This window comes from Pristiophorus japonicus, chromosome 12, assembly GCF_044704955.1.
Source record: "Pristiophorus japonicus isolate sPriJap1 chromosome 12, sPriJap1.hap1, whole genome shotgun sequence".
Lineage (NCBI taxonomy): Eukaryota > Metazoa > Chordata > Chondrichthyes > Pristiophoridae > Pristiophorus > Pristiophorus japonicus.
The window spans coordinates 64,295,468-64,367,556 of NC_091988.1; the positions used below are offsets into that span (position 1 = coordinate 64,295,468).

Here is a 72,089-nt window from a genome sequence, read left to right on the forward strand (position 1 = left end):
AAAAAAAAAAGCTGATCGTCAAGAATCGTCCAATCGGTTAACGTAGAGTCTGTTCGCTTTCCGATTGGCCGTGGGAAGGTGGGGCGTTGTGAGGATGGACATGTCAGACGACCATTGGCGGGAGTGTGGGGGGGGGGGGGTGGTAGGGGGGCGACTGGAGGCGGGAGGTCACGTGATGAATCCTCCAGGAAAACCAGAGTTGGCAACTTTAATGTATGCATCTGTGAGTATGCTCACAGGTTTGAGTGGCTTAGCCAGTCACATGATGTTCACAAGACTCAATAAAACCCCAGCCAGTTAGGTTCGGGGGTTGTGAGCCTGGTGGATGAACTGGTAATGTGTAGTATGATTGTTAAACCTTTTGCTAATAAACCAACTAGTTCTTCGTAACAATGTGTTGCTATGAATTCTTAAGCAAAGAAACCATGAAGCAAAAATACTACAGCAACCCTAAGCCCTCGTAGTGGCAGTGCTCCCACCATGGTGTTAGGCATGAAATTGAAGGATATTAACCCTGTGACCACGAAGGGACGGTGGCATATGTCCAAGTCAGAGTGCTGTGTGACTTGGAGAGGAACTTGGAGGTGATGGTGTTCCCATGACATTACTGCTCTTTTCCTTCTCGGCGGTAGAGGTCGCGGGGGAGGGAGGTGCTGTCGGAGTAACCTTGGTGAGTTGTTGTAGTGCATCCTGTAGATGGTACATACCGAAGCTACAGTGCTTCAATGGTGGAAGGTGTGGTTATTGAGTCCACTGACAGGGGCACCAATCAAGTGACCTGCTCTATAATGAGATAGCCAAAGTATAAGCTTGATAGGTTTTGTCGTGGAATATTACCAGGATAGAATAAATCTCCCCCAACCATCAAACTCTGGAGAGCCTCATGGTAGCACCATGTCCCATCTTGAGAAGAGTGAAAATTTGCAGCGGGTACAGGGAGCAGGAAGAAAAACAAGCCTTTATATCTAGAGAACTAGAATACAAGGGGCTAGAAGTCATGTTTCAGCTATACAAAGCCCTGGTTAGGCCACACCTGAAGTACTGTGAGCAGTTCTGGGCACCACACCTTAGAAAGGATATATTGGCCTTGAAGGGCGTGTGAGAATGATACCTGGACTCCCAAGGATTAAATTACGAGAGATTCCACAAACCAGGATTGTAGTCAATAGAATATAGAAAGCTAAGGGGTGATTTGATCGAAGTTTTCCGGATATTAAGGGGGAACAGATAGGGCAGATAGAGCAAAATTATTTCCGCTGGTTGGGGAGTCTAGGACTAAGGCGGCATAGACTAAAAATAGAGCCAGACCTTTCAGGAATGAAATTAGGAAACACGTCCTCAAAGCAAAGGGTGGTAGAAGTGTGGAATTCTCTTCCGCAACCGGCAATTGATGCTAAATCAATTGTTAATTTTAAATCGGAGATTGATAGAATTTTGTTAGCCAAAGGTATTAAGGGATATGGGCCAAAGGTGGGTATATGAAGTTAAGCCACAAATAAGCCATGATTTGATTGAATGGTGGAACAGGGTCAAGAGACTGAATGGCCTACTCCTGTTCCTATGTTCCTAACAGGCCCCACAACTTGCGGCCTATTATTCAATATAAAGTAGCATCAAAATCTACAGGGAAATAGGTTTCGAGTAGACGCTTTCAGTTAATGAGTACCAGCTCGTTATGTAATGGGATGAATGGAGTCCTGCTGTGTAATTTCTATGATCCTACGACAGTACCCACAATGACGATTGTGGCCTAGAGTGTGTTGCACTCTTGGCCTTAGGAGAGCAATTGCCAGAAAGTGGGCTGAAATAGCGCCCAAATGAAATATATAAGAGCTCCCCTGAATGCTCACTTGGTAAATCTGCTGCCTAGTTATATCGAAGTTACAACAAGGAAGCAAGCTATTTGCCCCAACCAGTCCATGTCAGTGTTTATCGTCCTTTAAATAAAAGGGTCCCACTTTTACCCATCTTCTTCCCATGTTTCTTTATCTCCTTTTTCTTCATCGACCTATCCAATCTAACCTTCAACCTTGACATAGATTCTGTCTCAACCATTATCCCTGGCAGTGAATTCCACAGCCTCACAACTCCCTGTGTGAAGACATTTCTCCTGCCCTCTGTTCTAAGTATCTTTGACTTCATCTTGAATATATGGCCCCTTATCTTAGATTCCTCAACTACCAGAAACAGTCTTCTTCTATCTGCCCTGTAACATACTTTCATAATATTAAACACTTCCAGCATATTCCCCTGTATCCTGTGTTCTAACGGGGGGAAAAAAAAATGTTTCTTCATACCAGGCAGCATCCTAGCGAATCCGTGCTGTACCCTTTCTTAAAGCCTCAATATCCTTCCTACTGTCTGGAGGTCAATGCTGCATGCAGTACTCTAACTGAGGTCTTACTGAGGTTTGTTTAAGCTTATCATTGCCCCTTGGCTTTTACATTCTATGGAACCGAAATTGCCCGTCTGAGAAAGTTCCATTAGTAACGGGACACGAACGAGTTTTTGCCTGGGCGCGAATTGCCCCTGCAGCTCTGGGCGCGAAAAGGGCTTTGTGCTGCGCTGACCCCTTATCGCCCTGCGCCAACACATTTGCACCCCGCGGGGAAAATTGCCCAGCGGGACGTGAGGTTGGCATGTGGGGATGCCACTGACAGCTTCTTGGTGCTCAGAAGCTGTGATGGCTGTGGCGCTCTAGCTGCCCTTAAAGGAGTTTGGTAGCACGGTGGCTGCCATCTTTTTTCTGTCGGCCGACTTTTCAGTCGACCCGACAATGGCGGCCGCTGGTGTGGCCGGTCCACCAACAGGCAGCCCGATTCCCCCCTCTTGGGCGCCAGGCCGTGGCCCGGCCGAACACACTCACTGGTGGCCCAGTGTGCGCCATTAAAGAGGCCGCAGAGTTCCCAGCAGCCCTCCCCTTTAAAGGAAGGGGAGGTGTGTTTTGATGCGGAGCGTGTCGCGGCAAGTCCGTGTCTCACTGACATCATTAGCGCGGTGTTGATGTGCTGAGCCTCGCACCCCGCGAGCACCACGTGAACGCCCCATTACCGCAACCAACATTTTTTTAATTCTAAGAGGCGAATTTTGGGCCGGCGCTAAAATATCACTGAATTCGAATTGACCACTCCAAAACCAGCGCAGGGCAATTTCGGCCCCATGTCTCATGCTAAAATCTAGAATTCCATGAGTTCTTTTCATGGCTTTATCGATCTGAGGCGCTGTCATTAATGTCCTGTGAAACTGTATCTCCCTAAACCCGCTGTTCTTCCACTGCACCAAGCCGGTTTCAATTCCGAGTACTGCTGGTAATGTTTACCTAAACCTCTCACCTCACATTACTGACATTCAATTCCATTTTACACTTTTTAACCCGTTTCCCCATCTAATCAATATCCTTTTGCAGCTTCCTTTGATCTTTTAAAGGATTAACATTTTGTACCAGACACAGGCTCAATATTTCAATATAATATATACAGGATCTGTCATTCACTATAATATATACACTGCTTTGAGTACTGTTGGGGGGGATGACTCATCAGGGGAGGGCAGCAGCAGCCAAGTTCATGGCACTGTGGCTGGCTCTGCTGCACAGGAGGGCAGGAAAAAGATTGGGAGCGCGATAGTGATAGGGGATTCGATGGTGAGGGGAATAGATAGGCGTTTCTGCGGCCGCAACCGAGACTCCAGGATGGTATGTTGCCTCCCTGGTTCAAGGGTCAAGGATGTCTCGGAGCGGGTGCAGGACATTCTGAAATGGGAGGGAGAACAGCCAGTTGTCGTGGTGCACATTGGTACCAACGACATAGGTAAAAAAAGGGATGAGGTCCTACGAAAAGAATTTAAGGAGCTAGGAGCTAAATTAAAAAGTAGGACCTCAAAAGTAGTAATCTCGGGATTGCTACCAGTGCCACGTGCTAGTCAGAGTAGGAATCGTAGGATAGCACAGATGAATACGTGGCTTGAGCATTGGTGCAGCAGGGAGGGATTCAAATTCCTGGGGCATTGGAACCGGTTCTGGGGGAGGTGGGACCAGTACAAACCGGACGGTCTGCACCTGGGCAGGACCAGAACCAATGTCCGAGGGGGAGTGTTTGCTAGTGCTGTTGGGGAGGAGTTAAACTAATATTGCAGGGGGATGGGAACCTATGCAGGGAGACAGAGGGAGACAAAAATGAGGCAAAAGCAAAAGACAGAAAGGAGATGAGGAAAAGTGGAGGGCAGAGAAACCCAAGGCAAAGAACAAAAAGGGCCAGTGTACAGCAAAATTCTAAAAGGAAAAGGGTGTTAAAAAAGCAAGCCTGAAGGCTTTGTGTCTTAAAGCAAGGAGTATCCGCAATAAAGTGGATGAATTAACTGTGCAAATAGATGTTAACAAATATGATGTGATTGGGATTACGGAGACGTGGCTCCAGGATGATCAGGGCTGGGAACTCAACATCCAGGGGTATTCAACATTCAAGAAGGATAGAATAAAAGGAAAAGGAGGTGGGGTAGCATTGCTGGTTAAAGAGGAGATTAATGCAATAGTTAGGAAAGACATTAGCTTGGATGATGTGGAATCTATATGGGTAGAGCTGCAGAACACTAAAGGGCAAAAAACGTTAGTGGGAGTTGTGTACAGATCTCCAAACAGCAGTAGTGATGTTGGGGAGGGCATCAAACAGGAAATTAGGAGTGCATGCAATAAAGGTGCAGCAGTTATAATGGGTGACTTTAATATGCACATAGATTGGGCTAGCCAAACTGGAAACAATACGGTGGAGGAGGATTTCCTGGAGTGCATAAGGGATGGTTTTCTAGACCACTATGTTGAGGAACCAACTAGGGGGGAGGCCATCTTAGACTGGGTGTTGTGTAATGGGAGAGGATTAATTAACAATCTCATTGTGCGAGGCCCCTTGGGGAAGAGTGACCATAATATGGTGGAATTCTGCATTAGGATGGAGAATGAAACAGTTAATTCAGAGACCATGGTCCAGAACTTAAAGAAGGGTAACTTTGAAGGTATGAGGCGTGAATTGGCGAAGATAGATTGGCGAATGATACTTAAGGGGTTGACTGTGGATGGGCAATGGCAGACATTTAGAGACCGCATGGATGAATTACAACAATTGTACATTCCTGTCTGGCGTAAAAATAAAAAAGGGAAGGTGGCTCAACCGTGGCTATCTAGGGAAATCAGGGATAGTATTAAAGCCAAGGAAGTGGCATACAAATTGGCCAGAAATAGCAGCGAACCTGGGGACTGGGAGAAATTTAGAACTCAGCAGAGGAGGACAAAGGGCAGGGAAAATGGAGTACGAGAAGAAGCTTGCAGGGAACATTAAGGCGGATTTCAAAAGTTTCTATTGGTATGTAAAGAGAAAAAGGTTAGTAAAGACAAACGTAGGTCCCCTGCAGTCAGAATCAGGGGAAGTCATAACGGGGAACAAAGAAATGGCAGACCAATTGAACAAGTACTTTGGTTCAGTATTCACTAAGGAGGACACAAACAACCTTCCGGATATAAAAGGGGTCAGAGGGTCTAGTAAGGAGGAGGAACTGAGGGAAATCTTTATTAGTCGGGAAATTGTGTTGGGGAAATTGATGGGATTGAAGGCCGATAAATCTCCAGGGCCTGATGGACTGCATCCCAGAGTACTTAAGGAGGTGGCCTTGGAAATAGCGGATGCATTGACAGTCATTTTCCAACATTCCATTGACTCTGGATCAGTTCCTATCGAGTGGAGGGTAGCCAATGTAACCCCACTTTTTAAAAAAGGAGGGAGAGAGAAAGCAGGGAATTATAGACCGGTCAGCCTGACCTCAGTAGTGGGTAAAATGATGGAATCAATTATTAAGGATGTCATAGCAGCGCATTTGGAAAATGGTGACATGATAGGTCCAAGTCAGCATGGATTTGTGAAAGGGAGATCATGCTTGACAAATCTTCTGGAATTTTTTGAGGATGTTTCCAGTAAAGTGGACAAAGGAGAACCAGTTGATGTGGTATATTTGGACTTTCAGAAGGCTTTCGACAAGGTCTCACACAGGAGATTAATGTGCAAAGTTAAAGCACATGGGATTGGGGGTAGTGTGCTGACGTGGATTGAGAACTGGTTGTCAGACAGGAAGCAAAGAGTAGGAGTAAATGGGTACTTTTCAGAATGGTAGGCAGTGACTAGTGGGGTACCGCAAGGTTCTGTGCTGGGGCCCCAGCTGTTTACATTGTACATTAATGATTTAGACGAGGGGATTAAATGTAGTATCTCCAAATTTGCGGATGACACTAAGTTGGGTGGCAGTGTGAGCTGCGAGGAGGATGCTATGAGGCTGCAGAGTGACTTGGATAGGTTAGGTGAGTGGGCAAATGCGTGGCAGATGAAGTATAATGTGGATAAATGTGAGGTTATCCACTTTGGTGGTAAAAACAGAGAGACAGACTATTATCTGAATGGTGACAGATTAGGAAAAGGGAAGGTGCAACGAGACCTGGGTGTCATGGTACATCAGTCATTGAAGGTTGGCATGCAGGTACAGCAGGCGGTTAAGAAAGCAAATGGCATGTTGGCCTTCATAGCGAGGGGATTTGAGTACAGGGGCAGGGAGGTGTTGCTACAGTTGTACAGGGCCTTGGTGAGGCCACACCTGGAGTATTGTGTACAGTTTTGGTCTCCTAACTTGAGGAAGGACATTCTTGCTATTGAGGGAGTGCAGCGAAGATTCACCAGACTGATTCCCGGGATGGTGGGACTGACCTATCAAGAAAGACTGGATCAACTGGGCTTGTATTCACTGGAGTTCAGAAGAGTGAGAGGGGACCTCATAGAAACGTTTAAAATTCTGACGGGTTTGGACAGGTTGGATGCAGGAAGAATGTTCCCAATGTTGGGGAAGTCCAGAACCAGGGGTCACAGTCTAAGGATAAGGGGTAAGCCATTTAGGACCGAGATGAGGAGAAACTTCTTCACCCAGAGAGTGGTGAACCTGTGGAATTCTCTACCACAGAAAGTAGCTGAGGCCAATTCACTAAATATATTCAAAAGGGAGTTAGATGAAGTCCTTACTACTCGGGGGATCAAGGGGTATGGCGAGAAAGCAGGAAGGGGGTACTGAAGTTTCATGTTCAGCCATGAACTCATTGAATGGCGGTGCAGGCTAGAAGGGCTGAATGGCCAGCTCCTGCACCTATTTTCTATGTTTCTATGTCTGTCATTCACTATAATATTCCTGTTGTTTTACTCCTTGCCCCAAAATCTGTTGATCCCCCGATCCCATAACATAGTTTGAGTTATTGGTAAATTGAATAAAATATTATTTGACACGCTTGACAAGCTTGTAGAGTTAAGTCCCACTCCAGAGACTTGAGCACATAAATCTAGGTTGACACTCTAGTGCAGTACTGAGGGAGCACTGCACTGTTGGAGGTGCCGTCTTTCAGATGAGACGTTAAACCGAGGCCCCATCTGCTTTCTCAGATGGACGTAAAAGATCCCACCGCAGTATTTTGAAGAAGAGCAGAGGAGTTGAGCCAGTGTCCTGGGGCCAATATTTATCCCTCAATCAACATCACTAAAACAGATTATCTGGTCATTATCACATTGCTGTTTGTGGGAGCTTGCTGTGCACAAATTGGCTGCCATGCTTCCTACATTACAACAGTGACTACATTTCAAAAGTACTCTTGGTTGTTAAATGTTGGGATGTCCTGAGGTTGTGAAAATGCAATTATTTTCTTTTTTTTAAGTCATGGTAAAGTTTTATAAATGACTGGTTATGCATTGTTGGAGTATTGTGTCCAATTCTGAGCACCACATTTTAGTTAGGATGTCAAGGCCTTGAAGAGGGTGCAAAGGAGATTTACTAGAATAGTAGCAGGTGTGAGGGACTTGAGTTATGTGGAGAGACGGGAGAAGTTGGGGCTGTTCTCCTTCGAGCAGAGAAGGTTTAGTGGAGATTTAATAGAGGGTGTTCAAAATTATGAGTGATTTTGAGAGAGTGAATCGAGAGAAACTGTTAGCAGTGGCAGGAGGGTCGTTAACCAGAGGACACGGATTTAAGATAATTGGCAAAAGAACCAAGGAGGGGGTGAGAAAAAATGTTTTCACGCAGCGAGAATGGTGAAAGCAGATTCAATGGTAAGTTTCAAAAGGGAAATGGATAAATATTTGAAAAGTACAAAGGTGCAAGGCTAGGGGGAAAGAGCGGGTGAGTAGGACGAATTGGATAGCTCTTTCAAAGAGCCAGCACAGGCACAATGGGCGAAATGGTTTCTCTCTGTCCTGCATGGTTCTAACATTAAGCCAAGCGTAGGTAATGGCAAACTGAGAAAGACTTGGGGAATGGAATTTCCCCCCAGCCCCGTTTGGAGGCAGTAACCTTCCGGGACCGGGAAATTTATCGCCCTTCGCGCATAATTCGGCCCTTCCGCCCCTCAACGGAGATGGAACACTATCGGAGGTGCTCCGCGTCCGTAGAGGGGCATTCCCGGGGCATATATAACAACATTCGGCCCCTCGAGCCTGCTCCGCCAGTCAATGGGATCATGGCTGATCTGCTACCTCAACTCCACTTTCCTGCAGTGTTCCCATATCCCTTGATCCCCTCAATATTCAAAAATCTATTGATCTAGGTCTTGAATATACTCAATGATTGAGCCGCCACAGCCTTCTGGGGGTAGAGAATTTCAAAGATGAGTCCAGTGCCGTGCTCCGGATGTCGAGCACCCCGCCGGCAACCTCGGCGCTACGCGGGATGCTCCGCCTAATGCTGACATGGGGAGGGGAGGGCCGCTGCGCGCTCTGCAGTCCCTTTGACGGCAGCCGTTGGATCACCAACCCGGCACCCATAATGGAGTGACAGGCTGCAGGATGGCAGCCTGGTCGAGGTGAGGACCGCCATTGTCGGGCTGAAAATAGAGTCGGCAGACAGAAAAATATGCCGGCTCTCGGCGCAATCGGCCTCCTAAGGGGCGCCCTGGTGGCGGATGTCCGCCAGCTTCGTGACCCGCAAAGCTGATGGTGACATCAGCCGGTGGCAACCACGCCGCCCGTGGGGCAATTTCTAACAGCGCACCGCCCCCCAAACCTCTGGGCCAATTTCCCCAGAAGCACCATCGACCCCTTCTTCTGGGCGATAACCTCGTTGCGGCCCATTAGTGCCCCAATAGGGCTAAAACAGAGGGCAATTTCGCCCCCTTGGATTTCTGTAGCGCCTTTCATGACCATCGGACGTCCCAAAGTGCTTTACACCCAATGAAATACTTTTTTGAAGTGCAATTACTGTTGCAATGTAAGAAACACCACAGCCAATTTGCGCAATGCAAGCTCCCATAGTCAGAAAATTTCACTCATGAGCACATGGTCGTGCCTGAAGCTGCATTCTTGCTGTGGTTGCCAGGGGAAAAGTGACAGATTAGCGTTGCCACGCTGCCATCCAACTCAGCAAACCAAACAAAAACCAGGTCGCACTCATGAGGGCCAGACCTTTTCTGCCTGGTTTACAATTATTTCATAAGAAGGGCAAATGAACAAAGTTGATTGTCCAGCTAAGAAATGGAGGGGATCTGTCGCTGTCCATGGTAACATTGCAGTGTTTTGGGCAAGAGAAGACCACTGGTCCATCCTGTTTACCTTTCCAAATCACCCATCCTTTTTCTTGCTTGGGTCTGATCTTATAGCCTCTCTATTCCCTTTCCTTGCAAGAATTTCACGAGTCCTTGTTTTTAAAAACCTGCTGTGGATTTCTGCTCCATCTCCCGACTGCTCAGCTCTTCCCACGGCACGTATTTCAAAGAAGAGCAGGGGAGTTAACCCTGGTCTCCTGGTCATCATTTATCCCTCAACCAACGTCACTTAAACAGATGATCTACCCTTTTAACACAGTGCTGCTTGGGAGATCTTGCTGTGCTCAAATTAGCTGCCGCGTTTCCTACATTACAACATTGACTACACTTCCAAAGGACTTAATTGGCTGCAAAGTGCTTTGGGATGTCTGGTGGTCATGAAAGGCGCTTTCTTTCTTTCTTTCTTTCTTTCTTTCTTTCTTTCTTTCTTTCTTTCTTTCTTTCTTTCTTTCTTTCTTTCTTTCTTTCTTTCTTTCTTCCTTTCTTTCTTTCTTTCTTTCTTTCTTTCTTTCTTTCTTTCCTTTCTTTCTTTCTTTCTTTCGTCACCCGCCTCCTTTAAAAAAAAGTCAATTTTTTTGATACCTTTAACTTCAAGCCATGTCCCTTGGTCCTTGATACCTGTGTGGGACTGAAGATTTTTCCAGGATCCACATTCTGTGGGTTGCTACACGAGTCAGGCTGCACAATCTAACCTTGGTCTCCCTGGTGCCACTCTCCTGTCCTCTTCAATAAAGGTGACATAGATGACGACATTAAGATAAAGGTGCTGTGAAGGCCTCCAGGGAAGTACATAAGAACATAAGAACATAAGAATTAGGAACAGGAGTAGGCCATCTAGCCCCTCGAGCCTGCTCCGCCATTTAACAAGATCACGGCTGATCTGGCTGTGGACTCAGCTCCACTTACCCGCCCGCTCCCCATAACCCTTAATTCCCTTATTGGTTAAAAATCTATCTATCTGTGATTTGAATACATTCAATGAGCTACCCTCAACTGCTTCCATGGGCAGAGAATTCCACAGATTCACAACCCTCTGGGAGAAGAAATTCCTTCTCAACTCGGTTTTAAATTGGCTCCCCCGTATTTTGAGGCTGTGCCCCCTAGTTCTAATCTCCCCGACCAGTGGAAACAACCTCTCTGCCTCTATCTTGTCTATCCCTTTCATTATTTAAAATGTTTCTATAAGATCACCCCTCATCCTTCTGAACTCCAACGAGTAAAGACCCAGTCTACTCAATCTATCATCATAAGGTAACCCCCTCATCTCCGGAATCAGCCTAGTGAATCGTCTCTGTACCCCCTCCAAGGCTAGTATATCCTTCCTTAAGTAAGGTGACCAAAACTGCACGCAGGTATTGACCTGCATGATTCGGTGTTGGTGGCTGCTCTTTTGGGCAATGGGTCGCTCTCCTCTAGAAAAGAGAGGACTGAGCAGTGACTGGTGGAGGTCTTTAAAATTATGAAAGGCTTCACTAGGGTAGACGTGGAGATGATGTTTCCACTTGTGGGGGAGTCCAAAACTAGGAACCATTATCAGAAGTTAGTCACTAATAAATCCAACAGAGAATTCAGGAGCAACTTCTTTACCCAGAGAGTGGTGAGAATGTGGAACTCGCTGCCACAGGGAGTGGTTGAGGCAAATAGCACAGATGAATTTAAGGGGAAGCGAGGTATGTACGTGAGGGAGAAGGCAATCAAAGGTTATGCTGATAAGGTGAGATGAAATAGGGGTGGGAGCAGGCTCAAGTGGAGCATAAACTCTGACACAGACCGATTGGGGCGAATGACCTGTTTGTGTGCTGTAAATTCTACGTAATATAGGGCAGAGCAGTGTACACGGAGGCCCAATTGGCAACTATTATGTCTTTAGATGCTCTGATAATGTCTCCACGAGGCAATGTGTTGTACTTGAACTGTCGTGACTGTAGTCCTTTATTGATAACTCCAGAGTGAGGATCACACCTGGTGGCCTGCCTTTTATACTAGGCCAGGCACACCTGTACAGGTAACTTACAAGTCTCCCACTGCAGTGCCCTCTGGTGGTACATCATATGTAATGGTACCAGCAGTAAACATGTAGGATACATGACATCAATGATGGCAGGCGATAGTTCTTGTTCATTTCTCAGGGGATTGCTATTTAAATCCAAAATAAAATGGCTGAAATTAGAACAGGAAATACAGGCAGGACGCTGGTCAAAGTCTGAAAGGAAAAGATAATCAACATTTCAGGTGTAGACCTTTTGTCAGACCTCCTAATAATGTTGTTTTTTCCCCTAACTGCCAGTTGTCGAGATCAGGAGCGCTCGACCTGGAAAGGTGGTGGAAGCTGGTTCTATAGAACTAACTAGAATTTACAGCGCAGAAACTGGCCATTCAGCCCAACCAGTCCAAACCCGCGTTTATGCTACACACGAGCCTCCTCCCACTCTATTTACTTCATCCAACTCTATCAGCAGAACCCTCTATCCCCTTCCCCCTTGTGCTTATCAAACTGTCCCTTAACCGCATCTATTATCATCATCATAGGCGGTCCCTCGAACGAGGATGACTTGCTTCCACAAAAGAGTTCACAGATGTTTCAATGAAGGACCCGATGTTCCAATCCTGAACTACAATTGAGAGGGTGGAATCTGCCTGTGCGTGGATTTTTTTAACATGTGGTGACCTTTGCACATCAGTCACCACACGAACTTGACAGAGCTAAGTCTTGGTCCAGTGGCAAGGGTTAAGGCTGCACGGACCTAGTGCGCACATATATCGCAGTGTGGGCAAACCCGTGCTGCCCCTAGGCCCTCGGTTCTTCTGGGCCCTGTACCCTCAATCTTCACACCTCCGCCACAATCTCTAGCTGTTCCTCCGCCACAAACATTTGCCGCACCTCTCACAGGTTGGGTTGGGCCACGATGCCCCAGGGCCCAGCGCTCCAGCTCCTACACTCCCGACCTGTGGTGGTGTTCGGAGCATGGGTAGGAACATCGGCTGGGCCCTGGTAAGGTACCCCTGTGGTAGCGAGTTCCACAATCTCACCACTCTCTTGGTAAAGAAGTTTCTTCTCAATTCCCTATTGGATTTCTTGGTGACTATCTTATATTGATGGCCTCTAGTTATGCTCTTCCCCATAAGTGGAAACATTCTCTCTGTATCCACTCTGTCAAAACCTTTCATAATTTGGAAGACCTTTATTAGGTCACCCCTCAGCTTTCTTTTTTCAAGAGAAAAGAGACCCAGCCTGTTCATCCTTTCTTGATAGGTACATCCTTGCAATGTTTGTATCATCCTTGTAAATCTTTTTTGCACCCTCTCCAGTGCTTCTATATCCATTTTATAATATGGTGTCCAGAACTGTACACAGTACTCCAAATGTGGTCTAACCAATGTTCGATACTGGTTTTGCATAACTTCTCTACTTTTCAATTCTAGCCCTCTAGAAAAAAACCCTAATGCTCGATTTGCTAAAACCACTTCAGAAGTTGAGTTGGACGAGTACTTGAGGAAAAGGAATTTACAGGGTTACTGTCAAAAGCGGGCATGTGGGACTAAGCACGACTGCTCTTTCAAAGAGCCAGCACAGGCACGATGGGCCGAATGGTTGAGCAGGTTGGCCCTATACTCATTGGCGTTTAAAAGTATAAGAGGTGATCTTATTGAAACCTGTAAGATTCTGAGGGGGTTTGATAAGGTAGATGCAGAGAGGATGTGTCCCCTCATCAGGAAATCTAGAACTAGAACAATTGTGATCAAAAGAAAAGAGGCAGGAAATGTGAATGAAGAGCAGAAATGACTGATCATTGCACAACGCATCTTTCAGCAACAGTTCATAGAATTGTAGAAGCTTATAGCAGAAAACATAATATAAGAAATAGGAGCAGGATTAGGCCATTTGGCCCCTCGAGCCTGGCTGATCATGGATGATCTGATCTTTGCCTCAACTTCACTTCCCTGCCCTCTCCCCATAACCCTTGCCTCCCCTGTAGTTCCAAAATCTGTCTGTCTCTGTCTTAAATATATTCAATGACCCAGCTTCCACAGCTCTCTGGGGCAGAAAATTCCACAGATTCACAACCCTCTGAGAGAAGAAATTCCTCCTCACCTCTGTTCTCAATGGGCGACCCATTATTTGTAAACTATGCCCCTAGTTATAGATTCCCCTATGAGTGGAAACATCGTCTCTGCATCTACCTTGTCGAGCCCCCTCAGTATCTTATATGTTTCAATAAGATCACCTCTCATTCTTCTAAACTCCAATGAGCATAGGCCCAACCTACTCAACCTAGCTCCATAAATCAACCCCCTCATCTCAAGAATCAACCTAGTGAGCCTTCTCTGAACTGCATCCAATGCAAATATATCCCTCCTTAAATAACTGTTCGCAGTACTCCAGGTGTGGCCTCACCAATGCACTGTACAGTTGTAGCAGGACTTCTCTGCTTTTATACTCTATCCCCCCTTGCAATAAAGGCCAACATTCCATTTGCCTTCCTGATTAGTTGCTATACCTGCATATTCATTTTTTTGGGTTTCACGCACAAGGACCCCAAGGTCCCTCTGTACTGCAGCACTTTGTAATCTCTCTCCATTTAAATAATAATTTTCTTTTTTATTTTTCCTGCCAATGTGGATAACCTCACACTTAACCACATTATACTTCACCTGCCAAATTTTTGCCCACTGACTTAGCCTGTCTATATCCCTTTACAGATTCTTTGTTTCTCCTCACAACTTGCTTTCCCACCCATCTGTGTATCAGCAGCAAACTTAGCTACATTACACTCGGTCTCTTCATCCAAGTCATTAATAAAGTTTGAAAATAGTTGAGGCCCCAGCACCGATTCCTGTGGCACCCCATTTGTTACCTTCTGCCAACCGGAAAAAGACCCATTTATCCCGACTTTCTGTTTTCTGTTAGTTAGCCAATCCTCTATACATGCTAATATATTATCCCCAACCCCGTGAGCTCTTATCTTGTGCTGTTACCTTTTATGTGGCACCTTATCGAATGCCTTCTGGAAATCCAAATACACTACATCTCCCTTATCCATTCTGCTCGTTACATCCTCAAAGAACTCCAACAAATTTATCCAACATGATTTCCCTTTTATAAAACCATGCCAGCTCTGCTTGACTGCATTATGATTTTCCAAATGTCCTGAGAGTACTTCCTTAGTAATGGATTCCAGCATTTTCCCTACGATAGATGTTAGGCTAACTGGTCTATAGTTTCCTGCTTTCTGTGTCCCACCTTTTTTAAACAGGGGCGTTACATTTGCAATTTTCCAATCCGCTGGGACCTTTCCATATTTCAGGGAATTTTGGTAGATTGCAACCAATGCATCCACTATCTCTGCAGCCACTTCTTTTAAGACCCTAAGATGCAGGCCATCGGGTCCAGGGGACTTGTCCACCTTTAGTTTCATTGTATAGCGCCTTTAATGTAGTAAAATGTCCCAAGGCGTTTCACAGGAGCGTTATCAAACAAAATTTGATGCCACAAGGATATATTGGGACAGGTGACCAGAAGCTTAGTCAAAGAGGTAAGTATTAAGGAGCGTGTTAAAGGAGAGGCAGAGAGGTTTAGAGAGAGAATTCCAATGCTTAGGACCTAGGCAGTTGAAGGCACACCCACCAATGACGGGGCGATGCAAATCAGGAATGCGTAAGAGGCCAGAGTTGGAGGAGTGCAGCGCTCTCAGAGGGTTGTGGGGCTGGAAGAGGTTACAGAGATGGGGAGAGGGGAAGGTGGGTTCGGGGGGAGCGAGGCCATGAAGGAGTTTGAATGCGAGGATCGAAATTTTGTTTTATTTGAGGCGTTGCTGAACCGGGAACCAATGTAAGGGGTAATGGGTGACCGGGATTTGGTGCGAGTTAGGACACGGGCAGCGGAGTTTTGGATGAGCTGAAGTTTGCAGTGGGTGGAGCATCGGAATGAGGACAGGTTAGGGTTTGGCTGCATTTCCCTCCATGATCGAATGACCCACTAACGATAATTGTCAAGGCTCACAGACACAAAGAATGGCCACGCGAGCGTAGTGCCAGAATCTGGGGTTTGATGGGACTGCCCACCAGCAAGACTCTGTGGGGTCGTATGGCCTGCTCCTAATTTTTATATTCTTACATTCTATATTACTGCACTATAGTCAAAGCCTCATCCCAACAGCCTTAAGGTACATCCAGTAAGAGTCAGTTTAAACCCTGTCACTGGATAATATAAACTTCTGGATGGAATCGCAGAGTCCGATTCCTCAAAATCCCAGAATTCTGTGCAATATAAGTGTAATGGATGAAAAATGGGAGGATGAGCCAGCTGGTAGCCTGGCACGGCTTACAGTACATCACAGAGGTGGGGATGGATTCCCGCCACCATTCCTCACACAGCGAGTTTCTTATCTCAGCCCATTCATCATTCAGAGACCAGGGCAGTAACTGTGTACAGCTCCTTTCTACCTCCTCGTTACTGACTATAGAAGGTAATTGACGGAGGCCTGATAAAAAGAGGTCCTTATCTTTTTGTATGGGTAGACTATATGGCTCAGACAGCCTATCAGGAAGGAAAAGAGAAATGAAGGGCTAGAAATTGCAAGAGCGTAAAAATATCGGCGGGCACTAAAGATTTGATTCTGCTGGGAACTTCCGTGTTAGCGTTCAATGAGGGAAGTGGAGCGTTATATCAAGCGCTACCACTTTCCTTTGAGCGCTAAAGGGAGTGAGGGGGTAGTAGCGACAGAGCGCTGTGCAATGTTCGGGGCAGCGCTGCTGGCTGTACAAGCTCCTTCCCTCCCTTAAAAGGAAGGGCCAATGCTGCCATGATTGAATCCTCAGGCTGTGTCTGTTGGGCGAGAGAACCTGCATAGAAGCTCCAAGAATCCTGAGAGATTGCAGGGCTGAGCAATCGCGGGGTCTAAAAAAATTAAAATACAACACACTGGGGACATAACAACATTTTGCCCCACCTGACCACCACTGCCTTTAATTAGCGCTCCCCAAGCGGCCAGCCAAGCTGACACTGCCACCTTCAGCTGCCGTTGTTAATGCCCGGCGATACTGCAGGGGCAGTGACGGGGCGCTGCACGGCGGGTAACATCACGATCTCCGGGGCGCAGGAGAGCGAGGCAGTAAGTGTTAGCGCCAGCGCAAAACGGCTAGGGAAGTTCGCAGGCATCGGTGATCTCGCAGCGCCAGGTCAGTAACCCCTTAGTGTCCTGTTACCGCCCCCTGGAGGCGCTAACGGGAGGTGCAAACCAGGCCAATTTCTCCCCACAAAAAAGTTAGTAATAACAGTTATTTGTGAACCTTGACATTATATTAGGCTGTTGGTCCTCAACAAACATTCATGTTCTCAGTCCTCGCTAGCCTATCCGAGGAGGGTAAATACAGAAGTGTTATAGAACGCAGGGCAGGAAATGATCCATTCTTCATCACTGCTAATCTTTAGCCCTAAGGGGAATGAGGAGAAAAAAGCAATAAAATTTTGAAGACCTTGACCTTTTGAAGCATGGACTAAATATCGGAGTCACAATGAATCAACAGCAATGACTCCTAATTAATCAATTTAACACGTTCCGTCATTGCCTCTTTCCTTAAAGGTTCCTCATTGAAGCAACTAAAGCCATAGCCAGACTTTCATAGACAGGTTATTTAACAGTTCAACAACACAACAGGAACATTCATAATGTTCAAGGTACTAGAAAAACACACACAAACTGTGTACTTCAGAATGAGACACTGTGTGGGAAGGGGAAATTTGTGAGTGATCGGACAGTCTGATCTTGCGAGTATTGTAATGTGTCAACTGGAGTTTTTTGTTCTCATTTTTTGCAGTTTCTGAAGTGTGGCCTCGGTAGGCTTCTGGTCAGAGCACCATTTCTTTCCCAATAGGACTTTAACTGTTTTCTGCCCCTGTTATCTGTTTGCAAAGCTCCCTTTGCTACTTCTCCTGATGCCTGTGTTGGCATTAAAGATATCCGCGCTCCACTAATTCTGCCCTCCTGAGCATCCCTGATTATAATCGCTCAACCATCGGTGGCCGTGCCTTCTGTTGCCTGGGCCCCAAGCTCTGGAACTCCCTGCCTAAACCTCTCCGCTTCTCTACCTCTCTTTCCTCCTTCAAGACGCTCCTTAAAACTTACCCCTTTGGCCAAGCTTTTGGTCACCTGCATTAATTTCTCCTTATGCGGCTTTGTCTCATAATACTCCTGTGAAGTGTCTTGGGACCTTTCACTATATAAATACAAGTTGTTGTTGTTGTTGTAGCTGAGGCATGTCCTATATGAACTGCGTGCCAGTCTGTAAAAGTGTGTGGAGCAATTGAGGGACTGATGGGTTGACCTGTGGTCATGTGATTTGTGATACCTGCTGCTATCCTCAGGTCATCAATGTCTGAGTGATGTAATGCCACTACAAGTGCTTTTTCCTACCATAGCTAGAAGATTAAAAATTGGCAGAGGGGAGAACATTTTAGTTTTCACATCATCTGCAGTATGTCAGAGGATTTGAGTATAAGAGTAAAGATGTGTGACTGAAATTATACAGGGCACTGGTTGGACCACACCTGGAGTATTGTGTGCAGCTTTGGTCTCCTTACCCAAGGAAGGATGTGCTTGCCACAGGGCGAGTGCAGTGAAGTTCACTGGACTGGTTCCTGGGATGAGGGAAATTGTCCTATGAGGGGAGATTGAATAGACTTAGCCTATATTTTCTAGCGTTTAGAAGAATGAGAGGTGATCTCATTGAAACATACAACATTTTTTCAGGGCTTGACAGGGTAGATGCAGGGAGGATGTTGCCTCTGGCTGGGGAGCCTAGAACCAGGGCTCACAGTCTCAGAATAAGGGGTCGGCCATTTAGAACTGAGATAAGGAGAAAGTTTTTCACTCAAAGGGTGGTGAATCTTTGGAATTCTCTACCCCAGAGGGCTGTGGAGGCTCAGTGAGTATATTCAAGACAGAGATCGATAGATTTTTGGATATTTAGGGAATCAAGGGATATGGGGATAGTGCAGGAAAGTGGAGTTGAGGTAGAAGATCAGCCATGATCTCATTGAATGGAGGAGCAGGCTCAAGGGACCGAATGACCTACTCCTGCTCTTATTTCTTACGTTCTTATGTCCTTTACCTGGCAGCTGACATTTGGGTGGCCAGAGCACTCTATCCCAAGAATGAACTGCTTCGGTCACTTTGTAGCTGAAATCATAGACATTTTCCTCTTGAAGACATTTAAAATGTTGCTAAGCGACCCACTGAAAATTGCCCAACTTTTGATTATTTGCAAATCTTCCCTCAGGATACAGTACCACCATCTTCAGATCACCCTTTGCCCTCATCAATCTCCACTGACTTGCTGTCCTCCAGTTCATTGCCATTAAAATCTTGATCTTGTTGTACATAAGAACATAAGAATTACGAGCAGGAGTAGGCCATATGGCTGCTTGAGCCTGCTCCACCATTCAATAAGATCATGTCTGATTATTCTCAACTCCACTTTCCCGCCCGATCTCCATATCCCTTCGTTCCCCGAGACTCCAAAAATCTATCTCGGGCTTGAATATACTCAACGATTCAGCATCCACAGCCCTTTGGAATAGAGAATTCCAAAGATTCACCACCCTCTGAGTGAAGAAATTCCTCCTCATCTCAATCTTAAATGGCCGACCCCTTGTCCTGAGACTATACCCCCTAGTTCTAGACTCTCCAGCCAGGGGAAACAGCCTCTCAGCATCTAGTCTGTCTGTCATATATGTAACCACAATGTATCACCACTATATTACTGTATACACTCAACCTAGATGCACACCTTGACCAGAAGGGGTGAACTTGTGGGAGACAATCCTTACCTGATCACACAGGTATAAAAAGGGAGGTCCCACGCAGGGTCATTGTTTTCGGGAGCCTTGTGAATAAAGTGACCTTATCTCCAGAATGTGCCTCGTGTGGTTTCATATTGTAGAGTAAGGACTTTACATATTACGGACTTACACTAAAGAAATCATTCCAGTGCTAGGCAGTGCAATGTTGGCTGTCACACACAATGCGTTAGTGAATCGGCTGCCGCTCTGGATTGTCCCGGGCAATGGTCCCGCACTGTTGGGGAGTAGCTGGTTAGCCGAGATGAACTGGAAATGGAGGGATGTTCACGCAATGTCATCTGTGGAGCGAAGTTCGTGCTCACAAGTCCTACAACAATTCGATTCACTATTCCAACCTGTCATCGGGACTTTCAAAGGCACTAAAGTAGTGACACACATCACCCCGGACGCCAGGCCAGTACACCACAAAGCCAGAGCGGTGCCGTATGTGATGCGGGAAACGATCGAGAGCGAATTGGACCGGCTGTTGAGAGAGGGCATTATCTCGCCTGTTGAATTCAGTGACTGGGCGAGCCCCATCATTCCCGTCCTAAAAGCGGATGGCTCTGTCAGGATCTGTGGCGATTACAAGGCCACCATCAATCGGGTGTCCGTACAAGATCAATACCCACTCCCGAGAGCGGAGGACCTCTTCGCCACGCTGGCAGGCAGCAAGCTGTTCACCAAGTTGGACCTCACTTCAGCCTATATGACCCAGGAACTGGCCGACGAACCTAAACTACTGACCACCATCACCTGTTCTTTTATAACAGGTGCCCGTTTGGCATTCGATCAGCGGCCGCGATTTTTCAATGAAACATGGAAAGCCTGCTTAAATCCATTCCTGGAACGATCGTATTCCAGGACGACATCTTCATCACAGGTTGAGACACCGAGGAACACCTCCACAACCTGGAGGAGGTGCTATGCCGACTGGACCGGGTAGGCCTGCGACTCAAGAAGTCTAAATGTGTGTTCTTAGCTCCTGAGGTTGAGTTTCTGGGCAGGTGGGTTGCTGCAGATGGGAATCGGCCCACCGAATCCAAAACAGAGGCGATTCGACGAGCACCCAGGCCCTGCAACACATCGGAGTTGCGTTCATTCCTGGGACTGTTGAACTATTTCGGGAACTTTCTGCTGAACTTGAGCACATTGTTGGAGCTGCTACACGTGCTCCTGCGTAAGGGTTGCGATTGGTTTTGGGGGGACTGTCAGGAATGGGCTTTTGATTGGGTGCGAAACCTACTTTGTTCAAACAAGTTGTTAACCCTGTACGACCCCTGTAAAAAAATTGGTTCTGACATGTAATGCATCGTCCTATGGGGTTGGATGTGTGTTGCAGCAGGGCAATGCTGAGGGTCAGCTACAACCTGTGGCTAATGCCTCCAGGTCGCTCTTTCAAGCAGAACGGGGATATGGGATGGTCGAGAAGGAAGCGCTTGCATGTGTCTATGGTGTAAAAAAAATGCATCAGTTCCTCTTTGGTAGGAAGTTTGAATTAGAGACGGACCACAAGCCATTAACATCCCTGTTGTCAGACAGCAAGGCTATCAATGCCAACGCATCAGCTTGCATACAGCGATGGGTTCTCACGCTGGCTGCTTATGACTACTCCATCCGGCCACCGGCCTGGCACTGAAAATTGCGCTGACGCGCTCAGCAGGCTTCCACTAGCCACCACTGAGGGGGCAACGGAGCAAAGCGCCGAGATGGTCATGGCTGTCGATGCCTTTGACAGCGCAGGCTCCCCCATCACAGCCCGCCAGATCAAAATCTGGACAAACAGAGATCCCCTCCTATCCCTGATTAAGAAATGTGTCCTGACAGGGGATTGGGCGCCCGCACACGGAGCATGCCCCAAGGAGGTCAGACCGTTCCACAGACGGATGGATGAGCTCTCCATCCAAGCCGACTGCCTACTATGGGGCAGCAGGGTGGTTATGCCCCAGAAGGGCAGGGAAGCATTCATCAGGGAACTCCACAGCGAGCACCCAGGCATTGTGCTGATGAAGGCCATTGCCCAGTCACACGTTTGGTGCCCTGAAATGATTCAGATCTGGAACACTGTGTTCGCAGGTGCACGACGTGTGCCCAGCTGGGTAATGCCCCCACGGAGGCCCCGCTCAGCCCGTGGCCCTGGCCCACCAGGCCATGGTCACGCATTCATGTTGACTACGCGGGCCCATTCATGGGCAAGATGTTCCACATCGTGGTAGATGCGTACTCGAAATGGATCGAGTGCATCATTCTGAATTCATGCACGTCATCCACCACCGTGGAAAGCCTACGTACGATCTTCACAACTCATGGCTTGCCGGACATCCTGGTTAGTGATAATGGCCCATGTTTCACAAGCTACGAATTCTGAGAGTTTATATCAGGCAATGGCATCAACCACGTCAGGACTGCGCCGTTGAAGCCGGCCTCCAATGGCCAGGCGGAACGTGTGGTCCAAGTCATTAAGCAAGGTATGCTCAGGATTCATGGACCCTCCCTACAATGCCGCCTCTCGTGTCTCCTGCTGGCCTATAGATCCTGACCGCACTCGCTCACGGGGGTCCCGCCCGTAGTGCTACTAATGAAACGGACACTCAAAACTTGGTTGTCCGTCATTCACCCAGTCCTGACCGACATAGTTGCGGGCAAGCGCAAGTCACAAAACGAGTACCATGGTCGTAATTCGAGGGGGAGATGTATAGAAATAAATGATCCTGCAATCGCCCTCAATCATGCCATGGGACCCAAATGGCTTGAGGGCACTGTAATTGACAAAGAGGGGAATAGGGTCATCGTGGTAAAACTCAACAATGGTCAGATATGCCTTAAGCATCTGGACCAAGTGAAAAAAAGGTTCAGCATCGACACGGAGGAACCTGAAGAAGACCATGAGATGGAGCTCACAACACCGCTAGTGAATGAGCAACAAGAGCAATCAGAAGAATGCACAGTCCCTGCGGTCAGCCCGGACAGGCCAGAATCACCACAGGTGACAGACACCCACGTCAGTGTCCAATAACCAGAGCCCCAACTGCGGCGCTCCACGAGGGAGCGTAGACCACCTGAAAGACTAAACCTATGATCCCAATAAGACTTTGGCGGGGGGGGGGGGGGGAGGTGATGTCATGTATGTAACCACAATGTAACACCATTGTATTACTGTATACACTCAACCTAGATGCACACCTTGACCACAAGGGGTGAACTTGTGGGAGACACTCCTTACCTGATCACACAGGTATAAAAAGGGAGGTCCCACGCAGGGTCATCGTTTTCGGAAGTCCTGTGAATAAAGAGTTATCCCCAGAATGTGCCTCGGTGGTTTCATACTGTAGAATAAGGACTTTGCACTGTCAATCCCCCTCACTATCTTATGTTTCAATGAGATCACCTCTCATTATTCTAAACTCCAGAGAGTATAGGCCCAATCTGCCTAATCACTCCTCATAGGACAACCCTCTCATCCCAGGGATCAATCAATGAACCTTCGTTGCACCGTCTCTAAGGCAAATATGTCCTTTCTCAGATAAGGAGACCAAAATTGTGCACAGCACTCCAGGTGTGGTCTCATCCAAGCCCCATGCAATTGTAGTAAGACTTCCTTACCCTTGAACTCCAACCCCCTTGCGATAAAAGCCAACATGCCATTTGCCTTCCTAATTGCTTGCTGTACCTGTATGCTAGCTTTTTGTGTATCCCGTATGAGGACACCTAAACCTCTCTGAACACCCGGCCTACCATGATGGACTAATCCAGTCCTACATCCCAGCCTTCCCACCTCACTCCTCTTGACTCTGGCCTACTGTGTGTCTCCAGCCCTTTCCGCAGTCGGTGGCATCACCTTCAGCTACAATGTCCCTCAACTTTGGAGCTCTCTTCCTCCGCCTTAACACTTCTCTTTGCCCACCTTCATCTTCAAAGGTCTCCTCAACTGGCCTTGGATTGCCTCTTGTCCAACTTCTGGCCAGCATTCTGCTCAGTGACCTCCAATTTCTCGTAAAGTGCCCCGGGGAGGAAGTGGGCGGGGGTGGGGAGAGCATTTGTTACGTGAAATCTATTGTTGTCAGAATTCAGGATCGTCTTGTTTTTCTTTCTATTTTTGCTTTGCAGGTAACGTTTTTTGTTTGCTGGATTGAAGAGTTGCTCAGGTGCAGGGGTCCCAACTCTTGGGGAAACGGCGGCCACTGCAGAATCAGCTCCTTGTTCTGAGATCTCAGGAAGTTTCACCCCCCCACCCTACCCCCCCATCCCCCCACCACCACCCAGGAAAGAACAATGAGCAACAGCGGGGCAAGAGAGGGACCAGCCAGGCAGGGCGCTGCGGCTCCCAAGCAGCCTGCTCCAGCCGAACCCGTCAGGAGAGGTCGCGGACGACCAAAGAAGCAGCCTCAAGTAAGCTGATGTAACTTTGCTTTCCTTTCACGCTTCAGGCGAGGGGGTACGGTAGCATTGCGTGCAATGTATGCACGTGTGAGCATGCTCGCAGGCTTGTGGAGCTGTTGCCACCCGGTGCGGAGGAGGGGAGCGGGCAGGTCGGAGGGCCTCCTTGTGAGACTGCTCCTGGGCCTGGGCAAGGTGGCCATTAACAGGTCCAGGTAGCGAGTGGTCAAGGGGGGTCGTTCAGCCCAACTGCCTGCCTCTCTTCCGTGGCTACATTTGCACCAGGGTGTCCCTGGAGATGGAGCACGCGGTGTCCACCGGTATGCTCGTGGCCTTCCGCGAGAGGTGGGCACTGGAGGGACTGGAGTGCATCGTCACTCCCGGCAACCAAATTTTAATTTGATCTGCTAAGTTTAAAGTTTTATTGCTAATTTGTGGGTTCTAGTGCCTCTTTTATAAGGGGGCACTTGGCTTTAATGTTTAAGTTAAAATAGTTGTAGAGTTGTTGCACTGTGAGTGTCTTAGCCAGTCACAACATGTTCACAGGACTCAATAAAACCCCATTCAGTTGGGTCTGGGTCATCCACGATGAGGTATGCAGTTGTGAGCCTAGTGGATGAACTGGAAATGTATAGTGTGGTTGTTGAACCTTAGTTAATAAATCAACTAGTTCTTAATAGCAATGTGTTGCTATATAATTCTTAAGCAAAGATCCCATGAAGCAAATACATTACATCGTGGTTATGTTATTGGACTAGCAATCCAGAAGCGTTGAGTAATGATCTAGAGACAAATCCCACCAGGGCAGCTGGGAATTTATTTGGAATAAATTTGGAATTTTATAAAAAAGCTAGTGTCAGTAATGGTGAACAAGAAACTACCAGATTGTTGTAAAAACCCATCTGGTTCACTAATGTCCTTTAGGCAAGGAAACCTGCTGTCCTTACCCGGTCTGGCCTATATGCTGGCCTCATTGCTGTTTATGGTAGCTTGCTGTGTGCAAATTGTTTCCTCCATTACAACGCATCAGAAATGCTTCATTGGCTATAAAACACTTTGGGACGTCCTGAGGTTATAAAAGGCACTGAATAAATGCAAGTTCTGTCTTTATTTTGTTTCTGTTGACGCTGCGAAAGCTGGAAAAAAGTACAGTGATGTCACCTGGAGCATGATGTCCCTTTAATCGCCCTGCCAGTTCACACACTCCTATTTCCCGAACGCAAAATGTGGAAATAAATCAAATAAAGATCTAGTACATTGCGACAATGTTCCATTCCCACAGTGGTGCGTTCTGGGTGAGATTGCCAATTCCATGGCTTTTTTATGCCAAATTTGGGACAGTTGTGCGCTGTGGTCCACTGGGAACAGTGGGCTTCTAATAATAAGGAGACAAATGAGTCTTTCATGCCTTCTGGTCATCCCTTGTGGTGTGGGACTGGAGTCACATGGAGGCCAGACCAGGTAAGGTCGACAGACTCGCATCCCTGTGGGCCGTTTGTGAACCAGTTGTGTCTTTACGGCAATCCAACGGCATTCATGGCTATTTGATCTGTTGCCAGCTCACAAATTACCGGATTTGGTAAAAAAAAGATGAAGTGCAACCCACTGCATCAGCATGTTCTCCCCCCCCCCCCCCCACCCCGCTCCTGCCGTGCCCCCCCACCCAGTTCCGTTTCATTCTGTCTTAAATGACAACACCACCATCATTTACCGAGTGCAGTGAAACTCAAGAGGGCCATCACGTGTGTAAATCACATGGCACTAAGTACAAACTTGCCTGCCCATGCGTGTCAAGCTTTGGGCGAAGCAAGCTTGCTTGGTGTGCGCACATTAAAGAATGTAACCCCTGTAACCCCCCCCCCCCCCCCCCCGCCACGAGCTGAGGCTCATAGCTCCAGTATAACCGCAGGAGGAATAGAAAGACAGAGAATGGAAACAGAAGCAGCACTTTTAGTATATTGGGTCACCGATGGGCAATAGTACGCCTTTACCATTTGTGCTTATTGCTGCTTATTTTATGGACGTTGGGTGTTGGTTCAGATCAAACGGTATTGAGAAACCATAACTGGTCTGCTCATCTTAGACCTGAGAAACTCGTTGCTCTTGAGGTTAGCCAGTTTTCAGTACTGAGGCTCACAGCAACGACTAGCTATCTTGTAAAAATCTTACATCTGTCAACTTTTTCCACTGTAAATGACTATGTCCACACGTACGATGGAAACTGCCTGTGTAAACCTGTCTCACTGTAATTACACCCTTCTGCCATTAGAGGCAGTGTAGCACCACCGCTGGTGGGAGAGTGTAATTACAGTATGACCAGTTTACATAGGTTGTTACCATAATAAATCTGGACAGGGGAATTTATCATGTGAATAAAAAGAAAGACTTACATTTAAATAGCGTCTTTCACAACTACCGGACGTCTCAAAGCACTCTACAGACAATGAAATACTTTTGAAGTGTAGTCACTGTTGTAATGTGAATAACGCGGTAGCCAATTTGCACACAGCAAGCTCCCACAAACAGCAATGTGATAATGACCAGATAATCTGTTTTTGTTATGTTGATTGAGGGATAAATATTGGCCAGGACAACAGGGATAACTCCCCTGCTCTTCTTCGATATAGTGCCAAGGGATCTTTTACATCCACCTAAGAGAGCAGACTGGGCCTCGGTTTAACATCTCATCCGAAAGACGGCACCTCCGATAGTGCAGCTGGAGTGTCAGCCTAGATTTATGTGCTCATATCCCTGGAGTGGAACATGAACCCACAACCTTCTGACTCAGAGGCGAGGGTGCTACCCACTGAGCCACAGCTGACACCAATTTGCCTTGCCTGACTTCGGAAACCTGCGAACACGGAACTTGTGTTTTTCAGATGTAAAATTATGGACTATGTCCGTGCAGTTTTCCGATCTGCATTCCCAGCAGGCGAGGCACTTCGTCGTTAGCATGCGAGCAGGAAAATTTACCCTCGAGTGTTTACGCTATTTTTTTTACAAATCTGTAGCAAGTGTTTCTTGGATTTCAGTCGGCCGACTAAAAAGGATTTTTTTGCAAACTTTAAATAAAAAACACGTAGTTGAATTGTTGATGTTCATCAAGACAAGAGGTGTTGGGAAATGGAATATTTTTCATATTTGAGTGGCGAGTGGAGCAGGCGGGTACTTTGGGGCTTGCAGGAGTTGGATATCATACTGAATCTGGCAAGGGCCCACCCTTGGCACTGAGCTCCAGAGTTAGCGCTGCAAACATTTGCAACATTTCTTCAGGCGGGGCAGATCGAGCCTCATTATACTTGCAAATTCCATGCAGATATATGACAACGAGTCCCATCTCGCTGTTTGCAACAGGTATGGGCAATGGGTAAATCACTAAATGGAAGACCAGACTTCTTAAAGGTGAGCTGCACCTTTCATCGTTGGTTAAAAAGTGTGCGTTTTTTTTTTGCCTTATTATCTAGTATTAGCTTCTCTTTTATGTTGATGCCTTGGCATGATTTTTTTTATACAATCATGAAATCAAAGGGATATGGGGCAAAGGTGGGTGTATGGATTTCAGGTCACAGAACAGCCATCAGCCATGATCTCACTGATTTGCGGACAAGCTCAAGGAGCTAAATGGCCTACTCCTATTCCTACGTTTCTATAAAGCACAGAAGTAGTCCATTCAGCCCATCGTGCCTGTGCTGGTTCTTTGGTAGAGGTATCCAATCAGTCCCTAACCCCCCCCCCTCCAAGCCCTGCAAATTTTTTCCCTTCCAATTATTTATCCAATTCCCTTTTGAAAGTTATTATTGAATCTGCTTCCACCGCTATAATGGATTTGTTTCATGGATTCTGTGCTTAAGAATTCATAGCAACACATTTTTATTAAGAACTAGTTGGTTTACTAACAAAGGTTTAACAATCACACTACACATTACTGGTTCAACCACGAGGCTCACAACTGCATACCTCATCGTGGATGACCTAGACCCAACTGACTGGGGTTTTATTGAGTCTTGTGAACATCACATGACTGGCATACTCACAGGTGCATACATTACAACCACCCTTTTTTATAAGTCATTCAATTTCCTGTAACAGTCCTGCTTTTAGCTGCTAATTCATTCACAGCAACACAGTAACAACCGTGTACAGGATAGAAAACCCTTTGGGGTTCTCATGGCATTCCCAGATCAGGAGGAGGACATTCAGCCTACGGATGAACAAGAATGGCAGGTTCAAGCACAACTCAAACATTACCCACACACCCGTCCTTATCCCAGAACCCGTATGTGTGGCCTCAGACATTTGTAGCTGAGGATTTGCCTTCAGCTGCCAACGCCCTAAGCTTTGGAATTCCCTCCCAAAACCTCTCTCTCTCCTCCTTTAAGACGCTCCTTAAAACTTACCTCTTTGACCAAACTTTTGGTCACCTGTCCTAATATCTCCTTATGTGGCTCGGTGTCAAATTTTGTCTGATTACGCTCTTGTGAAGCACCTTGGGATGTTGTACTACATTAAAGGTGCTATCTAAACGCAGGTTATTGTTATTGGTAGTGCGAAGAGGCTGCTAGTCCAGGCTTAAAATGAGAGAAAAGGGACAAGTGTTAGAATATTGGCCACCTGACACATCCTGTTGCATTGCAAACTACCGTGTTTGATTGTCGTGAGATTGTGCACAAGAACAGAGTCAAGGCATGAACAGGATGGTACTGTGGCTGAGCTTGGGGGAGGTACTCCCGCAATACTCTAATATGCCAGGATGTTCAACGTGGCCTGCTCCGAGGGAGTCAGGAGACTGGGATTTGTGAGCCTTGACTCCCTTGGGATCTGCTGACAGCTGGGATGGTGATTGGCGTGCTACAATTGACTTCAATGTCCTTGGGGAATGAAGGGAAAAATCAGCCAGTGTTTCCCACTCCTGATTGACCTCCAGTGCCACATGTTGGAAGTCCGCATTGAGTGCGGACAGGGATGAGTTTGGCTCTGAGGCCCTCCCATTGTCGAATAGTTTGCCAGGCTTCACTTGTGAATAATGGCCACTTGGAGGGCAACCAGAGCCGGCGGGATCAACCCAGTGAGGGGTCCAGCCTTCAGGAGAGGAAGGAGAAAATGGGCAAGAAAAAATAAGACCATCCTTTCCTTTGGCGAATCAGGGAACAATTATACTGAGTGTCCCCCTCAGGAGATTAATGGGTGTGGTAGTGTCCATGATGGGTGTAATGTATGCACCTGTGAGTATGCTCACAGGTTTGTAGAGCTTTTGAGTGTTTCTGTTAAAGTTTTATTTGGAAATCGGTGGGTTCTAGTGCCCTTGCCAAAATGGCGCACTTGATTTAATGTTGTACTTAAAATAGTTGTAGAGTTGTTGAGTTGGGAGTGGCATGATGTTCACAAGTCTCAATAAAACTCTAGCCAGTTGAGTTTAGGGGATCCATGCTGAGGCATGCGGTTGTGAGCCTGGTGGATGAACTGGTAATGTGTAGTGTGATTGTTAAACCTTTGCTAATAAACCAACTAGTTCTTAATAGCAATGTGTTACTATGAATTCTTCAGCAACGAACCCCTGGAGCAAATACATTGCAATGGGGCAGATTGTTAATGGTGTGTGAGAGAATCAGGTTCAATGAGTTGAATGGCCTGTTCTTATTCCATATTTTATTATATTACAGTCACTGCTTGCTAATATATTGATAACATTGGCAATGCTGGCTCTAGTTCTGTGACTGAGTACATCAGAAGAAAACGAAATGCCTGAAATTTTATACATTTTAACTGATAAAAATAAGGACCCAGAAATGCAGGTTGTTAACGCTTCCCGTTGGGGTCCCCAAGGGGGGCTAACAGGGCGCAGACGACTTTTCGCCCGGGCACAGCGCCGCGAACAACTGCCGCTAAATTCCACAGGAGTTTAGCAACGGCAGTAACCCATAGTACCCCGCTCCACTGGCGATGACGGCGTCATCACCATGAGCAGTGCCCCGTTATCGCCCAAGAACAAAAATTGGGGAGCGCCGGGCAATGCCAGCGACCACTTCAGGGGACGTGAACCGGGCTGCAGGCCACTCGCGGAGCGATACTGAAAGGGGAGGTGGCGACCATTTATTTAAAACATTTTTCCGACCACCCCATGGACGCTTTCAATGCGGAGTCCGAGCCGCGATTGGTCAGCCCTGCATGAGTGCCAGGCTGTTGGCACGGCACCCCCACTCCCCGGTGGTCCACGGATTTGCAGCTTTGGCCCTTCCCTTTAATGAAGTGAGGAGCCCCTTCTATGCGGCAGCGCTGCACGGCCCAGAGCATAGCACTGCGCCCCGCTCCCGATCCATCTGCCCCAGAAAGGAAGTGGAATCCGTTATTTTGCGCTCCACTTCCTTTTGGGGGCGGTAACATGAAGTTTGCGAGTGGGGCAGGACTTCCGGGCCTGGCGCAAAATGTCCCGCCTCCCAGATGTTACCGCCCCCAAATGGGAGACAACGGAAGGTGTATAAAGAAACTACAGAATAACCCTCAGCAAGAGATCTGATTCGGGGGGGTTTCTCGTGGAGAGTAGGCAGCTGCTATGGCAACCCATTCCGCTCTGGGTGAGTCGTACTGAGCGGAACAACCATCTTCTGGAACATTGTGGTCCATTGTGCACCAAGACACTCCTTCCCCATGTTCCTTACAGTAACATGTCTTGAGAAGTAAACTGCTTTTTAAGCTGTAGGTTTAGATGTTAGCTGTGGCTCAGTGGGTTGCACTCTTGTCTGCAGGTATCAGAAGGTTGTAGGTTCAAATCTCATTCCAGAGACTTGAAGACAAAAATCCAGGCTGATACTCCAGTGCAGTGCTGAGGGAGTGCTGCACTGTTGGAGGTGAGGTCTTTGGGATGAGAAGTTAAATCAAGGCCCTCTCTGCTGCCTTGGGTGTATGTAAAAGATCCAATGGTACTATTTTGAATAAGAGCAGGGGAGGTGTCCTGGCCAATATTTATCCCTCTTCAGTCAACATCACTGAAACAGATTATCTTTTTTTTAGGATTACATAGGATACACGGCACAGAAACAGGCCATTCAGCCCAACCAGTCCATGCCGGCGTTTATGCTCCACTCGAGCCACCTCCCGTCTTTCCTCATCTAAACCTATCAGCATAACCCTCGATTCCCTTCTCCCTCATATGCTTGTCCAGCCTCCCCTTAAATGCATCTATACTATTCGCTTCAACCACTCCCTGTGGTAGCGAGTTCCACATTCTCACCACTTTCTGGGTAAAGAAGTTTCTTCTGAATTTCCTATTGGATTTATTAGTGGATTTATCTTATATTGATGCCCTCTAGTTTTGCTCTTTCCCACAAGTGAAAACATTCTCTCTGTATCCACTCTATCAAAACCTTTCATAAATTTAAAGACCTCTATTAGGTCACCCCTCAGTCTTTTTTCAAGAGAAAAGAGACCCAGCCTGTTCATCGTTTCCTGATAGATATGCCCTCGTATTTCTGGTCATTAACACATTGTTGTTTGTGGGAGCTTGCTGTGCACATATTGGCCGTCGCGTTTCCTACATTACAATAGTGACTACGCTTCACAATGAATTACTTCATTGGCTGTAAAGCGCTTTGGGATGTCCGGTGGTCGTGAAAGGCGCTATATAAATGCAAGTCTTTCTATTTCACTCATTCGGGAACACTTTGGTCTATGTTGCGTAAGGTGCCTCCATCTTTCCCTGTACTCCTTAAATCCCCACAGCTCGATCCCAGTTTTGTTCCTGGGACCAGATGAGATGGGCAAGGCTACATTTATTGCCCATACCTGTAATGTGTGCACCTGTGAGTATGCTCATGGGTTTGTAGAGCTATTGAGCGCAATTCTCCCCCATCTGGAGTGGCGGCTATCCTTCGGGAGCCACTGCTCAGGAATCCATATCGCCACGACCGCAGTTTTAGGTGGCAGGCGGATGAGAGGGCTGAGTCTGGCAAGGTGACCAGGGTCAGAGACTTGCTCGATGGCGGAGGAGCGAGCTGGATGGCGCCAGACGAGCTGGCACGGCGCCTATCCTGGGCCGACATCCGTTGTGCAGCCAATGCCATCGAGTCGCTAAAAACAGCTCTGGGCCCTGACTCCATTAGATGTGTCAAGGAGGCTCAAGCACGTGGGACGATCCCGTTCAAACTGACCCCCGTCCGGACGGAATTCCTCATCGGCGCCAAACCCCGAAACCTCCCTCGGGAGCCGGCGCCTCACAACTTGAGCCGCCTCGGGGAAATCCCCTCCATGCCTTTCAGTTCTGCGCGGAGGGGTTTCCTGTACGGGCTGCTCCTGCACACTCTCAATCTTGCCATCTTCGTCTGCCGTCCGGACACGCCATGGCGTACCATCTTGCCATCCGGAGGAGGCGGGGGTCCCCGATGGAGGGCACTCTACGCGGGAGTCCTCCCACTATTTATCGGGGACTTGGCCTGGAGGGTGGTGCATGGAGCAGTTCCATGTAACAAATTTTTAAGCAGGTTCACGGGCTCCCAGGCCGCCTGCAATTTCTGCGGTCTGGAAGAGTCCGTGTTCCATGTTTTTATTGAATGCACGAGGTTGCAGCCCCTGTTCCTTTATTTAAAGGGGCTGCTCCTCAATTTCTGGCTGCACTTCAGTCCCACACTCCTGATTTTTGGGCACCCTGTGCGGAGGGGAGCGGGTAGCTCTGAAGACCTCCTCATAGGACTGCTCCTGGGCACAGCCAAGGGGGCCATCAGCCGGTCCAGGCAATGGGCGGTCGAGTGGGTCATTCAGCCTGACTGCCTGCCTCTCTTCCGTGCGTACATCCGAGCCAGGGTGTCCCTAGAGATGGAGCATGCGGTGTCCACCAGTATGCTCGCGGCCTTCCGCGAGAGGTGGGCGCCGGAGGGACTGGAGTGCATCATTACCCCCGGCAACAAAATTTTAATTTGATTTTATATGTTTTAAAGTTTAATTTGTTTTATTGCCGGTTTTAGTGTCCCCCTCCCCTTTTATAGGGGGCACTTGTAAATAATGGTTTTCGAGCCTAAAAAAAACACAAAAGAAAAATACAAAAAACCCACAATAAAAACAACAAAAAAAAACAAAAAAGGACATTGAAAAATGTTTGGAGTATCCCCCAGATCTGGGACCACTTGATTTAATTGTTTAATTTTGTGTCCAATGAAAAAGAGTTGTAGAGCTGTTGAGCGCAATTCTCTCCATCTGGAGTGGCGGCTGTCCTTCAAGAGCCGCTGTTCAGGAATCCGTACCTCCACGACCGCAGTTTTAGGTGGCAGGCAGATGAGAGGGCTGTGTCTGGCGAGGTGACCAGGGTCAGGGACCTGCTCGATGGCGGAGGAGCGGGCTGGCATGGCACCTAAATTCGGCCGACGTCCGCCACGCGGCCGATGCCATCGAGTCGCTAAAAACAGCTCTGGGCCCTGACTCCGTTAGGTGTGTCAAGGAGGCTCAAGCACGTGGGGCGATCCCGTCCAAACTGACCCCAGTTTCTCGTTGCCAATGATACGTCCTTACTTAACAGTACAAATGCACATGAGGCCCATGCTTGAGAGAAGGTCACTCTGTGACCAGTAACTTTTATTCCAGCACTGAAGTGATGAAGGTGGGTGGAGCTTCCCCTTTTATACCTGAAAGACCAGGTTAGGAGTGTCTCCCACAAGTTCACCACCTAGTGATGAATGTTCTCACAGTGTACATTGTAGGTCAGTTGATACATGGGTTCAATGACAGTTAAATACATGACAGAATTGGTAATGTGTGGTGTGATTGTTAACCTTTTGCTCATAAACCAACTAGTTCTTAATAGCAATGTGTTGCTTTGAATTCTTAAGCATAGAACTCATGGAGCAAATACATTACATATACCAATGTTAACTCTCGCATGTACTTCTGTCCTTCAGGAACCTACTGGACCTCCTACTCCCAAGCGACCTCGAGGAAGACCGATAGGCAGCAAGAACAAGGAACCGCGAGCAGTGCAAAAGGTACCTGATGGGAAAGAGATGCTCTAATTTCTTCTCTTACTAGACACATCGTCATTTATGCTTAAACTGTATAAAACACTAGTTAGGGCACAGCTAGAGTACTGCATGCAGTTCTGGTCACCACATTACAGGAAAGATGTGATTGCACTAGAGAGGGTACAGAGGAGATTTACGAGGATGTTGCCTGGACTGGATAATTTTAGCTATGATGAAAGATTAGATAGGCTGGGGTTGTTTTCTTTGGAACAGAGGAGGCTGAGGGAAGACCTTTTTGAGGTGTATAAAATTTTGAGGGCCGAGATAGAGTGGATAGGAACGACCTATTTCCCTTAGCAGATGGGTCAACAACAACGAGGAATAGATTTAAAGTAATTGGTCGAAGGTTTAGAGGGGATTTGAGGGGAAATTTCTTCACCCAGAGTGTGATGGGTGTCCGGAACTCACTGCCTGAAAGGGTGGTGGAGGTAGAAACTCTCATCACATTTAAAGGGTACTTGGATGTGCTCTTGAAGTGCCGTAACCTGCAGGGCTACGGACCTAGAGCTGGAAAGTGGGATTAGGCTGGATAGCTCTTGGTTGGCCGGCGCGGACACAATGGGTCGAAATGGTCTCCTTCCGTGCTGTAAACTTCTACAATTCTCTGATTCTATGATTTCTTTTTCACCCAGTGAGGGTTGCGAACTCTGGTTGGATATATTCCTGGAGATTTCATCACCTGACCACCAGCCCCCAACAGCCCCACCCAGTCAAACAGCATTTTTTTCCATCTCCAATATTTATATAACTACAAGCGAAGGTGTTCAAGGAAAAATGATTAAAAGAAACATTTTACCTTAAGCCCCCCCCATGATGTTTCTCCTGGGGTTTAAGAACATAAAATAAAGGAGCAGGAGTAGCCATTTGGCCCCTCGAGCCTGCTCCTCCATTCAATACGATCATGGCTGAATTGATCTTGGCCTCAACTCCACTTCCCAGCCCGCTTCCCATAACCCTCGATCCCTTATCGCTCAAAAATCTGTCTATCTCCACCTTAAGTATATTCAATAACCCAGCCTCCACAGATCTCTGGGGCAGAGAATTTATAAGAACATAAGAACATAAGAATTAGGAACAGGAGTAGGCCATCTAGCCCCTGAGCCTACTCCACCATTCAACAAGATCATGACTGATCTGGCCATGGACTCAGCTCCACTTACCCGCCCGCTCCCCATAACCCTTAATTCCCTTATTGGTTAAAAATCTATCTATCTGTGATTTGAATACATTCAATGAGCTAGCCTCAACTGCTTCCTTGGGTAGAGAATTCCACAGATTCACAACCCTCTGGGAGAAGAAATTCCTTCTCAACTCGGTTTTAAATTGGCTCCCCCGTATTTTGAGGCTGTGCCCCCTAGTTCTAGTCTCCCCGACCAGTGGAAACAACCTCTCTGCCTCTATCTTGTCTATCCCTTTCATTATTTAAAATGTTTCTATAAGATCACCCCTCATCCTTCTGAACTCCAGTCTACTCAATCTATCATCATAAGGTAACCCCCTCATCTCCGGAGTCAGCCTAGTGAATCGTCTCTGCACCCCCTCCAAAGCTAGTATATCCTTCCTTAAGTAAGGTGACCAAAACTGCATGCAGTACTCTAGGTGCGGCCTCACCAATACCCTGTACAGTTGCAGCAGGACCTCCCTGCTTTTGTACTCCATCCCTCTCGCAATGAAGGCCAACATTCCATTCGCCTTCCTGATTACCTGCTGCACCTGCAAACTAACCTTTTGGGATTCATGCACAAGGACCCCCAGGTCCCTCTGCACCGTAGCATGTTGTAATTTCTCCCCATTCAAATAATATTCCCTTTTACTGTTTTTTTTTCCAAGGTGGATGACCTCACATTTTCCGACATTGTGTTCCATCTGCCAAACCTTAGCCCATTCGCTTAACCTATCTAAATCTCTTTGCAGCCTCACTGTGTCCTCTACACAACCCGCTTTCCCACTAATCTTTGTGTCATCTGCAAATTTTGTTACACTACACTCTGTCCCCTCTTCCAGGTCATTTCATAGATTTCATAGATTTACAACCCTCTGAGAGAAGAAATTCCTCCTCATCTCAGTTTTAAATGGGCGGCCCCTTACTCTGAAACTATGCCGCCTAATTTTAGTATCCCCTATGAGTGGAAATATCAATACTTGCAGCTGTGACCAGGAGATTAAGCGTTGTTTCATGGAGGCTCAGGACAGTCCTGGAGTGTTGGCAACCCCACACGACAGTGTCAGCATGAAGCACTGCTAGATCTCACTTAGCACAAATCAGGGGTAGTTTAAAGCTTCCTTCATATTTTAATGTCAGCCATGGCTCAGTGCATAGCACCCTTGCCTCTGAATCAAAAGATTGTGGGTTCAAGTCCCACTCCAGAGATTAAGCATGTAAATCTAGGCTGACACTCCAGTGCAGTGCTGATGGAGTGCTGCACTGTCGGAGGTGCCGTCTTTCTCAAATGAGACGTTAAACCAAGGCCCCGTCTGCTCTCTCAGGTGGATGTAAATGATCCCATGGCACTATTTCACAGTGGACAGAGGAGTTATCCCTGGTGTCCTGGCCAATATTTATCCCTCAATCAACATAACAAAAACAGATCATCTGGTCATTATCACATTGCTTTTTGTGGAGCTTACTGTGCACAAGTTGGCTGCCGCGTTTCCCACATTGCAACAGTGACTACACTCCAAAGTACTTAATTGGCTGTAAAGCGCTTGGAGACATCCAGTGGTCATGAAAAGTGCTATATAAATGCAAGTCTTTCTTTCTTAAATTCAAATTCAAATAGGAGGAGAATCTGCATATTGACTAATCTAGCAGTGTGCTCCCATCGTGCGAAACTCTGCACCGGGGTGGACTAACTCATTAAAAACTTACGCGTCTCTTTCCGATTGATCTCAAGCCCACCCATCCGCTTTCTCAATCCACAAACATATCTAATTGGCTCTTGAATTGATTTATATGATCCACTTCAAAGGCTCAGGTCTCGTAAAGTATGGCACCAACTCTATTACCCTTAGTGTGTGTGTGTGCGCAAGAAAAAAGTCGATCTGATTTCTCTTTGTCCTCTAAACTTTCCGATTTTTTTTTTAGAACTTGTATCCCCTGCTATTTGAACTTTCTGTCACTGTGAACAATTTTAGCCCAGATTAATTTTTGCCAATCCTCATCATAATCTTGGAAAAGTCAATTTGGTCATCTCAAAGCCTCCTCGTTTCCAAAGCAAACAAGTCCCAAATTCCTCAACCTTTCCTTGTGAGTTAGAACAGGGTTCAACGGTAAAATAATAACAGTGTTAAAGTATTCGTAATACAGGGGTTTTACTGCATGCTAAGTGCAGGAACTTAACCTTCATCATCGGAAGTCAGCTTCTGTTCATTCAAAGGCTTTGTTTTTGCAATAGAAGAATTAACTGGCTATTTGAATTTAAAAATGTAAATAAAATGGCAACATAAAGAAGTGCCCAAAATATAAATTGAATCATCCAGTAATTCAACTGAGCTGATTTACAATTAATAGTAGTTGAATGTTGGGCCTAGGGGCTAGAAATTCGGTTGAATATTTTTAAGGCATTAATGTCGGGCGGTCGCTAAATTTAGCATCGGAATATGGTTTGCGATGGCAGCCACAAAATTCAGTGGTTGCGCCCTGCCAGTGGGGCGGAGCGCTAAGGGAATTGTTCCACACTTCTCTTAGGCGCTAGGCTGGGTGCGCAACGGAAGATCCCGTGCTAAAGAGTCGGCTTCGTAGCGCCCTAAGAGAGGCCTCCCTGGAACAAAAATAACCGGAACAAAAAACACAAATAACCTTCCCTATACATTACTCACCCCAAATAAAGGTAAATCGCAAAAAAAAAACTATCAATCACACTTACCGCATGCAGTCATTCCTTCCCTTAGCGCCCCAGGACAGCTCTGCATGCCAGCTTTCTCCGGCGGGGCCACTACAGGGCGCTACGGGTGCAGCGCAAACCAAATATTGCATCCGTGTCGATACCGAGGCCGTTGAACTCTGTCATTGAACTACAGTACACAGACGACACTTGCGCCTGCGCACACTGGAAGGCCGAACTCCAAACCATTGTCAACACCTTTACCGAAGCGTACGAAAGCATGGGCCTTATGCTAAACATCAGTAAGACAAAGGTCCTCCACCAGCCTGACCCCGCCGCACAGCACTGTCCCCCGATTATCAAAATCCACGGTGAGGCCTTGGACAACGTGGACCATTTTCCATACCTCGGGAGCATACTGTCAGCAAGGGAAGACATTGACGGCGAAGTCCAACACCGCCTCCAGTGTGCCAGTGCAGCCTTCGATCGCCTGAGGAAGAGAGTGTTTGAAGACCAGGACCTCAAATCTGGCACCAAGCTCTTGGTCTACAGAGCAGTAGTGATACCCACCCTCCTATATGACTTAGAAACATTGTCTATATACAGCAGACACCTCAAAACGCTGGAGAAGTACCACCAACGCTGCCTCTGCAAGATCCTGCAAATCCATTGACAGGATAGATGCACCAACATCAGTGTTCTCGCTCAGGACAACATCCCCATCATTGAAGCATTGACCACGCTCAATCAGCTCCGTTAGACGGGCCACATCGTCCACATGCCCGACACGAGACTCCCAAAGCAAGCACTACGCAGAGCTTCGACACGGCAAGCGAGACCCAGGTGGGCAGACGAAACGCTTCAAGGACACCCTCAAAGCCTCCTTAACAAAGTGCTACATCCCCACCAACTCCTGGGAGTCCCTCGCCCACAACTGCCAAAGTGGAGGAATGTTATGTATATAATGACTCAAAAGACTTGTTGCTGTAAACTCACTCAGGTGTAAACCTGCTCCACTTTATTCGCGCCCAATGTGTACCAACACTTATATACTAGGGCCCACACACACGCGCGTACAGCCCGATGACCTCCGACAGTGGCGCCCCCTGGTGCCTAGTGACCCTAAGCATCAATACGTGACAAGGAAGAGCATCCGGGAGGCCGCTGAGCACCTCGAGTCCCATCGCCGAGAACAAGCAGAAACCAAACGTGGACAGTGGAAGGAGCGTGTGTCAACCCAGGCTCCCCGACCACCCTTTCCTTCAACCACTGTCTGCCCTACCTGTGACAGAGACTGTAGGTCCCGCATTGGACTCCTCAGTCACCTGAGAACTCACTTTGAGTGGAAGCAAGTCATCCTCGACTCCGAGGGACTACCTATGATGATGCACACCAGCGCGACACTCCCGGGATACTTGTCAATGCCACCGGTACCGGCACACTGAATTTGCCGAGCAGTGCGAATGCCAGCACTCACGACTGCAAACCCTTTAGCGCCCCTGTTCCGACCCACGTGAGGGGCGCTATCCAACCGAATTTCTCCCCCTACTAGTTTAAAGATCAGTGACCGTGGACTCATCAGGAGGAGCCATTGGGCAGGAGCGGATTGGGGGTAGGACTCCTCTATCACCTCTGCCACCTGGGTCGTAGTCCAGCCCAAACCAAGAAGGTGAAAGTCTCCTCCTATATGAGATGGGGTTTGAGTTCCTGACCACTTCCTAGAGGCCATGGGTCAGCAACACAGAAACTGACCTGAATCATCACGAATTGGCATTTGCAACCCCGTTCGGAAAGGTCACGTGAATGTGGAAGGTCAAAAGGTCACTGGTGCTGTATGTGGGCCGTTCTATGGAGGTGGGTGCTGTGGTACATTACTGGCACAGAGTAGAGGCTGCTTTTCTGACATCTAACTTATGCTGTACTTGATTTGGGAATGCTCGATATTGGAAAGTGTTCAGTTTCCCAGTGCTAATAAACCTCACCTTGAGATAGGAGGAGGAGGAGTAGGCCATTCAGCCCATCGAGCCTGTTCCGCTGTTTTCTCCTGAAGGTCCTGTCACCTTTTTTCCTGAATTTACTGACCCTTTTCTCCTGTTGAGAACACAGGAAAAGGAGTAAACCATTCAGCCTCTCGACAGTGTTCCACTATTCAAATCGATCATGGCTAATCCATACCTTAACTCCATCTGCCCATCTTGGTTCCATAATCCCTTAATACCCTTGCTTTACAAAAATCAATCAATCTCAGTTTTTACGTTTCAATTCATCCCCCAGCCTCAACAGCTTTTTGGTGTGAGAGAGTTCCAGATTTCCGCTAGTCTTTGTGAGAAGAAGTGATGAGCGCAACTAAGAGAGAGAGAGCAAGAAAAATAAGCTTCTTTGAAGCCAGCAACTGTGGGACATGGCCAGTCTCACACAGGGAGTCGTTACTTGAACATCTAATCACAGTTGTGTGTTTCATTCACTTGTGGTGTTATCGGAACAAATAATAATGCGGCATTTTTGATAGTGAGGCCAAGTCCTATTCTGCCTTTAGAGTGGTACGTGATGATTTCAATTGCATTCCTTGAGTGTGAAGTCTGGTACTTCAAACAGCATTTGAAAACTTCAAATGGAGTGATGTGGCCCATGTGTTTTTTCTCAATTCCTGCAAGACCTCCCTCAGGTTTTTTTTTCAAATCGAGCGATTACAAAGAGTTCAGCATACCAGACCTTCCACTGAAAGGGGTCTGATCCTTTGAGGGCTGGCACTGGGAAAAATGACCATGCAAGCTGCCGGATTGTTAAAAACCCATCCGGTTCACTAATGTCCTTCAGCAGATGGGAACCTGCCACCCCTACCTGGTCTGCCCTACACTCCCACACCATGTGCGTGAATCTTAATGTCCTCTGGAGTGGCCTTGCAAGCCACTCAGTTGCTGGTGACCAGTGGTCCTAATAGGCCCACCTGATCGTACAAAAGGATTGCCCATCAATACGTCCTTGCCCACCTTTGACCATATCCTTAGAGGAAATAATAAGGTGATGCTGTGGTTATGTTGCAAAGGTACAGTAGAGTCGTGGTTATGTTACAGACTAGAAATCCGGAGGTATGGTCATGTAGTGATTATGTTACTGGGCTAGTAAACCAGAGGTATGGTCATGTAGTGATTATGTTACTGGGCTAGTAAACCAGAGGTGTGGTCATGTAGTGATTATGTTACTGACTAGTAATCCAGAGGTATGGTAGTGTAGTGATTATGTTACTGACTAGTAATCCAGAGGTATGGTCATGTAGTGGTTATGTTTCTGGGCTAGTAATCCAGAGGTATGGTAGTGTAGTGATTATGTTACTGGGCTAGTAATCCAGAGGTATGATAGTGTAGTGGTTATGTTACTGACTAGTAATCCAGAGGTGTGGTCATGTAGTGGTTATGTTACTGGGAAAATGGAAAATGGTCCATGTTGTCCATGGATTTTGATGACCGGAGGGTAGTGTTGTGTGGCGGAGTCAGGTTGGTGAAGGACCTTTGTCTTACGGATGTTTAGTGTAAAGCCCATGCTTTCATACGCCTCGGTGAAGATGTTAATGATGGCTTGGAAGTCAGCCTCTGAATGTGCGCAGACGCAAGCGTCATCCGCATACTGTAGTTCGATGACAGAGTGGAGGAAGAGCATCCAGGAGGGCGCTGAGCACCTCGAGTCTCGTCGCCGAGAGTATGCAGAAACCAAGCGCAGACAGCGGAAGGAGTGTGTGGCAAACCTTTCCTTCAATCACTGTCTGTCCCACCTGTGACAGAGACTGTAATTCCTGTATTGGACTGTACAGCCACCTGAGAACTCACTTTTAGAGTGGAAGCAAGTCTTTCTTGATTTCGAGGGACTGCCTATGATGATGATGATGATGTTACTAGGCTCGTAATCCAGAGCTATGGTAGAGTCGTGGTTACATTACTGAACTAGTAATCCAGGGGATGCGAGTTTGGAAGTTTGGTAGTGTGAAAATTTGATTTCAGTTTAAGAAGATCAGGGGGAAAAGAAAGCTGATATCAATAAAAGTGACCATGAAGCTGTCGGATTGTCGTAAAAACCCAACTGGTTCATTGACGTCCTTCAGGGAACATAAGAATATAAGAAATAGAATATAAGGAATAGGCTACATGGCCCCTCCAGCTTGCTCCGCCATTCAATAAGATCATGGCTGATCTGATCATGGACTCAGCTCCACTTCCCTGCCCGCTCCCCATAACCTCTTATCCCCTTATCGATTAAGAAACTGTCTATTTCTGTCTTAAATTTATTCAATGTCCAGCTTCCACAGCTCTCTGAGGCAGCGAATTCCACAGATTTACAACCCTCTGAGAGAAGAAATTTCTCCTCATCTCAGTTTTAAATGGGAGGCCCCTTATTCTAAGATCATGCCCTCTAGTTCTAGTCTGCCCCATCAGTGGAAACATCCTCTCTGCATCCACCTTGTCAAGCTCCCTCATAATCTTATACGTTTCGATAAGATCACCTCTCATTCTTCTGAATTCCAATGAGTAGAGGCCCAACCTACTCAACTTTTCCTCATAAGTCAACCCCCTCATCTCTGGAATCAACCTTCTCTGAACAGCCTCCAAAGCAAGTATATCCTTTCGTAAATATGGAAACCAAAACTGTACGCAGTATTCCAGGTGTGGCCTCACCAATACCCTGTACAACTGTAGCAAGACTTCCCTGCTTTTATACTCCATCCCCTTTGCAATAAAGGCCAAGATACCACTGGCCTTCCTGATCACTTGCTGTACTTGCATACTAACCTTTTGTGTTTCATGCACAAGTACCCCCAGGTCCCGCTGTACTGCAGCACTTTGCAATCTTTCTCCATTTAAATAATAACTTGCTCTTTGATTTTTTTTCTGCCAAAGTGCATGACCTCACACGTTCCAACATTATACTCCATCTGCCAAATTTTTGCCCACTCACTTTGCCTCTCTATGTACTTTTGCAGGAAACCTGCCGTCCTTACCCGGTCTGGCCTATATGTGACTCCAGACCCAGTTGACTCTGAACTGCCCTCTGAAGCGGCCTAGTAAGCCACTCAGTTGAGAGAGTTGGACAATAAGTGCCAACTGGAAAAAAAAAGTTTAAAAAATCACAGAAGGCTGCTGCTGCTGGGCTGTGTGTTATTGGGGGACACCTCAGCAGCAGGACCAGCTCTGTCCCAGCAGTTTTCTTACCACCTTCTCAGACATGCCGTTGATGTTTATCCCTTTGCAGGAGTTAGAAATCTCTCTCTCCTCGATTTTAATGCAGTTCTTTAAGAACGAGGAATTTGTGATGCCCTCCCTCCTCTTCCGAAGGCTCTGAGCGGGTACAGGGCCTCATAAGTGGCTACATCCTTCTGGTAGCTCACCTGAGCCTGCAAGCTAGTCGACTGTGAGGAGCATCATAGCTGAGGCCATTCTTGTCCTCGCCCAAGCACGTACATTTATCAAGAGACACTGGATGTTGTTGAGGAACGGGAGTGCGAGACTATGTCTTAGCGAGGGAATGCAGAAGTGTTTGTGCGGCTAGTTCAGAACTGAGGTAGACCACGTTATACAGTGGTCTTCCCTTAAGGCAGCTGATATAGGCATTTTGCTACCTTTTATCCCTATCTCTGTACTCTCCTCCAGCCCCACAACCCCACGAGATGTCTGCGCTCCTCAAATTCTGGCCCCTTGAACATCCCTGGTTATAATCGCTTAACCATTGGTGGCCGTGCTTTCAGCTGCCTGGGCACCAAGCTCTGGAACTCCCTGCCTAAACCTCTCTACCTCTCTACCTCTCTTTCCTCCTTTAAGACGCTCCTTAAAACCTACCTCTTTGACCAAGCTTTTGGTCATCTGCCGTCATTTCTTCTTATGTGACTCGGTGTCAAATGTATTTGTTTTGTCTTATAACACTGCTGTGAAGCACCTTGGAACGTTTTACTAAGTTAAAGGTGCTATATAAATACAAGTTGTTGTTTTACCCATGCCGTGCTAATATTTGATGACCCAAATGTTTTTTTTTTTCGTTTCATCCCCCCTTTCCTCCCCTCCTCTCCTGAAAGTCTGACTCTTGCACTTGGTACTATGGTTCACAGTAACCCTCAGCCCAGGGTTTGTTGGATCACTCTTTATAGCACAAGTTGCTGGCTAGAGGACATACGCTGGTTCTCTCAACTCCTTTGTCCAGGGAGCCACGAGGCCAAACGTAGCCCCCATCCCACTGCCCGCTGCTTGGGTCGGCGAAGTCAGACTGCAGTGAAAAATATATCTGCAGATCTTCCTGCAAAGGTTGGCTGTAATGTGTGCGTCTGTGAGTATGCCCACAGGTTTGTGGAGCTGTTGAGTTGTGAGTGGCTCAGCCAGTCACGTGATGTTCACAAGACTCAATAAAACCCCAGCCAGTTGGGTTCAGGGGATCCACGATGAGTCAGGTGGTGGTGAACCTAGTGGATGAACTGGTAATGTGTAGTGTGATTGTTAAACCTTTGTTAATAAACCAACTAGTTCTTTTTAGCAATGTGTTGCTATGAATTCTTAAGCAAAGAATCCATGAAGCAAATATATGACAATGGCGATAAAGAATAATTTTTTACATTTTGCCAATGAAACAAAATGGCACCAGTCACTATTTGCAAGCTCACAGGACTCAGTGACATAAATGAATATCCATAATGTTCCTGAATGATTGAACCCATTGTTAATTTAGTCGTACTAACTCTCCATTGTCTGTGTCTGCTATAACAGAAAGCAGAGCCACCGAGAGTGAAGCGGCCTAGAGGAAGACCGAGAAAATGGGTGAGTAACAGAAGAACATGCAATGTTTTTTCTACAAATTGGCTGCCCTGTTGTCATGGTGCTTTTATACCAATGCTGGGGCACTGAGGCATTGAAGACCTACAATATCCATCAGTCACGCTCCTCGTTTTCATTTGCCAGTGTGCTGCCATAGAATCTTACAGTGCAGAGGGAAGCCATTCGGCCCATCGTGCCTGCGCCGGCAATGGTTTTCTTCTGCCTCTGCAGGCTGCTTTCGTTACCGTAGTCCTTGATGCCGTCACAGGCATGGAGTGCACCTGCTTTAGGTTGTTGGATGTGAGCGGGGGAAGGTGGGTGGAGCACTTCGCTCCTGAACCAACAGCGTGTTAATATGAAAGGGTCCTTATAGGGGCCTTGCAATAATTTGACTCGTGTGTTGTTGTAAAGTATCTGTCATCAGAGGGAGATCACAGTCACGTACACTTAGAGGTTTCACCAGCCATTAGACAACATCAGAAAGAGCTTTTACATTTCCTGTTGAAATGGTGGGTGTAATGAATGCACCTGTGAGTACGCTCACAGATTTGTAGAGCTGTTGAGTTGGGAGTGGCTTAGTCAGTCATGTGATATTCAATAAAACACCAGCCAATTGGGTTTGGGGAATCCACAATGAGGCATGTGGTTGTGAGCCTGGTGGATGAACTGGTAATGTGTAGTGTGCTTGTTAAACCTTTGTAAGAAACCAACAATTCTTAATAGCAATGTGTTGCTGTGAATTCGTAAACTAAGAACCCATGAAGCAAATGCATTACACTGGGTATTGTGTTCTCTCCCCCTTTGGCACTGCAAGGATCTTCTGGTTGATGCAGAAACCCATTGCCAATGAGTGCAATTGCAGGGGACCTGCTCCCTGCCCTTACTTTTCAGGAACAGGCGGCCTTAACCTGATTTGTCGCCGGAATTATGGAGTCTGGGCCTCACTTGTCTTGCGGTGATTGAGGTCACATAAGCAGATGCCTGTTTAATCCAACTGGAACTCTTTGTTCAGATGGCCAGGTATGTTGACTGCTGAGTACAAGTGTTGAGTTAATCAGGACAATGTTGGGTTAATCGGGACAGTGTTGGGTTAATCGGGACAGTGTTGGGTTAATCCAGACTGTATTTGGTTAACCAGGACAGTATTCGGTTAATCGGAACTGTGTTGGTTATTTGGGTCTGTGTTGGTTAATCGGGACTGTGTTTAGTTAATCGGGACTGTGTTGTGTTGATCGTGACAGTATTGGTTAATTGGGACCGTGTTTGGTTTATCGGGACTGCGATTGGTTAATCGGGACTGTGTTTGGTTAATTGGGACTAGGTTGGGTTAATTGGAATTGGGTTGGGTTAATCGGGACTGTGTTGCGTTAATCGGGACTGTATTGGTTAATTGAAACTGTGTTAGGTTAATCAGGACTGTGTTGGGTTAATCGGGACTGTGTTGGGTTAACCGGGACAATGTTAGTTAATCAGGATAATGTTGGGTTAATCGGGACTGTGTTGGGTTAATCGGGACTGTTTTACGTTAATCGGGACTGTGTTGGTTAATCGGAACTGTGTTGGTTAATCGGGACAGTATTGTGTTGATCATGACAACGTTGGTTAATCGGGACTGTGTTGGATTAATCGGGACTGTGTTGGGTTAATCGGGAATGTGTTGGTTAATCGGGACTGTGTTTGGTTAATCAGGACAGTGTTGTGTTGATCGTGACAACGTTGGTTAATCGGGACAATGTTGGGTTAATCGGAACTGTGTTGGGTTAATCGGGACTGTGTTGGGTTAATCGGGACTGTTTTATGTTAATCGGGACTGTGTTGGTTAATCGGAACTGTGTTGCTTAATCGGGACTGTGTTTGGTTAATCGGTACTGTGTTTGGTTAATCTGGACAGTGTTGGTTATTCGGGACAGTGTTGTGTTGATCGTGACAACGTTGGTTAATCGGGACTGTGTTGGGTTAATCGAGACTGTGTTGGGTTAATCTGGACTGTTTTACGTTAATCGGGACTGTGTTGGTTAATCGGAACTGTGTTGGTTAATCGAGTGTGTTTGGTTAATCGGGACTGTGTTTGGTTAATCGGGACTGTGTTGGTTATTCGGGGCAGTGTTGTGTTGATCGTGACAACGTTGGTTAATCGGGACAATGTTGGGTTAATCGGGACTGTGTTGCGTTAATCGGGACTGTGTTGCGTTAATCGGGAATGTGTTGGGATAATCGGGACTGTGTTGGCTTAATCGGTACAGCATTATCAGGAAAGCTTGGAAAACATTGGTCATTGGCCTTGAACAGAGATGATAGGGGACTTCATAAAGGTCTATAAGATCGTAAAAAGTGCAGTGAAAATTAAATCCAGATCACTACTTCAAATTGAACCCTTGCTGTGGGACAAGGTAGGATAGGGGTTTAAACTAGCATGAGGGAAATTTAGGATCAGTGTCTGGAAGTTTACCATAGAAATTTACAGAAGAAGATTTTCGGCCCATCGTGTCCATGCCGGAAGTTCATCTAGGAATGATCGGCACGTTGAATGGACCTTTAGGTTGAGCAGTGGAGGCCAAACGCTGGGTTCATTTATGAAGGTCAAGGTCCATCTAGTTTGCCGTCTACCATCCGCATGATCCAATGAGATGGGTGCAATGGTGGGGGGAGGCGTCTGTCGGCTCTTTCAGGATGTGATGTGACTGTGTGGGCCCGTTGCCTCACTATTATAAAATTTAATGCAAGAAAGAAAGACTTGCATTTTTATTGCGCCATTCATGACCACCGGATTTCCCGAAGGGCTTTACAGCCAATGAAGTACTTTTTGAAGTGCAGTCACTGTTGTAATATCAAATTGTGCACAGCAAACTCCCACAAACAGCAATGTGATAATGATCTGATAATCTGTTTTTTTATTATGTTGATTGAGGGATAAATATTGGCTAGGACACCGGGGATAATTTCCCCTGCTCTTCTTCAAAATAGTGCTGTGGGATCTTTTATGTTCACCTGAGAGAGCAGACAGGGCCTCGGTTTAACATCTCATCCTAAAGACAGCACCTCCGACAGTGCAGCACTCCCTCAACACTGCACTGGAGTGTCAGCCTAGATTTTTTTTTGTGCTGTACGTCCCTGGAGTGGGATTTGAACCCACAACCTTCTGACTCAGTGGTGAGAGTGCTCCCACTGAACCACGGCTGACACTGAGGCGAAGAATGAGGTGGAACTGCGGACCAGGACAGCGTTGATGCTTCGCTGCTTGTCACAGATATTTCTGGTTAATGACTGGATTTATCCATGGACAGTCCTGCAGTCACACCTGTGTAATTGTTAAACCTTCAGCGTAGGCGTCGGCCATGGGAAAGTCATCGCAGGAATCCTCCTCAACTGTCTTCTCCCTGTGGCTGAAGAGCTCCTCCCAGAGTCACAATGCGGATTCCGTCCACCACGGAGTACAACGGACATGATCTTCACCGCACGACAACTACAAGAGAAATGCAGGGAACAACACCAACACTTGTACGTGGCCTTCTTTGACCTCACAAAGGCCTTTGACACTGTCAACCACGAGGGACTATGGAGCGCCCTCCTCTGTTTCGGCTTCCCCCAAAAGTTTGTCGCCATCCTCCACCTGCTCCAAGATGACATGCAAGTCATGATCCTGACCAACGGATCCACCACAGAACCAATCCATGTCCAGACCGGGGTCAAGCAGGGCTGCATTATCGCGCCAACGCTCTTCTCGATCTTCCTCGCTGCAATGCTCCATTTCACTCTCAACAAGCTCCCCTCTGGAGTGGAACTAAACTATAGAACCATTGGGAACCTGTTCAAGCTTCGTCGCCTTCAGGCTAGATCCAAGGTTGTCCCATCCTCTGTCGTTGAACTACAGTACACGGATGACGCTTGCGTCTGCACATTCAGACTCTGAACTCCAAGCCATCGTCAACATATTCAGCAAGGCATACGAAAGCATGGGCCTTACGCTAAACATCCGTAAGACACGGGTCTTCCACCAACCTGAACCGCTCTGCTCTCCCGGTCATCAAAATCCATGGCGCGACTTTGGACAACATGGACCATTTTCCATGAGGATAATGTGGATAAATGTGAGGTTATCCACTTTGGCGGTAAAAACAGGAGGGCTGATTATTATCTGAATGGTAAAGGGGGAAGTGCAACGAGACCTGGGTGTCATGGTACATCAGTCATTGAAGGTTGGCATACAAGTGCAGCAGACGGTGAAGAAGGCAAATGGCATGTTGGCCTTCATAACGAGAGGACTCAAGTATAGGACCAGTTGTTCAGGTCCTTGGTAAGGCCACACCTTGAATATTGTGTACAGTTTTGTTCTCCTAATCTGAGGAAGGACATTCTTGCTATTGAGCGAGTGCAGCGAAGGTTCATCAGACTGATTCCCGGGATGACAGGACTGAAATATGAAGAAAGATTGGATCGATTAGGCTTATATTCAATGGAATTTAGAAGAATGAGAGGGGATCTCATAGAAATATATAAAATTCTGACGGGATTGGACAGGTTAGATGCAGGAAGAATGTTCCCGATGTTGGGGAAGTCCAGAACCAGGGGTCACAGTCTAAGGATAAGGGGTAAGCCATTTAGGACCGAGATGAGGCGAAACTTCTTCACTTAGAGAGTTGTGAGCATGTGGAATACTCTACCACAGAAAGTTGTTGGGGCCAGTTCGTTGGATATATTCAAAAGCGAGTTATATGTGGCCCTCACGGCTAAAGGGATCAAGGGGTATGGAGAGAAAGCAGGAATGGGGTACTGACGTGGATGATCAACCATGATCAAATTGAATAGTGGTGCAGGCTCGAAGGGCCGAATGGCCGACTCCTGCACCTATTTTCTATGTTTCGATGTTTCCATAACTCGGGCAGGGCAGACAGCGACGACGAGGTCCAACACCACCTCCAATGTGCCAGCGCAGCCTTGGATCGCCTGAGGAAGAGAGTGTTTGAAGACCAGGACCTCAAATTTGGCACTAAGCTTATGATCTACAAGACAGTAGTGATATCCGCCCTCCTCTATGGCTCAGAGACGTGGACCATATACAGCAGACACCTCAAAGCGCCGGAGAAGTACCACCAGCACTGCCTCAGCAAGATCCTGCAAATCCACTGGGAGGATAGACACACCAACGTCAGTGTTCTCGCTCAGGCCAACATCCCAGCATCGAAGCACTGGCCACACTCGACCAGTTCTGTTGGGCAGGCCACATCGTCCGCATAACCGACATGAGACTCCCAAAACAAGCGCTCTACTCGGAACTCCTACACAGCAAGCAAGTCCCAAGTGGGCAGAGGACACCCTCAAAGCCTCCTTGATAAAGTGCACTGACACCTGGGAATCCCTGGCCAAAGACCACCCTAAGTGGAGGAAGACCATCCAGGAGGGCGCTGAGCACCTTGAGTCTCATCGCCAAGAGCGTGCAGAAAACAAACGCAGGCAGCGAAAGGAGCGTGCAGCAAACCAGACTCCCCACCTACCCTGTCGTCCCACCTGTGACAGAGACTGTAATTCCCGTATTGGACTGGACAGTCACCTGAGAACTCACTTTTAGAGTGGAAACAAGTCTTCCCCGATTTCGAGGGACTACCTATGATGATGAGTGTGGGCGTTACCAACTACACTGAGAATGCTGGTGGTCGGAATTCATTCCGGTTATTATCCCTGGCGAAATTCTACCACCCCACAAATCCATGGGTACACATTATCGAAATAAGAGAGGCGGGGAAAGGATTCAAGTTAGTCATTGTATCGAGGCAGTCAGAGGATGCAATAAAGTTCTCCATTCTTACAGTTTGTGATATCATTTATTCCCCTTAATTATATTGTGGCCTGTAACTCACTCCCAGCTATCCGTTATTATACATACAAATCACCTAATCCCCTCAATTAGATTAATCTCTTGTCACACATTCCCAGCAAGCTATTATTATGTGCCTAAACCATCTGAATCTCTTTGTTAGATTCTAGCCTGTAACTCACTCCCAGATATCAACTCTTCTACATACAAACATAAAAATTAGGAGCAGGAGTAGGCCCTACAGCCCCTCGAGCCTGCTCCACCATTCAATAAGATCATGGCTGATCTTCGACCTCAACTCAACTTTCCCGCCCGACTCCATATCCCTTGATCCCCTTGTGTCCAAAAAATCTTGAATATACTCAACTCTTCAGTATCCACAGCTCTTTGGGACAGAAAATTCTAAAGATTCACAACACTCTGAGTGAAGAAATTCCTTCTCATCTCAGTCTTAAATGGCCGACCCCTTATCCTGCGACTGTGCCCCCTAGTTCCAGCCACTCCAGCCAGGGGAAACAGCCTCTCAGCATCTACCCTTTCAATCCCCTCAGAATTTTATGGGGCCAAAATTGTGCTCTTCCCCAAATGGGGCACACCTTCCGAAATGAATGATTATCCTCCGCCCCAATCCATGGATCGGAGAATAGAACGGAATTGGCACATTTGAAGTTTTTAATTTTTCCGGGTGATGTTTGGAGCGGAAGTCAGGAGCGGGGCGGAAGGCGGGCGGTGTCATCAGGGCGATGCGGACGTGCCTCATCGCGCTGATGCGTAGCACTGTCCATCCCCTTCAGTTAAAGGGGAAGGCTGCTGCGAGCTCTGCAGCCACTTTAGTGGCCGCCAGGGAGGGTTTTGGCCGGGCCTATGGTCCAGTACCCTAAAGGTGATGCCGGCTGACAATTAAAATAAAATGGCGGTGGCGGCAATGCGCCCTCCCCTTTCAGGGTGGACACGCCGCCCAGCAAATGGCAACTTCCTACCGGGTAAAGCTGTCGGAGGCACCGAACGGCGATGGCTCCGCTCCCACGGGACAATCTCACACACGGGGCGGAAAGGGATCGGCGCGTGCCTGATGGGGCAGGAACACGGGAGGGGCGGAAACCTATTTCTGCCGCTCCCAGCCAGGGGTAATTTCTGATAGGTCGGCCCATCCACCTGCCCCCAGTTGGAAAGACTTTACCGCCCCATTACCATCTCTTAGACCTTAAGGAGGGGGGCAATTTCAATCCCTATATGTTTCAATGAAATCGTCTCTCATTCTACAAGTAAACTATCAACCCTTTGATTGGGTTCTAGCCTGTAACTCTCACCCAGGTATCCCTTACTCCCATATATAAACCATCCAGGACAAAGCAGGCCGCTTGATTGGCATCCCATCCACCACCTTCAACATTCACTCCCTCCACCACCGGCTCACCGTGGCTGCAGTGTGTACCATCTACACGATGCACTGCAGCAACTCGCCAAGGCTTTTTTGGCAGCACCTCCCAAACCCGCGACCTCTGCCACCTAGAAGGACAAGGCAACAGACGCATGGGAACACCACCACCTGCAAGTTCCCCTCCAAGTCACACACCATCCTGACTTGGCAATATATCGTCGTTCCTTCACCGTTGCTGGGTCAAAATCCTGGAACTCCCTCCGGAATAGCACTGTGGGAGCACCTTCACCACACGGATTTCAGCAGTTCAAAGAAGGTGGCTCACCACCACCTTCTCGAGGGCAATAAATGCCGGCCTTCCCGGGATGAATATTTTTTTAAAAATCTGATCCCATGGATTAGATGGTAGCCTGTAACTCACTCTTGGGAGTCAGTTAAAATACTGCGCATGTTTAGACAATATTGTAGTCTTTCTGTGTATGTCTTGATATTACAACCTGCGGGCTTGACATTGCCACTTTTCCCCAACAGAAGGAGAATGGTCCAGAGGTCAAAGTTCCAGCTCGGAAAGACCAGCGAGGCTGAGGCTGCCTCTTTGAAGTGATTCTCTCCTCGCGGCCCAAACACCCAATTCTTCCAACAGATGGGAATAAGGGACATTTATTGGGGATTTTTGATGTGTTTTTAATTAATTGTAAGAAGTGCACTGAATGCAATGTTGCGGATACTGAGGGCAGTAATTGGTGGGCATCGGAATGCAATTAAAACATCACAACAACTTCCCCCATAAACAACTGTAATTTATTTCCCATCTGGGGCTTTTACAGGCGGTGTTTTCTGACATTTATTGTGCTGCAACAGGTAGTGTGCTTTCAATTAGCCTCGCTGAAGCTTTTAACAAGTTTGTGCGTATAGAACAGGAGCCCCATTTTAGACAAGAGGGAGACCCAACCCAACGGTTGTGTTCGAACAAGGGTTTGGCATGGGTGAGAGAGGGAAGTGAACTCGACCGAGACTGAAACTTAGCTGAATTATCTTACAGCTCAGAGGGAGGCCATTCGGCCCATCGTGCCTGTACCAGCTCTTTGAAAGAACTATCCAATTAAGCTCGCCCCACCTCAGCTCTTTCCCCATAGCCCTGCAGATCTTTCCTGTACAAGTACACATCCAATTTATTTTTGAAAGTTACTAGTACGTTCCAGACCACAACAACGTGCGGTGTAAAAAAAGTGTTTCCTGATCTCGCCCTCTGGTTCCTTTGCCAATGACCTTATATCTGTGAGCTCTGGTTACCAACCCTCCCACCATTGCAAACAGTTTCTCCTTATTTACTTTATCAAAACTCTTTGTGATTTTGAACGCCTTTATTAAATCTTCCCTTAACGTTCTCTGCTCTAGTTTCCCCACCGAACTAGCACGGAATGGTTGCCCATGAGTCGCCCACCATCTATATTGGCAGCGCTGCCCATTCCTTGCCATCTCCTTTCACTGAGAGTAACTCTGAAAACTTTTTCTTTTGACCAGCATCAACTTGTTTTTATATAGTGCCTTTAACACAGTAAAACGTCCCAAGGCGTGTCATAGACAACAAAAAAAATTGACACCTAGCCACATAAGAAGAAATTACAACAGATGAACAATAGCTTGGTCAAAGAGGTAGGTTTTAAGGAGCATCTTAAAGGAGGTGAGAGAGAGGTAGCGAGGCGGAGAGGTTTAGGAAGGGACTCCCAGAGCTTGGGGCCTAGGCAACAGAAGGCACGGTCACCAATGGTTGAACGATTATAATCAGGGATGCTCAAGAGGGAAGAATTAGAGGAACGCGGACATCTCGGGGGGTTGTGGGGCTGGAGGAGATTACAGAGATAGGGAGGGGCGAGGCTATGGAGTGATTTGTAAGCAAGGATGAGAATTTTGAAATCAACTGGGAGCCAATGTAGGTCAGCGAGCACAGGGATGATGGGTGAACGGGACTTGGTGCGAATTAGGACATGGGCAGCCGAGTTTTGGATGATCTCAAGCTTATGGAGGGTAGAATGTGGGAGGCCAGCCAGGGGTGCGTTAGAGTAAGTCAAGTAGAGGTAACAAAGGCATGGATGAGGATTTCAGCAGCAGGGTATCTTACACATGCAAAAACACATCACCATGTTACAGGGACGAAACAACTGAGAAAAGTATACACAGTATACGAAGAGTCTCTGTTTACTCAGTAGGAAGTTAACACTCTATCCCCGTGGGACACAAACCACTTACCTCAACTCGGAGAACCGGACAAAGAGAAGCGATATTTGCATTTATTTAATGCCTTGTCTTGTGGCTGTTGAAAAGTCTCAGAGTGCTTCGCTCCATGAATTACTTTGGTTTCAAAAGTGCAACGGCTGACGTTGAAGATTTGAGACGGACATATTTATATAGCACCTTGGCACATTTCTCAGGTGTAGCCCTAGTGCTGCACAGTCACAGAACCATAGAAAGGTACAGCGCAGAATGAGGCTATTCGGCCTGCCGTGCCTGTGAAGGCTCTTTTGAAGAGCAGTCGTGCTTTAGTCCCACACCCTCGCTTTTTGTCCGGAAGTTCCTCGTGCTCAAGTACCCGTCCAACTCCATCTTAAAATTATTCATGGAATCAGCTTCCAGCTAGAGCATTCTACAGCCCAACAAATCTTTGAGTGAAAACATTTCTCCTCATCTCCCCTCGAGATCTTTTGCCAATGATTGTGAAAATATAACGTCTGGTTATTGACCCACTCACCAGAGGGAACACTGTTTACCCATTTACTCTATCAAAACCGCTCATTGTCTTGAAAACTTCTATTAGTTCACCTCTTAACCTTCTCTGTTCCAAGGAGAACGGTCGTAACTTTCCCAACCACTCCTCATAACTGAAGCCCCTCATCCCTGATGACATCCCGGTAAAGCTCCTCGGTACCTATTCTCAGGCCTTTACATCTTTACTGAGCTGCGGTGCACAGAATTGCCCCCAATACTCCAGCTGAAGCCTAACCAGTGATTTGTAAAGTTCTCGTACGTGAATTGCGTTGAAATCCAAGCAACTGTTGCGATGTGAGTGAGTAGCTGGATTCGGTGAGTGCTGAGTCTCAGTGTGTGTGCACGGGTATATCTGGAGATCGACTGGTTAAAACCATGCAGCAAGCAGAACTGGTAAACTGCTGGATCGTAGAACCATAGAAAAATGACGACACCGAAGGAGGCCACTCAGCCCATCGTGTCCCTGCCGGCCGACAAAGAGCCACCCAGCCTAATCCCACCTTCCAACTCTCGGTCCGTAGCCCTGTAGGTTATGGCACTTTAAATGTGGTGAGGGTTTCTGCCTCTATCACCCTTTCAGGCAGTGAGTTCCAGACCCTCACCATCCTCTGGGTGAAAAGAATTCCACTCAAATCCCCTCTAAACCTTCCCCCAATTACTCTCAAAGTCTTCTTTTTTCTATAGAAAAGAATCCCAGCCTGTTCAATCTTTCCGGATAGTTATAACTTCACAGTTCTGATATCATCCTTATAAATCCTTCCACAGGCAGTCCCAGCACGGCATTCTACGGAGCGCTATGGATCGGGCGGGAGCCAACAATCGAACCTGTGTCGCAACCAGGGGCGTTGCACACCAGCTCGCCTCTCCCAGGCGGTAATGTTCCATGCCCTACCGAAACCGGCATCGAAAATCCCGGCGGGGCACTGGAAGCTGGCCGCCCGCCCAGAAGTGCTCACCGCCGCCATTACTGTCCAGAGCGCAAACAGAGGCCGCAGCGAGCCAAAAATCCAGCCCCTTACATCTCTCGTCTAATACATCCGTGGCCAGGACTGACTTGAGGCGTCACTTCCTTTTCCACAGACGCTCTGTCCTCACTAATCAATACAGGAACTGGCGGGGAAAAAACGTAATTGGGTTCCACTCTATTTCCTTGGGGGTCCAACTGGTCTCCCACCAAGGGTTTGGAGGGAAACCTGTAGAGTCCATCTGGAGTTTCGGTCTTTTACGGCCTAGTTTGTTTTTAATTTGAACCTCAATCCTCTCCATTTTTCTCCCCCACTCACTGAGGACTAACTGACCAGTGCAGGACTGACCTAGTTCTAGTTCTGATCTGATCCGATCCAATCTAATTGCAAAGGGTGCACTAGACCTGCACAAGGAGAGCTCACCCTACCCTCCCCATCCCTCCCCACTGGAATCATGTGGCCACTTCTTCCCTTTTGCATTTATATAGCACCTTTAACATAGTAAAACGTCCCAAGGCAATCACAGGAGCGTAATCAGACACAGTATTGACACCGAGCCACGCAAGGAGAAATTAGGGCAGGTGACCAAGCTTGGTCAAAGAGGTGGGTTTTAAGAAGCGTCTTAAAGGAGGAGAGAGAGGTAGTGATACAAAAACATTTAGGGAGGGAATTGCAGAGTTTAGGACCGAGGCAGCTGAAGGCACGGCCCCCGATGGTGGAGTGATGAAAACCAGGGCTGTGCAAGAGGCCAGAATTGGAGGAGCGCAGAGATCTCAGGGGGTTTGTGGGGCTGCAGGTGGTTACAGAGATAGGGAGGGGGCAAAGCTATAGAGGGATTTGAAAATAAGAATGAGAATTTTTAAATTGAGGCGTTGCCGGACCAGGGGCCAATGTAAGTCAGCAAATCCCAAGGCACTTCACAGGAGTGTAATCAGAGACGAGAGAGAGGTAGGGAGGGAGGGGGAGACCCATTCTCCCAGTTCTTAGTTGTATGGCTGTGAGTCAGGAACTTAATCCTACCACCCCTTCTGTGGCTCAGTTATGCTTCTTCAGGTGAAGAATATTGGCATTAATGACTGAGCAAGCTGGGTGGCCTGAATAGTCTCTCTTTTTGCGATCATTCCTATACCCCCTATACTCCTTCTGTCTTACGTGTCATTTGCTTGTGCTTTAATGAAGGATTGTCCACGACAGTGAGCATTAACCTATCTCAGAGTTTATTTCTTGGAGTGGGTGCGGGGGGGGAGGGGGGGACTGTCTGGCGAGCGAGCGAGGGCTTTGCTCTCTGCAGTTTTAAAACATTTTTATGTAACCAATTGACCCCCCACCGCCTCCCACACAAATCTCCAACCAGGGTTTTTAACAGGAACAGACTTTTCACTGACTTCCTTAGTCTATCCGTCAACTTGGCCCTGAAAGGTCAAGCAAAAAGAAAGGATTAGCCAAGCACACATTTCCCGAAGAAGGTTGCCCCATCGGCTAATGGTAAAACCAACAGTAAACAAGGAGTGTTTTGTGGAATCTCCCTCGCTGAAGACTAAAAGGGGCTGTGTAGTAATCTTTCAGGTTATTAGAGGCGGCTGTGTGCTGGAAAAGCAGTGGGGAAGAGGAAATGTGCGCTATTAGTGGAGGAAGTGCTCAGTTGGAGCTGGCATTCCATAGATACCACACATGGGGACAGCAGCTGCCAACATTCCCTCTCACCTTTCAGCCATACCTCTCTGCCCAGTGTGCGCACGTTACGTTCCTGGGTGAACAATAGACAATACCTTCAAGGTCAAAGGGGCTTGGGTTAACGCTTACCCCGTGAGCAATCTTTTTGCAAAGAAGGACTGCGCAGCAAGCGCGATGAATCTTTCATCTCAAAATTAATTGAAGATGGCAGCGGAAGTCTGCTTTTTAAAATGGAGGTCCGTTTCTGCGTCTGACGCTGCATCTCGTGGGGCAGGGTGAATTCCCCTCCTCTTGCGCCCAGGGCCCAAGCGATTGTCTGAGTCTCGGGCACAAGGTATCGAAAGCCCGTAAGGAAGCCAGTCCCATTCTGCCATTCATTTAAAGGAATGGACGGCAAAAATCATCCCTACACCGTTCCAGCCAAATGGTAACTCTGCCCCCGATTATATTTCACCCTCCGCTGTGCCCAGCTGCGCTCTTATGCCCACCAATCAAGAGGAATTGAAGCCCACTTCTGCTCACTACTCTCTCCAAACCCAGCTCTTGTAAAGAAAGACTTGCATTCATGGAGCATAAAATCAGAGAAGTCCTGCTACAACTGTACAGGGTGTTGGTGAAGCCACACCTCGAGTACTGCGTACAGTTTTGGTCTCCTTATTTAAGGAGGGATATACTTGCATTGGAGGCAGTTCAGAGAAGGTTCACTAGGTTGATTCCTGAGATGAAGGGATTGTCTTATGAGGAAAGGTTGAGTAGGTTGTGCCTGTACTCATTGGAGTTCAGAAGAATGAGAGGTGATCTTATTGAAACATATAAGATACTGAGGGGGCTCGACAAGGTAGCTGCAGAGAGGATGTTTCCCCTTGTGAGGGAATCTAGAACTAGGGGGCATAGTTTACAAATAAGGGGTCACCTGGAGTGTCCTTACACCTTACTATAGAATCACACGAGGCATGTACTGCAGACAAGGTCACTACGTGACCTGAACCTTTATTCCCAGGACCAAGAAGTGCTGCCCCTGCGTGGGACCTCCCTTTATATGCCTGGATGACCAGGTGAGGAGTGTCTTCCACAAGTTCACCCCCTGTGGTCAAGGTGTGCATTACTCAGGTGTATATAGTGTACAATGTTGTTACATAAAGGTTACAGTTATGTGAAGGTTACAAACATGACATCACCCCCCCACAAAGTCTTTGGGTCAGAGATTGAGTCTTTCAGGTAGTCGATGCTCCTTCGTGGAGCGCCGCAGTTGGGGCTCTGGTGGCTGAGCCTTGGCATGCGTCTCTGTCGCCTGAGGTGATTCCGGCCTGTCCGGGCTGGCCACAGGGACTGTGCATGCTGGTGAATGTCCTTGTTGCTCGTTCACTGGCAGTGGTGTGGGTGACATCTCATGATCTTCCTCAGGTTCCTCAGTGTCCATGCTGAACCTTTTCTTTACTTGGTCCAGATGTTTGCGGCATATCTGCCCATTGTTAAGTCTGACCACTATGACCCTATTCCCCTCTTTGCCAATTATAGTACCCTCAAGCCATTTGGGTCCCAAAGCATGATTGAGAACAAATACAGGGTCATCAATTTCTATGCATCTCCCCACTAAGTTGCGATCATGGCACTCGATTTGGGACAGGCGCTTGCCCTCAACAATGTCTGACAGGTCTGGGTGAATGAGGGACAGCCGCGTTTTAAGCGTGCATTTCATGAGTAGTTCCGCAGGCGGGACTCCCGTGAGCGAATGTGGGCGGGACCTATAGGCTAGCAGGAGGCGCAATAGGCGGTACTGAAGGGAGGGTCCTTGAATTCGGAGCATGCCCTGTTTTATGATTTGAACTGCACGTTCGCCTGGCCATTGGAAGCCAGCTTGAACGGTGCTGTCCTGACGTGTTTGATACCATTGCCCGACATAAACTCCTGGAATTCATAGCTAGTGAAACACGGGCCATTATCGCTAACCAGGATGTCCGGCAAGCCGCGGGTCGCAAACACCGTACGCAGACTCTCCACAGTGGTGGATGTCGTGCATGAATTCAATATGATGCACTCGATCCATTTTGAGTATGCATCGACAACAATCAGGAACATTTTTCCCATGAACGGGCCCGCGTAGTCTACGTGAATACGTTGGCCAGGGCCACGGGCTGGGTGGGGCCTCCCTGGGGGCATTTCCCAGCTGAGAACACGTCGTGCACCTGCGAACCCAGTGTTCCAGGTCTGAGTCAATTCCCGGCCACCATACATGTGACCGGGCAATGGCTTTCATCAGCATGATGTCTGGGTGCTCGCTGTGGAGTTCCCTGATAAATGCTTCCCTTCCTTTCTGGGGCATGACTACCCAGCTGCCCCATAGTAGGCAGTCGGCTTGGATGGAGAGCTCGTCCATCCGTCTGTGAAACGGCCTGACCTCCTCGGGGCATGCTCCGTGTGCGGGTGCCCAATCCCCAGTCAGGACACATTTCTTTATCAGGGATAGGAGGGGATCTCTGTTGGTCCAGATTTTGATCTGGCGGGCTGTGATGGGGGAGCCTGCGGTGCCGAAAGCCCCAATGGCCATGATCATCTCCGTGCTTTGTTCCGACGCCCCCTCAGTGGTCGCCAGTGGGGAGCGCGTCAGCGCAATTTTCGGTTCCTGGCCGGTGCCGTATGGTGTAGCATTGACAGCCTTGCTGTCGGACAACAGGGATGTACATGGTTTGTGGTCCATTTCTAACTCAAACCTTCTGGCGAAAAGGTACTGGTGCATCTTTTTCACCCCGTAGACACATGCGAGTGCTTCCTTTTCAACCATCCCATATCCCCGTTCTGCCTGGGAGAGCGACCTGGAGGCATAAGCCACAGGTTGGAGTTGGCCCTCATCATTACTCTGCCGCAACACGCATCCAACCCCATAGGATGATGCATCACACGTTAAACCAGTTTCTTACAGGGGTTGTACAAGGTCAACAGCTTGTTAGAACAAAGCAGATTCCACGCCCGATTGAAAGCCCGTTCTTGACAGTCCCCCCAAAAGCATTCACAACCTTTACGCAAGAGCATGTGTAACGGCTCCAACAATGTGCTTAAGTTCGGCAGAAAGTTCTGGGCGCACGACGGATCACCTCCGTTTTGGATTCGGTAGACTGGATCCCGTCTGCGGCAACCCTCCTGCCCAAATACTCGACCTCTGGGGCCAAAAGCACACACTTGGACTTCATTAGTCGCAAGCCTACCCGGTCCAGTCAGCATAGCACCTCCTCCAGGTTGTGGAGGTGTTCCTCGGTGTCTCGACTCGTGATAAGGATGTCATCTTGGAATACGATTGTTCCAGGAATGGATTTAAGCAAGCTTTCTATGTTCCTCTGGAAGATAGCGGCCGCTGAACGAATGCCAAATGGACACCTGTTGTAAACGAATAGCCCCTTGTGCGTAGTGATGGTAGTCAGAAGCTTGGATTCTTCAGCCAGTTCCTGAGTCATGTCGGCTGAAGTGAGGTCCAACTTGGTGAACAGCTTGCCACCTGCCAGCATGGCAAAAAGATCCTCTGCTCTCGGAAGCGGGTATTGGTCCTGTAGTGACTCTCGGTTGATGGTGGCCTTGTAGCCGCCACAAATTATGACCGAGCCACCCGCTTTAAGGACAGGAACGATGGGACTTGCCCAGTCACTGAATTCAACAGGCGAAATTATGCCCTCTCTTAGCAGCCTGCCCAACTCACTCTCAATTCTCTCACACATCACATACGGCACAGCTCTGGCTTTGTGATGCACTGGTCTGGCGTCCGGGGTGATGCGCATCACTACTTTGGTGCCCTTAAAGGTCCCGACACCTGGTTGAAAAAGTGGCTCGAATTTCTGTAGGACCTGTGAGCATGAACTTCGCTCCACAGATGAAATGGCGTGCACATCCCCACATTTCCAGTTCATCTCAGCTAACCAGCTCCTCCCCAAGAGCGTGGGCCATTCCCCGGGACAATCCAGAGTGCCAGCCGGTTCTCCGATTCATTATGTGTGACCACCAAGTTTGCACTGCCTAGTACTGGGATGATCTCTCTGGTGTATGTCCGTAGCTGCGTGTCAATGCGTTCCAGTTTGGGCCTGTTGTGTGGCCATAGTTTTTCAAATTGTTGGGCACTCATAAGTGACTGGCTGGCTCCTGTGTCCAGCTCCATGCATACCGGGATGCCATTTAGTAGCACTTTCATCATCATAGGTGGCGTTTTGGTGTACGAGCTGTGGACGTCTGCCACATGAACCCGCTGGATTTCAGCGTCGATAGCTTTGCCCCAAGCATCACCCTGCTTTGCAGACCCCTCGTCTGGTTCCTCTGCCTCATAAAGTAGCCTCGCTATGGGCTTTCTGCACATTCTGCCCAGATGTCCACTGAAGTTACAGTTTCTACAGATAAATTGTTGAAACCTACATGTTTTCGCAGCATGTCTGCCACCGCACCTCCAGCATGAGCTGAGATTGTTGTGAACAAAGGAACTGTTAACAGGCATTCCTCTCTGATTGTCTCTTTCTGATCGCTCTGTTGGTGAGTGTCAATGGTCCCATCCCGGGACGCATTGTCCCTTGTGATGGCGTGAATTGCTGATCCCCCTGCCATTGTCTCTGTTGCTGGCCCACCCTAGAGCCTGTTGCTGCCTGGGCAGTGTCGAATTGCCCTTGCCTGCCTGCGGGGTTCTGTTTCTCGTTTACAATGTTAACTCCCTGGTCCACGTTGGAACCAGGGCTGCGCGCGTAAATTATCTTGGTCTCCTCTTCGCCTGCCATGAAGGTCTGAGCTATCAGCATTGCCCTTTCCAAAGTCAAGTCCTTGGTCTCAATAAGCTTCCTGAAAATCCCGGCATGACCAATGCCCTCAATGAAGAAATCCCTTAACATCTTCCCCCTGCAGGCGTCTGTGAACTTACAGAGGTTGGCCAAACGCCGAAGGTCCACAACGAAGTCTGATATGCTTTATCCCTCTCGACACCGGTGTGTAAAGAACCGGTGCCGGGCCATGTGTATACTGCTCGCCGGTTTGAGGTGCTCACCGATCAGAGTGCTGAGCTCTTCAAAGTACTTGTCCGCCGGCTTCTCGGGTGCGAGCAGGTCTTTCATCAGCGCGTACGTCTTGGATCCACAGCTGGTCAGTAGATGCACCCTCCGTTTGCCAGCCGCTTCCTCTCCCAGCCAGTCGTTCATGACAAAACTCTGCTGGAGCCTCAACGAAATCATCCCAGTCCTCACCAACACAGTACTGTTCCTCTGTGCTACCGGTGGCCATCCTCGTGGGTCGTTGATTCCCGTTTCTCATCGCCAAATGTAGTGTCCTTACATCTTACTATAGAATCACATGAGGCAATGTACTGCAGACAAGGTCACTATGTGACCTGAACCTTTATTCCCAGGACCAAGAAGTGCTGACCCAGCGTGGGACAGCTGGATGACCAGGTGAGGAGTGTCTCCCACCCCGTGATCAAGGTGTGCATTACTCAGGTGTATACAGTGTACAGTGTTGTTACATAAAGGTTACAGTTATGTGAAGGTTACAAACATGACATCACCCATTTCAAACTGAGATGAGGAGGAATTTCTTCTCTCAGAGGGTTGTAAATCTGTGGAATTCTCTGCCCCAGAGAGCTGAGTCATTGAATATAGTTAAGGTGGAGAAAGACTGATTTTTGAACGATAAGGGAGTGAAGGGTTGTGGGGAGCAGGCAGGGAAGTGGAGCTAAGCCCAAGATCAGATCAGCCATGATCTTATTAAATGGCGGAGCAGGCTCGAGGGGCCGAATGGCCTATTCCTGCTCTTATTTTTAATGTTTTTATGTACCTTCAATGTCCTCAGGACGTTACAAATCACTTTACAGCCAATGAAGTCTGCTGTCCATGTCCTAACTCGCTCCAAGTCCCGTTCACCCATCACCCCTGTGCTCCATGACCTACATTGGCTCCCAGTTCGGCAACGCCTCGATTTTAAACTTCTCATCCTTGTTTTTAAATCCCTCCGTGGCCTCGCCCCCTCCCTATCTCTGTAACTTCCTCCATCCCCACAACCCTTCAAGATATCTGCGCTCCTCCAATTCCGGCCTCTTGCGCATCCCCAGTTTTCATCGCTCCACCATTGGTGGCCGTGCCTCTAGCTGCCTCGGCCTGGAATTTCCTCCTTAAACTTCTCCGCCTCTCTACCTCGCTCTCCTCTTTTAAGATACTTCTCTTTGAACAACTATTTGGTCACCTGACCTAATATCTCCCGATGTGCCTCGGTGTCAAACTTTGTTTGATGACACTCCTGTGAAGCGTTTTAGGAAGTTTCCTACTACATTAAAGGTGCTATGTAAATGCAAGTTGTACTTTTGAAGTGTAGTTACTGTTGTATAATATGAAATAGCAGCAGCCTGTTATGCATACAGCATGCTCCATCAAAGGGCAATGAGATAACGACTGGATAATCATTTGTAGAGATGTTGGTGGAAGGATAGATATTGGCCAGGAGTGAGTACATTAGAAGTAGAAAACTCAGCTGATTTTCCCCTTCCCACCTCGGGGTAGCGGCCAATTGTAGGATCTCAAATGCGGCACGTTCTTATGGGCAATGGAATAAGGCACTCAGCACTAATTTAGAGTTAGAGATGGACTTGCATGGATTTCTCAGGAGTTGGTTTGAGGTGGTGGGTTTCTCCATGTGAGCAGTGGCAGACATTTAAGGAGATATTTTATAACTCGCAACAAAAATATATCCCAATCAGAAGAAAAGGCTGTAAGAGAAGGGATAACCATCTGTGACTAACTAAGGAAATAAGGGATGGTATCAAATTGAAAACAAGGGCATAAAATGTGGCCAAGACTAGTGGAAGGCCAGAGGATTGGGAAACTTTTAAAAGGCAGCAAAGAACGACTAAAAAAATGATAATGAGAGGGAAGATAGATTATGAAAGTAAACTAGCATGAAATTTAAAAACAGATAGTCAGAGTTCCTACTGGTGCATAAAAAGGAAAAGAGTGGCTAAAGTAAATGTTGGTCCCCTAGAGGATGACACTGGAGAATTAATAATGGAGAACAGGGAAGTGGCAGAGACATTGAACAAATATTTTGTATCAGTCTTCACGGTAGAAGACACAAAAAACATTCCAATAGTGAATAATCAAGGGGCTATTGGGAGAGAGGAACTTAATACAATCACTATCACCAATGAAGTAGTACTCGGTAAAATAATGGGACTAAAGGCGGACAAGTACCCTGGACCTGATGGCTTACATCCTCGGGTCTTAAAAGAAGTGGCTGCAGAGATAGTGGATGCATTGGTTGTAATCTACCAAAATTCCCTGGATTCTGGGGCAGCCCCAGTGGATTGAAAACCCGCAAATGTAATGCCCTTATTTAAAAAAGGAGGCAGACAAAAAGCAGGAAACTATAGATCAGTTAGCCTAACATCTGTCGTTGGGAAAATGCTGGAGTCCATTATTAAGGAAGCAGTAGCAGGACATTTGTAAAAGCATAATTCAATCAAGCAGAGTCAGCATGGTTTTATGAAAGGGAAATCATGTTTGACAAATTTGCTGGAGTTCTTTGAGGATGTAACGAGCAGGGTGCATAAGCGGGTGTGGTGTATTTGGATTTCCAAAAGGTATTCGATAAGGTGCCACATAAAAGGTTAATGCACAAGATAAACAGGGTTGGGGGTAATATATTAGCATGGATAGAGAATTGGCTAACAAGCAGAAAACAGAGAGTCGGGATAAATGGGTCATTTTCCGGTTGGCAAACAGTGACGAGTGGGATGCCGCAGGGATCGATGCTGGGGCCTCAACTATTTACAATCTATATTAATGACTTAGATGAAGGGACAGAGTGTAATATAGCCAAGTTTGCTGATGATAGAAAGATGGTGGGAAAACAAATTGTGAGGAGGGCACAAAAAATCTGCACAGGAATATAGACAGGCTAAGTGAGTGGCCAAAAGTTTGACAGATGGAGTATAATGTGGGAAAATGAGAGGTTATCTACTTTGACAGAAAAAATAGAAAAGCAAATTATGATTTAAATGGAGAAAAATTGCAAAGTGCTGCAATACAGAGTGACCTGGGGGTCCTTGTGCATGAAACACAAAAAGTTAGTATGCAGGTACAGCAAGTAATCAGGAAGGCAAATGGAATGTTGACCTTTATTGCAAGGGGGAGAGAGTATAAAAACAGAGAAGTCCTGCTACAACTGTAGAGGATAGTAGTGAGGCCACACCTAGAGTACTGCGTACAGTTTTGGTCTCCGTATTTGAGGAAGGATATACTTGCATTGGAGGCTGTTCAGAGAAGGTTCACTAGGTTGATTCCAGAGATGAAGGGGTTGACTTATGAAGATAGGTTGAGTAGGTTGGGCCTATACTCATTGGAGTTCAGGTGATCATATCGAAACATATAAGATAATGAGGGGGCTCGACAAGGTGGATGCAGAGAGGATATTTCCACCCATAGGGGAAACTAAAACTGGGGGGCATAGTCTCAGAATAAGGGGTTGCCCATTTAAAACTGAGATGAGGAAGAATTTTTTCTCCCAGAGGGTTGTAAATCGATGAAATTCTCTGCCCCAGAGAGCTGTGGAGGCTGGGTCATTGAATATATTTAAGGTGGAGGTAGACAGATTTTTGAGCAATAAGGGAATAAAGGGTTATGGAGAGCGGGCAGGGAATTGGAGCTGAGTCCATGATCAGATCAGCTATGATCTTATTAAATGGCGGAGCTGGCTCAAGGGGCCAGGTGGCCTACTCCTGCTCCTATTTCTTATGTTCTTATGTGGCAGATATTCGGTTGGCCAAGTAAATCGGTAGCATGGGAAATACTTGGACCCACAAGGCCATCAAGGGAGACATAGTATGAATCCATCCTGGAATCTGACTGCATTCTGTTGCTGTGTGACTCAGGGGTAGCACTCTCGCCTCTAGGTCAGAAGATCGTGGGTTCAAGTCCCACGCCAGCGACTTGAGCACAAAATCTCAGTGCCATCCTGAGGGAGTGCTGCACTGTCAGAGGTGCCATCTTTCGGATGAGACATTAAACTGAGGTCCCATGTGTAATGTATTTGCTTCATGGGTTGTTTGCTTAAGAATTCATAGCAACACATTGCTTTTAAGAACGAGTTGGTTTGTTAGCAAAAGGTTTAACAATCACACTGCACATTACCAGATCATCCACCAGGCTCACAACCACTTGCCTCATCGTGGATCCCCAGAACCCAACTGGCTGGGGTTTTATTGAGTCTTGTGAACATCACGTGACTGGCGAAGCCACTCCCAACTCAACAGGTGGATACATTACACCGTCGATCCCACGGCCCTATTTTGAAGAAGAGCAGGTGGATTCCTCCTGGTGTTCTGTGCCAATATTTATCCCTCAACCTACATCACTAAAACAGATCATCTGGTCATTATCACATTGCTGTGTGTGGGAGCTTGCTGTGCACAAATTGGCTGCTATGTTTCTCACATTGCAACAGTGACTACACTTCAGAAATTGTTTGTGAAAAACTTTGGGATGCCCTGAGGCCTTGAAAGGTGCAATATAAATGCAAGTTCTTTCTTTCTATGCATGATGGGTCATTATGGGTAATTAGCACCTGGCAAAGACCCCTCAACCACCCACCTATCACGCCCCCCCCCCCCCCGCCCCTCCCCGCCCCATCCCCTGCCCGGCCCCAGGAGATCATGCCTATCAGGAACCAAGGGACAATAATCTGAGACAAAATGAATTGTCACTTAGAAAAATATGGGTTAAGAAATGACAGCCAGCACAGATTTGTTAATGGCAAATGGTATTGACCAACTTAATTGAGTTCTTTGATGGCGTAACGGAGAAGGTTGATGAAGGTTGTGCAGTTGATGTTGTATACATGGACTTTCAAAAGGTGTTTGATAAGGTACCACATAATAGACGTATTGACAAAATGGAAGCCAAAGAATAGTGGCAGTGTGGATACGAAATTGGCTAAAGGAAAGTAAGCAGAGAGTAGTGGTGAATGACTGGAGGGAAGTATACAACACAAGGAAAGAACTGGGAAAGGGGACTAACTGGATTGTTCTTCAAAAGAGCTGGCGCAGACTCAATCGGCCAAATGGCCTCCTTCTGAGCTGTACAATTCTATGATTCTATGGTGTTCCCCCAGGGGTCGGTCTTGGGACCATTGCTCCTTTTTGTTATATATTAATGGCCTGGACTTGTGTATGTATACAGGGCATCATTTCAAACCTTACAGATGACACTAAACTCGGAAATATAGTAAACAATGAGGAGGTTAGTAACAGACTTCAGGAGGACAGAGACAGACTGGAGAAATGGGCAGACACATGGCAGATGAATTTAACGCCAATAAGTGTGAAGTGATACATTTTCGTAGGAAGGATGCGAAGAGGCAATATAAAGTAAATGGTACAATTTTAAAGAGAGAATAGAGAGACCTGGGAATGTATGTACACAAATCTTTAAAGGTGGCAATTGGGAAAGCTAAAAAAGACATATGGGATCCTTGGTTATATAGGACCCTTGGTTATATAAACAGAGGCACAGAGTACAAAAACAAGGACGTTATGCTAAATCTTTATAAATCACTGGTTAGGCCTCAGCTGGAGTATTGGGGGAGAAATTGGGTGCTTTTGCGCCTCCCGTTAGCATCCCAGGCACAGCGAGCAGAGAGAGAGAGAGCAGAACACACTGCAGAGAGAGAGAGAGAGCAGAACACACTGTGCAGAGAGAGAGAGAGAGCAGAACATAGTATGCAGAGAGAGAGAGAGAGAGAGCAGAGCACAGTATGCAGAGAGAGAGAGAGAGCAGAACACACTGTGCAGAGAGAGAGAGAGAGCAGAACACAGTATGCAGAGAGAGAGAGAGAGAGAGCAGAGCACAGTATGCAGAGAGAGAGAGAGCAGAACACAGTATGCAGAGAGAGAGCAGAACACAGTATGCAGAGAGAGAGAGAGCACAGTATGCAGAGAGAGAGAGAGAGCACAGTATGCAGAGAGAGAGAGAGCACAGTATGCAGAGAGAGAGAGAGCAGAACACAGTAGACAGAGAGAGAGAGAGAGCACAGTAGGCAGAGAGAGAGATGGCAGAACACACTGCAGAGAGAGAGAGAGCACACTGTGCAGAGAGAGAGAGAAAGAGCGCAGAAACACTGCAGAGAAAGAGAGAGCAGAGCACACTGCAGGGAGAGAGAGAGAGAGAGAGCAGAACACGCTGTGCAGAGAGAGAGCAAGAGAGAGCAGAACACACTGCAGAGAGAGAGAGTAGAACACACTGCAGAGAGAGAGAGAGCAGAACACACTGTGCAGAGACAGAGAGAGAGCAGAACACACTGTGCAGAGAGAGAGAGAGAGAGAGAGCAGAACACACTGCAGAGAGAGAGAGAGCAGAACACACTGCAGAGAGAGAGAGAGAGAGCAGAACACACTGCAGAGAGAGAGAGCAGAGCATACTGTACAGAGAGAGAGAGCAGAACACACTGTGCAGGGGGAGAGAGAGAGCAGAACACACTGCAGAGAGAGAGAGTAGAACACACTGCAGAGAGAGAGAGAGCAGAACACACTGTGCAGAGACAGAGAGAGAGCAGAACACACTGTGCAGAGAGAGAGGGAGAGAGAGAGCAGAACACACTGCAGAGAGAGAGAGAGCAGAACACACTGCAGAGAGAGAGAGAGAGAGCAGAACACACTGCAGAGAGAGAGAGCAGAGCATACTGTACAGAGAGAGAGAGCAGAACACACTGTGCAGGGGGAGAGAGAGAGCAGAACATACTGCAGAGAGAGAGAGAGAGAGCAGAACACACTGCAGAGAGAGAGAGAGCAGAGCATACTGTGCAGGGGGAGAGAGAGAGCAGAACACACTGCAGAGAGAGAGAGAGAGAGAGCAGAACACACTGTGCAGAGACAGAGAGAGAGCAGAACACACTGCAGAGAGAGAGAGCAGAACACTGTGCAGAGAGAGAGAGGGAGAGAGAGAGCAGAACACACTGCAGAGGGAGAGAGAGAGCAGAACACACTGCAGAGAGAGAGAGAGCAGAACACACTGTGCAGGGGGAGAGAGAGAGAGAGAGCAGAACACACTGTGCAGAGAGAGGGAGAGAGAGAGCAGAACACACTGTGCAGAGAGGGAGAGAGAGAGCAGAACACACTGTGCAGAGAGAGAGAGAGAGAGAGAGTGTTAGGCCCTGACTCTAATGTACTGACTTACACAAGACACATGCTGAAGTCAAGGTCACTCCGGACCTGCACCTTTAATTCCAGTCCTCCAGTGCTGCACTTGCCTGAGACCTCCCTTTATATACCTCAGTGGGACAGGTATGGAGTGTCTCCTGCAAGTGCACCCCTGGTGATAAGGTATGCTTATTGTTACAGGTTATATCCAGTTACAGTCATGTATAGCATGGTAAGATACAGTTATATACAGTAATGTGAGATACACAACATCACCCTCCCCCACGGTCTTATTGCCTTTATAGATTCAGTCTCTCAGGTGGTCTGCACTCTCACGTGGAGCGTCTTAGTTGTGGTTTAGTTGTTTGCCTTGGTGCCTGTTTTTCGTTCGGTGTGATTGCTGGTATCTCGCCTGGGCTGTCTGTTGAGACTGCCCTTTCCTCAGGTTGTTCCACCTGTCTGTCCACCAGGTGTGGTGTGAGTTCCACATTGTAGTCTGCCTCTGGTTCTTCAGTGTTATCAGTGAATCTACTTTTTCCTTGGTCTACATGCCTCCGGCAGGTTTGGCCATTGTCCATTTGTACCACCAGTAGCCTGTTTCCCTCTTTGTCTGTTACTGTCCCTGCAAGCCATTTGGGACCCCGGCCAGAGTTTAGCACAAACACTTTGTCCACTATCTCATTCCACCTCCCTCTCGAATTTCAGTCATGGTACTCAGTTAGCTTTTGACGCTTAGCCTCAACAATTTCATGCATGTCTGGGAGGATTAACGAGAGCCTGGTCTTTAAGGTTCGTTTCATCAATAGTTGCGCGGGGGGAACCCCAGTCAACGAATGTGGACGAGATCTGTATGCCAGCAGCAGTCGCGACAGGCAGCTCTGCAGCGTGGGACCTTGGATTCTGAGCAAGCCTTGTTTAATGATCTGCACTGCTCGCTCCGCCTGGCCATTGGAGGCCGGTTTGAAAGGTGCCGTCTTAACGTGACTTATACCATGGTCAACTATAAAATCGTGAAATTCTGCGCTGGTGAAGCACGGACCATTATCACTGACCAATATGTCAGGAATGCCGTGCGTTGCAAACATGGTTCTAAGGCTCTCCATAGTGGTGGAGGTGGTGCTCGAGTTTAAAATGGTGCACTCGATCCATTTTGAAAATGCATCAATGACTACAAGGAACATTTTGCCCATGAATGGGTCCGCATAGTCTACATGCACCCACGACCACGGTTTGGTGGGCCAAGGCCAGGGGCTTAGGGGGGCCTCCCCGGGGGCATTACTGAGTTTGGCACAAATGGTGCACCGACAGACGCAGAGCTCCAAGTCCGCGTCAATGCCAGGCCACCGGACGTGAGATCTGGCTATGGCTTTCATAAGGACGATCCCCGGGTGCTCGCGATGGAGCTCCTGGACAAACGCCTCCCTGCCTCGTAAGGGCATAACTGCTCGGCTGCCCCACATCAGGCAGTCTGCCTGTAGTGAGAGTTCATGCATGCGCCTATGGAAGGGTTTGACCTCCTCGGGGCAGGCATCGCGAGTCTCTGCCCAGTCACCGGTTAAAACGCATCTTTTAACTAGAGATAACGTGGGGTCGCTGGTCGTCCAGGCTCTGATTTGGCGAGCCGTCATGGGTGAACCTGTGGATTCAAAGGCATTGATTGCCATGACCATCTCACAGTCTGTTCGTCGGACCCTTCTGTGGTCGCTAGGGATAGCCTACTAAGCGCATCGGCACAGCTGTCTGTGCCTGGTCTGTGCCTTATTGTGTAGTCGTAGGACTCCAGCATGAGTGTCCACCGCTGAATGCGCGACGAGGCGTTGGCGTTGATTGCCTTGCACTCGGATAGTAGGGACGTGAGGGGTTTGTGGTCGGTTTCTAATGCAAACTTGGCCCCGAAAAGGTATTGGTTCATCTTTTTGACACCGTACACGCACGCGAGCGCCTCCTTCTCCACCATACCGTACCCGCACTCCGCCCGCGAAAGTGACCTGGAGGCATAAGCAACGGGCTGCAATTTACCCACATCATTGACGTGCTGTAAAACGCACCCGACCCCGTACCCTGACGCAATACATGTAAGGACTAACTTTTTACCTGGGTCAAAAAAGGCTACAACATAGAAGGTTGCATGCCTTATTGAAGGCACGTTCTTGGGCGTACCCCCCAAAACCAATCTCACCCCTTTCTGAGTAGCACGTGGAGAGGCTCCAGCAGCGTGCTCAAGTTCTGCATAAAGTTCTCAAAGTAATTGAGTAGCCCAAGAAAGGCGCGCAGTTCCGAGACATTCCGGGGCCTGGGTGCCAGGCGAATCGCTTCGGTTTTGGATTCGGTTGGGCGGATTCCATCAGCGGCAATCCTTCTGCCCAAAAATTCAACCTCAGGCGTGAGAAACAGACACTTGGATTTTTTAATTCTAAGGCCTACCCAATCCAATTGACTTAGTACTTCCTCAAGATTGCGGAGATGAGAGTCGGTGTCCCTGCCCGTGATGAGTATGTCATCTTGAAACACAACTGCCCGCGGGATGGACTTGAGCAGACTCTCCATGTTGCGCTGGAATATAGCAGCTGACGAATGGGCATCGATTGTACACAAAAAGGCCTCGATGTGTGTTGATGGTGATGAGTAGCTTAGACTCTTCGGTCAGTTCTTGCGTCATATACGCAGATGTGAGGTCAAGTTTCGAGAAAAGTTTTCCTCCAGCCAATGTGGTAAATAGGTCCTCCGCTCTAGGCAGCAGGTATTGGTCCTGTAGGGAGACTCTGTTTATGGTAGACTTGTAATCCCCACGGATTCGCACGGATCCATCAGGCTTCATGACGGGGAGGATGGGGCTTGCCCGGTCGCTGAATTCCACGGGAGAAATGATGCCTTCCTGCAGAAACCGGTCCAGTTCGTTTTCAATCTTTTCCTTCAT

General features: G+C 47.6%; 1 protein-coding gene across 1 annotated transcript; it reads left to right on the plus strand.

The window, feature by feature from the left end:
* Positions 1–23,660: 23,660 nt before the first annotated feature.
* On the plus strand, positions 23,661–52,399 carry LOC139276928 (high mobility group protein HMGI-C-like). The gene is made up of 4 exons (XM_070894927.1): positions 23,661–23,837; positions 33,707–33,790; positions 44,391–44,441; positions 52,163–52,399. Exons 1-4 carry the CDS (start codon positions 23,721–23,723, stop codon positions 52,214–52,216), a joined length of 306 nt encoding a protein of 101 aa, XP_070751028.1. The 5' UTR covers positions 23,661–23,720; the 3' UTR covers positions 52,217–52,399.
* Positions 52,400–72,089: the final 19,690 nt, after the last annotated feature.

Excerpts from the sequence above, each read along its gene's own strand:
- LOC139276928 (XM_070894927.1), top strand. The coding sequence starts at position 23,721 with ATGAGCAACAGCGGGGCAAGAGAGGGACCAGCCAGGCAGGGCGCTGCG. Across the intron at positions 23,838-33,706 it reads GACCAAAGAAGCAGCCTCAA|GAACCTACTGGACCTCCTAC; the intron begins GTAAGCTGATGT and ends TCTGTCCTTCAG. Across the intron at positions 44,442-52,162 it reads GAGGAAGACCGAGAAAATGG|AAGGAGAATGGTCCAGAGGT; the intron begins GTGAGTAACAGA and ends TTTCCCCAACAG.